This window comes from Helianthus annuus, chromosome 1, assembly GCF_002127325.2.
Source record: "Helianthus annuus cultivar XRQ/B chromosome 1, HanXRQr2.0-SUNRISE, whole genome shotgun sequence".
NCBI classification, from domain to species: Eukaryota; Viridiplantae; Streptophyta; class Magnoliopsida; order Asterales; family Asteraceae; genus Helianthus; species Helianthus annuus.
The window spans coordinates 138,791,411-138,863,499 of NC_035433.2; the positions used below are offsets into that span (position 1 = coordinate 138,791,411).

The 72,089-nt window shown below is 37.6% G+C and overlaps 3 protein-coding genes and 4 long non-coding RNA genes across 7 annotated transcripts; 2 read left to right on the forward strand and 5 right to left on the reverse strand.

The window, feature by feature from the left end:
- Positions 1 to 10,319: 10,319 nt before the first annotated feature.
- LOC110940426 lies at positions 10,320 to 12,913 on the reverse strand. Its single transcript, XR_002593144.2, has 3 exons — positions 12,792 to 12,913; positions 11,697 to 11,784; positions 10,320 to 10,525 (listed from the first exon to the last, which is right to left on the reverse strand). It is a non-coding gene; the product is annotated as an uncharacterized LOC110940426 (long non-coding RNA).
- A 3,250-nt stretch (positions 12,914 to 16,163) lies between these two features.
- Positions 16,164 to 18,710, reverse strand: LOC110940420. The gene is made up of 3 exons (XR_002593136.2): positions 18,636 to 18,710; positions 17,541 to 17,628; positions 16,164 to 16,369 (listed from the first exon to the last, which is right to left on the reverse strand). It is a non-coding gene; the product is annotated as an uncharacterized LOC110940420 (long non-coding RNA).
- A 3,297-nt stretch (positions 18,711 to 22,007) lies between these two features.
- Positions 22,008 to 24,580, reverse strand: LOC110940413. The gene is made up of 3 exons (XR_002593132.2): positions 24,478 to 24,580; positions 23,383 to 23,470; positions 22,008 to 22,213 (listed from the first exon to the last, which is right to left on the reverse strand). It is a non-coding gene; the product is annotated as an uncharacterized LOC110940413 (long non-coding RNA).
- Positions 24,581 to 30,430: 5,850 nt separating this feature from the next.
- On the reverse strand, positions 30,431 to 33,551 carry LOC110881058 (benzyl alcohol O-benzoyltransferase). Its single transcript, XM_022129438.2, has 2 exons — positions 32,942 to 33,551; positions 30,431 to 31,469 (listed from the first exon to the last, which is right to left on the reverse strand). The coding sequence occupies exons 1-2, from the start codon at positions 33,386 to 33,388 to the stop codon at positions 30,531 to 30,533; spliced, it is 1,386 nt and encodes a 461-aa protein (XP_021985130.1). The 5' UTR covers positions 33,389 to 33,551; the 3' UTR covers positions 30,431 to 30,530.
- A 2,042-nt stretch (positions 33,552 to 35,593) lies between these two features.
- Positions 35,594 to 37,345, reverse strand: LOC110940408. The gene is made up of 3 exons (XR_002593125.2): positions 37,203 to 37,345; positions 36,624 to 36,690; positions 35,594 to 35,829 (listed from the first exon to the last, which is right to left on the reverse strand). It is a non-coding gene; the product is annotated as an uncharacterized LOC110940408 (long non-coding RNA).
- Positions 37,346 to 56,879: 19,534 nt separating this feature from the next.
- On the forward strand, positions 56,880 to 57,683 carry LOC110932870. Its single transcript, XM_022176124.1, has one exon. It carries the CDS (start codon positions 56,880 to 56,882, stop codon positions 57,681 to 57,683), a length of 804 nt encoding a protein of 267 aa, XP_022031816.1.
- A 1,209-nt stretch (positions 57,684 to 58,892) lies between these two features.
- Positions 58,893 to 60,199, forward strand: LOC110932857 (protein NYNRIN-like). The gene is made up of 3 exons (XM_022176111.1): positions 58,893 to 59,320; positions 59,411 to 59,504; positions 59,576 to 60,199. Exons 1-3 carry the CDS (start codon positions 58,893 to 58,895, stop codon positions 60,197 to 60,199), a joined length of 1,146 nt encoding a protein of 381 aa, XP_022031803.1.
- The last annotated feature ends 11,890 nt before the right edge of the window (positions 60,200 to 72,089 follow it).

The following is a 72,089-nucleotide window of genomic DNA, read 5'->3' on the forward strand; positions in this document are numbered from 1 at the left end:
AAACCGTGACATATGTAGCGCTATAGGATTAACGACCCGCCCTTTATCATCGGTAATGTCATGAGCATATTGCGTTTTCTTGGTTGGATATGTTAGACACATGCCATGTTTAAATGTTTATCTTGAATCACATGCTTGCTATGAGGAATTGTTTAAAACTTATCTTTTGTTATGTACGTACCAAACTTGTATACTCGCCTTTGCTTTTGCATTGAATTGTATTTTAAACATGTTACAGGTTGATGATGACGATGCCATGGAAAGAAGTAGCGTTGATGCCTAGATACACACATAGACGTTTAGGTTTAATATGTCGTATCAATTTTGCTTATGTTATCATGTATTTCTTTTGAAGTTGTTGTTACTTGAGTTTATGTAATGTTGACAATTGAAAGTTATGAAATGAAATGGGAATTATTTAATTATCGTCACAAATAGTGTTATGATGTCTCGAGCAATCTTCACACTTCGTCTCATCCCGATGTTTCCGCCATTGGTTGGGGTGTGACAGATTGGTATCAGAGCCATAACTATAGGGAATTAGGAAAAGTAGGAATGCTTTAGCCTAGTCTATAGTTTTAGAGCCTTATTCTTATGTTTTACTTGAAACTACTTGCATGCTACCTTATTTGCTCTTATTCATTCTCTTTTGATCTTTTAAGCATATATGGCGCTTATGTGTTAACACTTGACATGCTATACTTGCTTTATTATGTGCTAATACATGTTTTATTGTCCCACTCATTATGTGCTATTCTTAATATGCTTCATTGTGCGTTTATATTTGTTGTTTATTTCTTTAACATACTCTTTCCCTCATGCATTTTACTCGACTATTCTAAATCCGTAAACACTCGAGACGAATTCACCAAAATAGGCGTGAAACCCACAATTTGGTGAACGACTCACAATCTACCTATTCTTCTTTTTACCCGAGATATCGCCATTAAGCTAGGAGTGAAATCCACATCTTAATGGTAAATCTCAAATTCCAAATTCTAGTGGACCCTCGTCAACACGTCGAAATTAAATTTTGACCCGACGAGTACCAACCACACTTAGGATACGAAATCGTCAAGTTAGGGGTGAAACCCGCACCTTGTCGACTAGTTCCACTCCTTGGTATTTTTTTTTTCATAAATCCCGCCAAGTCTCGAAATTTCGATTGATTTGGGACATGTAGTAACCGGAAGGGTAAATACCGTTAACCGACTTGTCGGCGAGAGTATTTTACCTATTAGGCCAAAGCATGCTCCTCGAATTCGAAAGACTTTTCGACCACTTTGGTTAGTCAAAGTTCCGTTTTGGAACCATCCAAATTTTGATCAACATGTGTTTCTAATATTTATTTTATACGATGCAATCTTTCAAACTCGAGTATACTTTCGATATTCTCTTTTCATGCACACAACATATTGAACCTTTACCATACATTTATATATATGCATGATTTCATATAATATAATTTCATATTCCTTGTAACGACTAGTGGAGACATATCATTGAGATTGGAGTGATTTCCTTACCTTGACGATTAACTCCACTCCCCTTTACTTAAAACGACCTCACCAACGAGTTAGGGGTGATTCTCTTACCTAGGTGATCGTTACCAAAACGTCTCTTCAAAATATCTTATTATGCAAACTCGATCATATTTTATACCCAAATTGTTTAATGTTATTCATAATACCCACTCATACCGATTTCAAAATACATTGTTTTATCAAACGTGCTTCTTATTCTACAATCTATTTTCACTCAACTCATATACGCGAGATTCATAATCATGTCTTAAAACGTTTTATTGCTCGAACTTCAAAACCTTACGAAATGCTACCTATCAATTTAATCGGTTCAATGAAACTCTTGCCCATGAACTTCATATTCGACTTAATCACTAAAACATGCTCACCTTCTACTTTTAATCAAAATCCAACCAACCTTTCTCAAATACTTATAAGATCTTATAGAAGTTATATGATTGTTTTACCAAATACCCTTTTCAACATCAACAAATCATTTGTTATTTTTTTAATCACTAAGTCCTTTTGCTAAATTTCTCTTCTAAGGATCCTAGTTTTCACAAGAACCTCCTAAATTCATAATTTCTTCTTTGATGAAACAAACTTACTTTTTAACGAAAACCTTTTCCTACACCAATTTACAAAACACGTGGGCAAGAAGACTTCATAGGGACCGACCATTTTTCGGATTACGTAAACCCTTTTAAACAAAATTAGCATTTCTATTTGTTACAAAATACGTTATGCATAACCAACGAGTACTTTATGTTCCTTTACATATACAAACTATATTCTACCTTTCAAACCAGGCTCAATCTAATTTTGATTCGATAAACTCAACGTTTTGTTGGAACAACTATACATGCACATCGTCATACACGTTTTAGTCGATATCTCGCGATAACACCATTTATATCGTTCGTATCTACATACTTAGCCTTTCTAATCCGCAATGCCTTAACGTACACCATATACGCAATATTTATTTTTCATACCTACACCTATGTTCATACGTTTTATGCTTGTACTCATACACATACTACTTATACGTTTTACGCTTCTGCTTGTACACATACTACTTACACGTTTTATGTTTATGCTCATACATACATGCGTATTCATACTTAAACTTATGCTCATACTTTCATCCTTACTCATGATTCATACATTCGTACCTATACGCGAGCGTAACCTGAGGGATTCGCTTGCGTGGGTCCCACACATACTTAAACATGGACTTGCTTATATACTATATTCTTGTACGTACACATTCTAAACTTTTTTATGTATACCCCGATTCATACACAACTAGTACAAGCTATGCGGATCATGCGACGATCAAAATAATCACGGGTGCACACGGGATTATAGTGATAGGCGTATGAGAACCATAGAGTGTGCTACTGCGTATGGTAATACACGGAACGTAACATGACACCGAAGACGAAACGGACGTAACATGGTCAAAACATGGTGGATACGCCGCTGGTACTTCCTATATATAAGTGTTTTCACCATGTTACCAAAATTTCGTAAAACGTGCCATGGGAAATTCAGTGTTTTACAGACCTCTTGGACCTAATACAAGATTTAAGCAACTCACAAACACATTATGTCCGATTATCCATGACGAGACTTCATCCTTAACATGCTACTTTCATCTATCTAATGCCCATATCATTCGTATACTTGCGTTCATTTAGTGTCAATTGTTCGCCCCATGCTCCTATTTCCTTCCTTTCATACGAACCTCGTTCACAATCAAGCTCGTTTAAGCATTCAAATCCTAACTTATCTTATTACCCTTAGAACTTTCTAATTTTTAGCCATTTCAAATCGTTTTACCTATACCTGTTTACCCCTGCTTATGCCTCAAACCCATTTCGGCTCGACAAATCATTTTACAAACTTATCTTTATCTTCCCAAAATCTCGTACTTTTCAAAACTATTCAAAATCTCAAGTCTCGAACTGTTACCAAAACTATTTAAATCTACCTCTTAAATAAATTTCGGGACGAAATTTCCTAAAGGAGGGGAGACTGTAACGCCCTGCTTTTTCATACTTTCCATAATTAGAAAGCTCGCCTTGTAATGCTATTTTTGGAAATCTTGTATTATTGTAGTCGTCTTTTCGTTGTAAAATCCGAGACTTGGATCATAAATAAAATCCGTATTTCTTTAAATTCGCCATCTACATATTCATACATGTTCATACGTTGGAATTCATTGTACATCGAATCCTTATTTGTAATTCATACTTATACGATACTTATTCACGATGCATGTCCATGCTTGTCCTCAAATTGTTGATACTTAAAAACCCCTAATAATATGCTTATTTATACAACGGTTAATCATCTAATATGTGACATATACTTGTCACTTACAAACATGTTACATACTTGTACATTACACTTTTTACCTAGTTAAATCATGTTTTATTTCATATTTCACCTTGTTACAAGTTAGGGGAAACATTGTTGCATATTATTACACAACTTAATTAACAAAATTACTCATTATAATGTTTTAAAAAAATAAAAAAAATAAAGAAATATGGCAGCCCCAATTCAGCAAAATTCAGCCCCATATAGTTGGGCTTTGTGGGCTAGTTTCAAGGTGTAACTCCTTCTAAACACTTCCAAAGCCCAACCCATTGAAACCCTAATCCTTCCCCCTATAAATACCACTTATAACCAGCCTCCCTACCACTTTTGCAACACTAAAAACTCTCAAAATATCCTCCAAACCGTAGCTGAAAGCAAGGGTTCGAGTAGATTGACACCCCTTCACGAAAATGAGCATAACTCACTCAATTCTTATCCGATTCACTCGATTCTTTTTCCTACTACTTTGTATTGACCTTATCTACGTTTCCATGGGTTTTTCACAGTAAATAAGTCCCTGGAATGTCCCCAAATAGGCTCCAAAGTGGGCTGTTCGTTTCTGTTTTTATCTAAACTTTGTTAAACTCATCCAACTTGTGTCTAACACATCTCACACCTATGTCCTAATGCTTACAACCTCACTTATGGTTGGTTAAGCTTAAAAACAAGGTTGAGACACTATAAATCAGAGGTTAAAACCTCAAATACTTTCTGTTTTGTTAGGGTATTTAACCCACAAATCATGTCAAGCTTAGATCTTGATGAATGAGTGATTATGGAACAACTTGGGTTGTCCTACATACAATCCTCACATGATTTGATGATTTCTCTATAGTTAGGTTGTTTATGTTATTGTGCTAAACCTAGTTCGTGACCCTCCTTGGTTGTTTTTTTACATCAAGTGAAGTGGTGAACATTCAAGGGGTTCCTAAATGGAAGCATGTTCTTCCTACCCCATACATGACATCTATGATAACACGAGGTGCCTAAATGAAGATCCTAATCTTCTACCTCCTACTTGAATTATTGGACTAAATAATATGTAGTACTTAACCTAGATATATATATATACACTCATTCGAACCTTTGATGTTGAACTCGTGTTTATATGTTAAAGTAGTAGAACATCACCTAAGACCTAAACCTTGTTGTGATTCTTATGGGTGTTCAACTCATGAAAACATTATCATAACCCTTGTGGTTACCAAGTGTCATACAAGTGTTAAGTGTTGAAGATGATTATTTTCACATGCTATTCTCATATCTTACTTTTATGTTGTTTTAAATACCGAATCTCGACTCTAAGCATACTTGAACTTTAACCCTACACATTCAATCTTCTAACCTCATCAATTCGTCAATAAATGGATAATTGGAAAGCATATGCAAACTTTGTGAGTATACTCGTATTCCCCTCTTTATACTTTTACCACTTTTGGGGTATAACATGTTTACTTATCAAAAACTTACACATGAACATTTTGCTTAAACACATGAACATTCCTATAACATGCTTGTATACGTGATGGCTTGATACTTTAAACTTGGGTGAAACTTGGCTTGATACTGTAAGCTACGGTGATGCCCAGTTCAGCCATCATTTTAAATACTAAAACTCGCGTAACTCGTTCGTTTTGCGTCCGAATCACTTGGAACTTGTTCCTAATTGTCCGTAAAACATTTCCCTACATCTTATACTAAGAATCCTTACCCCGGGTCCTTAATCTTTACAAACTTCATCATTGCTACTTTACATATACATGATTATTCGACCCGTTTAATACCATCAAATTTCCTTTGTTATAACAATTCCTTCGTTATACTAAAATAACACTTAACTTGAAACTCACAATCATTACATATCCCTTGCACCATTCTTATCCACACATATAAATATTAGGATTCTACATTTACACTAAAAAGTGAGTCGGAATCACTTACCTTAAGCGTTAGTGTCCATACTTGCTCCCTCGCTTCCGCTTGACCCGTTAGCTTTCCATACTTGGTCCGTGTTAGTGTGGTTCCTATTCTTTCATGCCGTCATGCCATAATAATGTTAGTATTCATACTCATTCATATTAACATACATTTTTTCCAACTCTTATCTATATTGACTTTCACTAACGCGCATACGACATGATTTGTCAACCACATAGACCATATTAATAACATCATATTAATTTCATACATAATGTTGTACAATACATACAACTACACGATCACCTAATCACATACACAATATACACAACCAATTTACACATACTTATGCTTTTATAACTTTACATTCGACAACCGCATTATTCAACACTCACTCAATCAAAATTATCATCTTACTTATGTACAAAACATACATCCAACATTATCACTAACAATAAACTACACATGTCATATTCGTACACATTCATTCTTAATCACCATAAATCAAGCACATCAATTATATGGCGAGCATCACATCATTGGAGCATAAGGTACAAGTTCCTAATGCATGATTTTACCAAACCATACATTTAAATCCGAGTTTTCGTATGGACTCCACCTTAAACGTACTTAACTTATTATTTTGCTAACGGCTACACCATAAGCACCTTCTATACATAATTACCCACAACCTTCATACAATTTCACAATTTTTGCTCTCTTAGGCATTTCATCAAACACTTGGCGGGTGTACTACTAACAAAACATTATGTACAAGTATTCTTTGCATATTCTTACTAACTCATATCAAGATCATCAAATTTCCCTAACCTCACCTAACTTTCATCCTAGATCAAGGTCATTAACAATAATCCACAATATCCAACTCATATATATATCAAAACTATGTTTGATTTAGCACATACAACATCATCATCTTCATAGCATTACTTCTACAAGTGGGTTTTTCACAAAAACCTCAAATAACATCAAAATCGTGTATAATTCGCATTCTATACTATATCCTTAACATATACTCATGCTTGATTTCACACAATTTAAAGGATTGATCATAACCCAATTCATATAAACATCATCAAATCCAAAATTACAACTTACCGTAAGTTTGTTAGGGCTAGATGGCCAAGGAATCAAGTTCATGCATTGGATTTGAGCCTAATTTCCTTATCAATTTGAAGCTTTCTTGAGGACTAGGGTTTCACCCCTTTTTTTTTCTTCTTCCTGATCGTTCTCACGCACACACCCATCTAGTGTGTGTGAGATTTTGTTTTTAATTAATTTCAGTTTCATATTTGGCAATCTTAGTCCCTCATGTTCTCTCTTATCTATTTGATCCCCAATGTTTTTCCATTCTTAATTTATAGCTAGCACTATCTAATCAAGTTAGATAACTTGGTTATTAGTGTAATATCCCACTTAACCAATAAATCCTACTTACTTATGCCAACCTAATAAAATGTCCAAATAAAATATTTAGACCCGAGTTTTGGGGCGTTACAAATCTACCCCCCTTAAATGAGGTTTCGTCCCCGAAACCTTCTCATTTCCATTAATCACTAACATCCTTTCCTTACTCTATCAACACGACCACTGGCCCATCTTAGTAACAACCCTCTATATTTTAGAACCCATCTCGGAGTTCTTATTAGTGTCGCTTTCACTAATAGCGCTAGCCTCCAACCCATTTCTTAGCTATTGGTTCATTCATCGTTCCAATACCCATATATCATGTGCATTATATATCTTTTTGTTCACCTCCACATTCTTATTACTTTCGTCAACTATACAACTTTATTTCGAAATTCATACCCACACATATATGTCTAACTTTGACTGGTACCTAATCATGATAGGTAACTACCTGTCCTTGTTTCATAAATCATTCATGTAACTGACTTATTCCTAATAAGCTCTTACTATCCATACTATACTTTCACATAACATTCTCATTTCCCTGACCGTTTGCAACAGGTCAATATTCATATTTATTCGAACTTGTACTAACACTTTCATTCATTTGATCCATTTATGACGGGTCTAATACCTTCATCTCATTTCTTAAAATTACATTCTATACGTATATCATATAACATTTAATTCTTGTTTTGTTATCGCAACAAAACTATTAATTCATAGTCACCTATACATGCTTTAGCTACAAGGTTGACATCATTTTATATTTCTATAGTTACTTGTATCATACGTACCTTTACGTTACCTTCAAATTATCCCATTCATCTAACATTACAACTACCCTTAATTCCTGCATTATTTAATCTACTTAAGTAAACATGCCGTGCAAATTCATACATTGTTGACTTTTCAGAAGGTCCATCATCTTACCTACATACTTTCATCATATGATCATGTACTCATCTAAACCTAGTCGGCCACACCAATGATACTTTTTACATTTCATAATCATGGTGGAAGGCACACATGCACATAAGTACATGATCAACTAATTACATATATGCATATGTATCACCATTTCGACTCATACTAACATATTCGAAATTCTATAGTTGACAATCATATTCAAAAACTAAAAATTTGACATAATCTCATTACCATTCCTTACTAGTAAGTTCATATTTCTCATACTTTATCTTCCACTTACCTCATTTGTCCTACATTCTATTCTTCTCAATTTACGCATCACTAAAGTTGTTTACACAAGCGCATCATATAGGTTCTTCATACGAGAGTCTAACCCATACTCAAGGGTTTCGCTCATAACTTATAAAACGTAATTCTCAATGACATGGTTCTCTCCTTATGTTAATTATAAGGAATTAACCATTCCATACTACACCATACTCCTTTCACCACTCAATTTGCAGGACGATTTCGATTTGCTAATTCATACTTATCCGTCATAAATTAAAACACTTTACTTACCTCGATTTCGTTCCATACTACAACGATCTATAAATCAGATCTGTCCGCCTTCTTCACGAGTACTAGCCAGACCAGGCTAGATTCCATTCATCCATGTAATGTGCCTCCATTCGAACACATCCCTTCACCAATTCTGTTGGTTTCATCACACCAAAGATTCTAACATCACCACCTACAAAATTTGGCGGTTAGCATATCTCATTCAAATACTGAGTCTACTAGGTGATTAGTCACCTATAATTCTGTTACATATTTCCTGCGTACATGCTATACATATCTTACATTCCATTTCTTGCACGCAATTCTTTCATTTTAGTTACTTATTTCGTCAGCTTTTGCAGTTTGACCCTTTTAAGGTTAAACTGGATTTTCTTACCCATCATAGATGCATTGAGGTATACATTCGTACTTCCTTCCATTCATGCTTACTTACAAAAACATCCATTACATCATTTTGATATTTTTAACAAACTTGCCCCTCCTGTTCATACTTAATTCTTTGTCTGGGTCATAGCCCGTCATTCATTCTGACTCCTAAGAGTAGATTTCTAGAACATCTACACATAACGGGTTTAAAACTTCTTTCTTTCATTTTAAAACTTAGCTTTGCGTGCCCATTACGATCATTCCTTTGTTCATTTACTTTACATTTACTCATAGAACTCGTTAAACATAACTACGGTCAATTATTGACATAATTCTAATGTGGGTAAATTTTATCCTTCATATGTTTTAAATCTGTCCTGCGGTTTCTAACCTACTATTCATTCATTTTCTTCTTTCTATGATTTGAATCTGTCTCGCAGATTCAAGCATGTCATTCCTGCATTTCATTCCTTGAATCCGTCTTGCGGATTCAAACATTCCATTCGAGCCTTTTATTTCTTGAATCCGTCTCACGGATTCAAACATTCCATTCATATCTTTCATTCCTTAAAGTCTTACATTTCCTTTCACTCTCACGTTCACCTACGACCTAATTCTAATGGACATACCGGTAGCAATTATCACGGGCTCACGAACATCATACGGTTCTTGTGTACTGGCCAGGTACACAATCCACGTACTAGTTTCGTGTCTTCGTGTAATCGCCACCTTATGTCCAAAGAGTTAAGTCTCGGCACGTGTAACATTTCCAAAACTTCATTACCATTCTTATTATTCTATTTCATTTAAAATTTTCCTTTTACTTGATAGGTTTTACCATTACATGCACCTATATGTTAAATCTACGTACCTTGGTCAATATATCATATTACATACCTTGGTGCCGGCGCTAGACCGCATTTACAAATCATCCCTTCCAAGGAATCATACTGACCTTACACATAACATATTGTTAGTTATCTTCAAATACATACTTAAGCCCATACTTACCTTGGCTTCTACCCTTAGATCTTGATCGAGTCTTAGATTGTACGGGTCCTTAGTCACGAGAGCACACCGGTTTGAGTTCAAGCATTTACCTCCTTCTACTTGATTCTCTCAAACCAGGGCTCTGATACCAACTTGTAACACCCTAACACGCTTTAACGGAAAAAGACGCAGCGGAAATTCGTACTATAAAATTTCTTTCAATGAACACGTTTTTGACCTACTTGCAAGTTCATTATAAAATACTTTCTTACATCAAGACTAGCTTTTGTACTCATTTACATAACAGAAACATAAGCTATAACTATCAATTTACATAATCAAGTATTCCCGTACAATCTGACTTGTGACTCGGTCCTTGATCGCTACTCCTTGTGAAGAAAGTCTGTGATTCATACTACCTGCACCCACCACATACAATCGAAACATTAGCATACATTATATACCAACAAGATTCTTAATCGTGTAGCCTCGATTTGTTCTATCCACATATTCTTTCCATCCCGTTGTCTTTCTAGATATAGTCATTCCATCCGGGTGTCTAATCCTTAGCGAACCTCGATGGAGAACCTGCACCACATTTCATTCTCGAGGCGCACTGTTAATATCGTCAATACTTAAGAGTATTGAAACCACGTATGCATTACATACATAACTACGTACATGCATACCTACACACATTCATACATACATTACTTCATACAAAAATACCTACTCACACACTTACATACATGCATACATTACGGCGTACAACTTACCTACTTAGGTGCTTACAAACATACATACATACATACACTAACACATACAAGCATACTTACTAACATACTTAATTCATTACCCCCGCGTACATGCTCACTCATTCCGAACTGAATCACATATCATAAACTCTTTTAAAGATATCTTTCAGATATGTTTCGGATCCTAAAAATGAGTTTCATACTCATCCGTAACTAACCAAGCCATTTGGTAGGGTTAAGGAACATTATAAAGACTTAACGAGGCTTGGAATGGGTTCACGGGGTCTGCGTTCAAGGAAAAACGAAGAAATTACATAAACAAAACAATTGCATCAGACCTCCACCGTAAGCTACGGTGGCTACCGTAGCTTACGGTGGCCCCCCAAATCCTTACGGCAGCCTTAACCTGCCTTACGGCAGAAATAACATTTCCAGCACCCACCGTAGCTTACGGTGGTCACCGTAAGCTACGGTGATGCCCAGTTCAGCCATCATTTTAAATACTAAAACTCGCGTAACTCGTTCGTTTTGCGTCCGAATCACTTGGAACTTGTTCCTAATTGTCCGTAAAACATTTCCCTACATCTTATACTAAGAATCCTTACCCCGGGTCCTTAATCTTTACAAACTTCATCATTGCTACTTTACATATACATGATTATTCGACCCGTTTAATACCATCAAATTTCCTTTGTTATAACAATTCCTTCGTTATACTAAAATAACACTTAACTTGAAACTCACAATCATTACATATCCCTTGCACCATTCTTATCCACACATATAAATATTAGGATTCTACATTTACACTAAAAAGTGAGTCGGAATCACTTACCTTAAGCGTTAGTGTCCATACTTGCTCCCTCGCTTCCGCTTGACCCGTTAGCTTTCCATACTTGGTCCGTGTTAGTGTGGTTCCTATTCTTTCATGCCGTCATGCCATAATAATGTTAGTATTCATACTCATTCATATTAACATACATTTTTTCCAACTCTTATCTATATTGACTTTCACTAACGCGCATACGACATGATTTGTCAACCACATAGACCATATTAATAACATCATATTAATTTCATACATAATGTTGTACAATACATACAACTACACGATCACCTAATCACATACACAATATACACAACCAATTTACACATACTTATGCTTTTATAACTTTACATTCGACAACCGCATTATTCAACACTCACTCAATCAAAATTATCATCTTACTTATGTACAAAACATACATCCAACATTATCACTAACAATAAACTACACATGTCATATTCGTACACATTCATTCTTAATCACCATAAATCAAGCACATCAATTATATGGCGAGCATCACATCATTGGAGCATAAGGTACAAGTTCCTAATGCATGATTTTACCAAACCATACATTTAAATCCGAGTTTTCGTATGGACTCCACCTTAAACGTACTTAACTTATTATTTTGCTAACGGCTACACCATAAGCACCTTCTATACATAATTACCCACAACCTTCATACAATTTCACAATTTTTGCTCTCTTAGGCATTTCATCAAACACTTGGCGGGTGTACTACTAACAAAACATTATGTACAAGTATTCTTTGCATATTCTTACTAACTCATATCAAGATCATCAAATTTCCCTAACCTCACCTAACTTTCATCCTAGATCAAGGTCATTAACAATAATCCACAATATCCAACTCATATATATATCAAAACTATGTTTGATTTAGCACATACAACATCATCATCTTCATAGCATTACTTCTACAAGTGGGTTTTTCACAAAAACCTCAAATAACATCAAAATCGTGTATAATTCGCATTCTATACTATATCCTTAACATATACTCATGCTTGATTTCACACAATTTAAAGGATTGATCATAACCCAATTCATATAAACATCATCAAATCCAAAATTACAACTTACCGTAAGTTTGTTAGGGCTAGATGGCCAAGGAATCAAGTTCATGCATTGGATTTGAGCCTAATTTCCTTATCAATTTGAAGCTTTCTTGAGGACTAGGGTTTCACCCCTTTTTTTTTCTTCTTCCTGATCGTTCTCACGCACACACCCATCTAGTGTGTGTGAGATTTTGTTTTTAATTAATTTCAGTTTCATATTTGGCAATCTTAGTCCCTCATGTTCTCTCTTATCTATTTGATCCCCAATGTTTTTCCATTCTTAATTTATAGCTAGCACTATCTAATCAAGTTAGATAACTTGGTTATTAGTGTAATATCCCACTTAACCAATAAATCCTACTTACTTATGCCAACCTAATAAAATGTCCAAATAAAATATTTAGACCCGAGTTTTGGGGCGTTACAAATCTACCCCCCTTAAATGAGGTTTCGTCCCCGAAACCTTCTCATTTCCATTAATCACTAACATCCTTTCCTTACTCTATCAACACGACCACTGGCCCATCTTAGTAACAACCCTCTATATTTTAGAACCCATCTCGGAGTTCTTATTAGTGTCGCTTTCACTAATAGCGCTAGCCTCCAACCCATTTCTTAGCTATTGGTTCATTCATCGTTCCAATACCCATATATCATGTGCATTATATATCTTTTTGTTCACCTCCACATTCTTATTACTTTCGTCAACTATACAACTTTATTTCGAAATTCATACCCACACATATATGTCTAACTTTGACTGGTACCTAATCATGATAGGTAACTACCTGTCCTTGTTTCATAAATCATTCATGTAACTGACTTATTCCTAATAAGCTCTTACTATCCATACTATACTTTCACATAACATTCTCATTTCCCTGACCGTTTGCAACAGGTCAATATTCATATTTATTCGAACTTGTACTAACACTTTCATTCATTTGATCCATTTATGACGGGTCTAATACCTTCATCTCATTTCTTAAAATTACATTCTATACGTATATCATATAACATTTAATTCTTGTTTTGTTATCGCAACAAAACTATTAATTCATAGTCACCTATACATGCTTTAGCTACAAGGTTGACATCATTTTATATTTCTATAGTTACTTGTATCATACGTACCTTTACGTTACCTTCAAATTATCCCATTCATCTAACATTACAACTACCCTTAATTCCTGCATTATTTAATCTACTTAAGTAAACATGCCGTGCAAATTCATACATTGTTGACTTTTCAGAAGGTCCATCATCTTACCTACATACTTTCATCATATGATCATGTACTCATCTAAACCTAGTCGGCCACACCAATGATACTTTTTACATTTCATAATCATGGTGGAAGGCACACATGCACATAAGTACATGATCAACTAATTACATATATGCATATGTATCACCATTTCGACTCATACTAACATATTCGAAATTCTATAGTTGACAATCATATTCAAAAACTAAAAATTTGACATAATCTCATTACCATTCCTTACTAGTAAGTTCATATTTCTCATACTTTATCTTCCACTTACCTCATTTGTCCTACATTCTATTCTTCTCAATTTACGCATCACTAAAGTTGTTTACACAAGCGCATCATATAGGTTCTTCATACGAGAGTCTAACCCATACTCAAGGGTTTCGCTCATAACTTATAAAACGTAATTCTCAATGACATGGTTCTCTCCTTATGTTAATTATAAGGAATTAACCATTCCATACTACACCATACTCCTTTCACCACTCAATTTGCAGGACGATTTCGATTTGCTAATTCATACTTATCCGTCATAAATTAAAACACTTTACTTACCTCGATTTCGTTCCATACTACAACGATCTATAAATCAGATCTGTCCGCCTTCTTCACGAGTACTAGCCAGACCAGGCTAGATTCCATTCATCCATGTAATGTGCCTCCATTCGAACACATCCCTTCACCAATTCTGTTGGTTTCATCACACCAAAGATTCTAACATCACCACCTACAAAATTTGGCGGTTAGCATATCTCATTCAAATACTGAGTCTACTAGGTGATTAGTCACCTATAATTCTGTTACATATTTCCTGCGTACATGCTATACATATCTTACATTCCATTTCTTACACGCAATTCTTTCATTTTAGTTACTTATTTCGTCAGCTTTTGCAGTTTGACCCTTTTAAGGTTAAACTGGATTTTCTTACCCATCATAGATGCATTGAGGTATACATTCGTACTTCCTTCCATTCATGCTTACTTACAAAAACATCCATTACATCATTTTGATATTTTTAACAAACTTGCCCCTCCTGTTCATACTTAATTCTTTGTCTGGGTCATAGCCCGTCATTCATTCTGACTCCTAAGAGTAGATTTCTAGAACATCTACACATAACGGGTTTAAAACTTCTTTCTTTCATTTTAAAACTTAGCTTTGCGTGCCCATTACGATCATTCCTTTGTTCATTTACTTTACATTTACTCATAGAACTCGTTAAACATAACTACGGTCAATTATTGACATAATTCTAATGTGGGTAAATTTTATCCTTCATATGTTTTAAATCTGTCCTGCGGTTTCTAACCTACTATTCATTCATTTTCTTCTTTCTATGATTTGAATCTGTCTCGCAGATTCAAGCATGTCATTCCTGCATTTCATTCCTTGAATCCGTCTTGCGGATTCAAACATTCCATTCGAGCCTTTTATTTCTTGAATCCGTCTCACGGATTCAAACATTCCATTCATATCTTTCATTCCTTAAAGTCTTACATTTCCTTTCACTCTCACGTTCACCTACGACCTAATTCTAATGGACATACCGGTAGCAATTATCACGGGCTCACGAACATCATACGGTTCTTGTGTACTGGCCAGGTACACAATCCACGTACTAGTTTCGTGTCTTCGTGTAATCGCCACCTTATGTCCAAAGAGTTAAGTCTCGGCACGTGTAACATTTCCAAAACTTCATTACCATTCTTATTATTCTATTTCATTTAAAATTTTCCTTTTACTTGATAGGTTTTACCATTACATGCACCTATATGTTAAATCTACGTACCTTGGTCAATATATCATATTACATACCTTGGTGCCGGCGCTAGACCGCATTTACAAATCATCCCTTCCAAGGAATCATACTGACCTTACACATAACATATTGTTAGTTATCTTCAAATACATACTTAAGCCCATACTTACCTTGGCTTCTACCCTTAGATCTTGATCGAGTCTTAGATTGTACGGGTCCTTAGTCACGAGAGCACACCGGTTTGAGTTCAAGCATTTACCTCCTTCTACTTGATTCTCTCAAACCAGGGCTCTGATACCAACTTGTAACACCCTAACACGCTTTAACGGAAAAAGACGCAGCGGAAATTCGTACTATAAAATTTCTTTCAATGAACACGTTTTTGACCTACTTGCAAGTTCATTATAAAATACTTTCTTACATCAAGACTAGCTTTTGTACTCATTTACATAACAGAAACATAAGCTATAACTATCAATTTACATAATCAAGTATTCCCGTACAATCTGACTTGTGACTCGGTCCTTGATCGCTACTCCTTGTGAAGAAAGTCTGTGATTCATACTACCTGCACCCACCACATACAATCGAAACATTAGCATACATTATATACCAACAAGATTCTTAATCGTGTAGCCTCGATTTGTTCTATCCACATATTCTTTCCATCCCGTTGTCTTTCTAGATATAGTCATTCCATCCGGGTGTCTAATCCTTAGCGAACCTCGATGGAGAACCTGCACCACATTTCATTCTCGAGGCGCACTGTTAATATCGTCAATACTTAAGAGTATTGAAACCACGTATGCATTACATACATAACTACGTACATGCATACCTACACACATTCATACATACATTACTTCATACAAAAATACCTACTCACACACTTACATACATGCATACATTACGGCGTACAACTTACCTACTTAGGTGCTTACAAACATACATACATACATACACTAACACATACAAGCATACTTACTAACATACTTAATTCATTACCCCCGCGTACATGCTCACTCATTCCGAACTGAATCACATATCATAAACTCTTTTAAAGATATCTTTCAGATATGTTTCGGATCCTAAAAATGAGTTTCATACTCATCCGTAACTAACCAAGCCATTTGGTAGGGTTAAGGAACATTATAAAGACTTAACGAGGCTTGGAATGGGTTCACGGGGTCTACGTTCAAGGAAAAACGAAGAAATTACATAAACAAAACAATTGCATCAGACCTCCACCGTAAGCTACGGTGGCTACCGTAGCTTACGGTGGCCCCCCAAATCCTTACGGCAGCCTTAACCTGCCTTACGGCAGAAATAACATTTCCAGCACCCACCGTAGCTTACGGTGGTCACCGTAAGCTACGGTGATGCCCAGTTCAGCCATCATTTTAAATACTAAAACTCGCGTAACTCGTTCGTTTTGCGTCCGAATCACTTGGAACTTGTTCCTAATTGTCCGTAAAACATTTCCCTACATCTTATACTAAGAATCCTTACCCCGGGTCCTTAATCTTTACAAACTTCATCATTGCTACTTTACATATACATGATTATTCGACCCGTTTAATACCATCAAATTTCCTTTGTTATAACAATTCCTTCGTTATACTAAAATAACACTTAACTTGAAACTCACAATCATTACATATCCCTTGCACCATTCTTATCCACACATATAAATATTAGGATTCTACATTTACACTAAAAAGTGAGTCGGAATCACTTACCTTAAGCGTTAGTGTCCATACTTGCTCCCTCGCTTCCGCTTGACCCGTTAGCTTTCCATACTTGGTCCGTGTTAGTGTGGTTCCTATTCTTTCATGCCGTCATGCCATAATAATGTTAGTATTCATACTCATTCATATTAACATACATTTTTTCCAACTCTTATCTATATTGACTTTCACTAACGCGCATACGACATGATTTGTCAACCACATAGACCATATTAATAACATCATATTAATTTCATACATAATGTTGTACAATACATACAACTACACGATCACCTAATCACATACACAATATACACAACCAATTTACACATACTTATGCTTTTATAACTTTACATTCGACAACCGCATTATTCAACACTCACTCAATCAAAATTATCATCTTACTTATGTACAAAACATACATCCAACATTATCACTAACAATAAACTACACATGTCATATTCGTACACATTCATTCTTAATCACCATAAATCAAGCACATCAATTATATGGCGAGCATCACATCATTGGAGCATAAGGTACAAGTTCCTAATGCATGATTTTACCAAACCATACATTTAAATCCGAGTTTTCGTATGGACTCCACCTTAAACGTACTTAACTTATTATTTTGCTAACGGCTACACCATAAGCACCTTCTATACATAATTACCCACAACCTTCATACAATTTCACAATTTTTGCTCTCTTAGGCATTTCATCAAACACTTGGCGGGTGTACTACTAACAAAACATTATGTACAAGTATTCTTTGCATATTCTTACTAACTCATATCAAGATCATCAAATTTCCCTAACCTCACCTAACTTTCATCCTAGATCAAGGTCATTAACAATAATCCACAATATCCAACTCATATATATATCAAAACTATGTTTGATTTAGCACATACAACATCATCATCTTCATAGCATTACTTCTACAAGTGGGTTTTTCACAAAAACCTCAAATAACATCAAAATCGTGTATAATTCGCATTCTATACTATATCCTTAACATATACTCATGCTTGATTTCACACAATTTAAAGGATTGATCATAACCCAATTCATATAAACATCATCAAATCCAAAATTACAACTTACCGTAAGTTTGTTAGGGCTAGATGGCCAAGGAATCAAGTTCATGCATTAGATTTGAGCCTAATTTCCTTATCAATTTGAAGCTTTCTTGAGGACTAGGGTTTCACCCCTTTTTTTTTCTTCTTCCTGGTCGTTCTCACGCACACACCCATCTAGTGTGTGTGAGATTTTGTTTTTAATTAATTTCAGTTTCATATTTGGCAATCTTAGTCCCTCATGTTCTCTCTTATCTATTTGATCCCCAATGTTTTTCCATTCTTAATTTATAGCTAGCACTATCTAATCAAGTTAGATAACTTGGTTATTAGTGTAATATCCCACTTAACCAATAAATCCTACTTACTTATGCCAACCTAATAAAATGTCCAAATAAAATATTTAGACCCGAGTTTTGGGGCGTTACAAATCTACCCCCCTTAAATGAGGTTTCGTCCCCGAAACCTTCTCATTTCCATTAATCACTAACATCCTTTCCTTACTCTATCAACACGACCACTGGCCCATCTTAGTAACAACCCTCTATATTTTAGAACCCATCTCGGAGTTCTTATTAGTGTCGCTTTCACTAATAGCGCTAGCCTCCAACCCATTTCTTAGCTATTGGTTCATTCATCGTTCCAATACCCATATATCATGTGCATTATATATCTTTTTGTTCACCTCCACATTCTTATTACTTTCGTCAACTATACAACTTTATTTCGAAATTCATACCCACACATATATGTCTAACTTTGACTGGTACCTAATCATGATAGGTAACTACCTGTCCTTGTTTCATAAATCATTCATGTAACTGACTTATTCCTAATAAGCTCTTACTATCCATACTATACTTTCACATAACATTCTCATTTCCCTGACCGTTTGCAACAGGTCAATATTCATATTTATTCGAACTTGTACTAACACTTTCATTCATTTGATCCATTTATGACGGGTCTAATACCTTCATCTCATTTCTTAAAATTACATTCTATACGTATATCATATAACATTTAATTCTTGTTTTGTTATCGCAACAAAACTATTAATTCATAGTCACCTATACATGCTTTAGCTACAAGGTTGACATCATTTTATATTTCTATAGTTACTTGTATCATACGTACCTTTACGTTACCTTCAAATTATCCCATTCATCTAACATTACAACTACCCTTAATTCCTGCATTATTTAATCTACTTAAGTAAACATGCCGTGCAAATTCATACATTGTTGACTTTTCAGAAGGTCCATCATCTTACCTACATACTTTCATCATATGATCATGTACTCATCTAAACCTAGTCGGCCACACCAATGATACTTTTTACATTTCATAATCATGGTGGAAGGCACACATGCACATAAGTACATGATCAACTAATTACATATATGCATATGTATCACCATTTCGACTCATACTAACATATTCGAAATTCTATAGTTGACAATCATATTCAAAAACTAAAAATTTGACATAATCTCATTACCATTCCTTACTAGTAAGTTCATATTTCTCATACTTTATCTTCCACTTACCTCATTTGTCCTACATTCTATTCTTCTCAATTTACGCATCACTAAAGTTGTTTACACAAGCGCATCATATAGGTTCTTCATACGAGAGTCTAACCCATACTCAAGGGTTTCGCTCATAACTTATAAAACGTAATTCTCAATGACATGGTTCTCTCCTTATGTTAATTATAAGGAATTAACCATTCCATACTACACCATACTCCTTTCACCACTCAATTTGCAGGACGATTTCGATTTGCTAATTCATACTTATCCGTCATAAATTAAAACACTTTACTTACCTCGATTTCGTTCCATACTACAACGATCTATAAATCAGATCTGTCCGCCTTCTTCACGAGTACTAGCCAGACCAGGCTAGATTCCATTCATCCATGTAATGTGCCTCCATTCGAACACATCCCTTCACCAATTCTGTTGGTTTCATCACACCAAAGATTCTAACATCACCACCTACAAAATTTGGCGGTTAGCATATCTCATTCAAATACTGAGTCTACTAGGTGATTAGTCACCTATAATTCTGTTACATATTTCCTGCGTACATGCTATACATATCTTACATTCCATTTCTTACACGCAATTCTTTCATTTTAGTTACTTATTTCGTCAGCTTTTGCAGTTTGACCCTTTTAAGGTTAAACTGGATTTTCTTACCCATCATAGATGCATTGAGGTATACATTCGTACTTCCTTCCATTCATGCTTACTTACAAAAACATCCATTACATCATTTTGATATTTTTAACAAACTTGCCCCTCCTGTTCATACTTAATTCTTTGTCTGGGTCATAGCCCGTCATTCATTCTGACTCCTAAGAGTAGATTTCTAGAACATCTACACATAACGGGTTTAAAACTTCTTTCTTTCATTTTAAAACTTAGCTTTGCGTGCCCATTACGATCATTCCTTTGTTCATTTACTTTACATTTACTCATAGAACTCGTTAAACATAACTACGGTCAATTATTGACATAATTCTAATGTGGGTAAATTTTATCCTTCATATGTTTTAAATCTGTCCTGCGGTTTCTAACCTACTATTCATTCATTTTCTTCTTTCTATGATTTGAATCTGTCTCGCAGATTCAAGCATGTCATTCCTGCATTTCATTCCTTGAATCCGTCTTGCGGATTCAAACATTCCATTCGAGCCTTTTATTTCTTGAATCCGTCTCACGGATTCAAACATTCCATTCATATCTTTCATTCCTTAAAGTCTTACATTTCCTTTCACTCTCACGTTCACCTACGACCTAATTCTAATGGACATACCGGTAGCAATTATCACGGGCTCACGAACATCATACGGTTCTTGTGTACTGGCCAGGTACACAATCCACGTACTAGTTTCGTGTCTTCGTGTAATCGCCACCTTATGTCCAAAGAGTTAAGTCTCGGCACGTGTAACATTTCCAAAACTTCATTACCATTCTTATTATTCTATTTCATTTAAAATTTTCCTTTTACTTGATAGGTTTTACCATTACATGCACCTATATGTTAAATCTACGTACCTTGGTCAATATATCATATTACATACCTTGGTGCCGGCGCTAGACCGCATTTACAAATCATCCCTTCCAAGGAATCATACTGACCTTACACATAACATATTGTTAGTTATCTTCAAATACATACTTAAGCCCATACTTACCTTGGCTTCTACCCTTAGATCTTGATCGAGTCTTAGATTGTACGGGTCCTTAGTCACGAGAGCACACCGGTTTGAGTTCAAGCATTTACCTCCTTCTACTTGATTCTCTCAAACCAGGGCTCTGATACCAACTTGTAACACCCTAACACGCTTTAACGGAAAAAGACGCAGCGGAAATTCGTACTATAAAATTTCTTTCAATGAACACGTTTTTGACCTACTTGCAAGTTCATTATAAAATACTTTCTTACATCAAGACTAGCTTTTGTACTCATTTACATAACAGAAACATAAGCTATAACTATCAATTTACATAATCAAGTATTCCCGTACAATCTGACTTGTGACTCGGTCCTTGATCGCTACTCCTTGTGAAGAAAGTCTGTGATTCATACTACCTGCACCCACCACATACAATCGAAACATTAGCATACATTATATACCAACAAGATTCTTAATCGTGTAGCCTCGATTTGTTCTATCCACATATTCTTTCCATCCCGTTGTCTTTCTAGATATAGTCATTCCATCCGGGTGTCTAATCCTTAGCGAACCTCGATGGAGAACCTGCACCACATTTCATTCTCGAGGCGCACTGTTAATATCGTCAATACTTAAGAGTATTGAAACCACGTATGCATTACATACATAACTACGTACATGCATACCTACACACATTCATACATACATTACTTCATACAAAAATACCTACTCACACACTTACATACATGCATACATTACGGCATACAACTTACCTACTTAGGTGCTTACAAACATACATACATACATACACTAACACATACAAGCATACTTACTAACATACTTAATTCATTACCCCGCGTACATGCTCACTCATTCCGAACTGAATCACATATCATAAACTCTTTTAAAGATATCTTTCAGATATGTTTCGGATCCTAAAAATGAGTTTCATACTCATTCGTAACTAACCAAGCCATTTGGTAGGGTTAAGGAACATTATAAAGACTTAACGAGGCTTGGAATGGGTTCACGGGGTCTGCGTTCAAGGAAAAACGAAGAAATTACATAAACAAAACAATTGCATCAGACCTCCACCGTAAGCTACGGTGGCTACCGTAGCTTACGGTGGCCCCCAAATCCTTACAGCAGCCTTAACCTGCCTTACGGCAGAAATAACATTTCCAGCACCCACCGTAGCTTACGGTGGTCACCGTAAGCTACGGTGATGCCCAGTTCAGCCATCATTTTAAATACTAAAACTCGCGTAACTCGTTCGTTTTGCGTCCGAATCACTTGGAACTTGTTCCTAATTGTCCGTAAAACATTTCCCTACATCTTATACTAAGAATCCTTACCCCGGGTCCTTAATCTTTACAAACTTCATCATTGCTACTTTACATATACATGATTATTCGACCCGTTTAATACCATCAAATTTCCTTTGTTATAACAATTCCTTCGTTATACTAAAATAACACTTAACTTGAAACTCACAATCATTACATATCCCTTGCACCATTCTTATCCACACATATAAATATTAGGATTCTACATTTACACTAAAAAGTGAGTCGGAATCACTTACCTTAAGCGTTAGTGTCCATACTTGCTCCCTCGCTTCCGCTTGACCCGTTAGCTTTCCATACTTGGTCCGTGTTAGTGTGGTTCCTATTCTTTCATGCCGTCATGCCATAATAATGTTAGTATTCATACTCATTCATATTAACATACATTTTTTCCAACTCTTATCTATATTGACTTTCACTAACGCGCATACGACATGATTTGTCAACCACATAGACCATATTAATAACATCATATTAATTTCATACATAATGTTGTACAATACATACAACTACACGATCACCTAATCACATACACAATATACACAACCAATTTACACATACTTATGCTTTTATAACTTTACATTCGACAACCGCATTATTCAACACTCACTCAATCAAAATTATCATCTTACTTATGTACAAAACATACATCCAACATTATCACTAACAATAAACTACACATGTCATATTCGTACACATTCATTCTTAATCACCATAAATCAAGCACATCAATTATATGGCGAGCATCACATCATTGGAGCATAAGGTACAAGTTCCTAATGCATGATTTTACCAAACCATACATTTAAATCCGAGTTTTCGTATGGACTCCACCTTAAACGTACTTAACTTATTATTTTGCTAACGGCTACACCATAAGCACCTTCTATACATAATTACCCACAACCTTCATACAATTTCACAATTTTTGCTCTCTTAGGCATTTCATCAAACACTTGGCGGGTGTACTACTAACAAAACATTATGTACAAGTATTCTTTGCATATTCTTACTAACTCATATCAAGATCATCAAATTTCCCTAACCTCACCTAACTTTCATCCTAGATCAAGGTCATTAACAATAATCCACAATATCCAACTCATATATATATCAAAACTATGTTTGATTTAGCACATACAACATCATCATCTTCATAGCATTACTTCTACAAGTGGGTTTTTCACAAAAACCTCAAATAACATCAAAATCGTGTATAATTCGCATTCTATACTATATCCTTAATATATACTTATGCTTGATTTCACACAATTTAAAGGATTGATCATAACCCAATTCATATAAACATCATCAAATCCAAAGTTACAACTTACCGTAAGTTTGTTAGGGCTAGATGGCCAAGGAATCAAGTTCATGCATTGGATTTGAGCCTAATTTCCTTATCAATTTGAAGCTTTCTTGAGGACTAGGGTTTCACCCCTTTTTTTTTTCTTCTTCCTGATCGTTCTCACGCACACACCCATCTAGTGTGTGTGAGATTTTGTTTTTAATTAATTTCAGTTTCATATTTGGCAATCTTAGTCCCTCATGTTCTCTCTTATCTACTTGATCCCCAATGTTTTTCCATTCTTAATTTATATCTAGCACTATCTAATCAAGTTAGATAACTTGGTTATTAGTGTAATATCCCACTTAACCAATAAATCCTACTTACTTATGCCAACCTAATAAAATGTCCAAATAAAATATTTAGACCCGAGTTTTGGGGCGTTACATATCTTGAATCACATGCTTGCTATGAGGAATTGTTTAAAACTTATCTTTTGTTATGTATGTACCAAACTTGTATACTCGCCTTTGCTTTTGCATTAAATTGTATTTTAAACATGTTACAGGTTGATGATGACGATGCCTTGGAAAGAAGTAGCGTTGATGCCTAGATACACACATAGACGTTTAGGTTTAATATGTCGTATCAATTTTGCTTATGTTATCATGTATTTCTTTTGAAGTTGTTGTTACTTGAGTTTATGTAATGTTGACAATTGAAAGTTATGAAATGAAATGGGAATTATTTAATTATCGTCACAAATAGTGTTATGATGTCTCGAGCAATCTTCACACTTCGTCTCATCCCGATGTTTCCGCCATTGGTTGGGGTGTGACAAGTGAGACACGGCCCATGTATAGATTGACACGACCCCGTGTTGAAAAATACGAGAGGCATGGCCCAGTGTTTATCCAACACGCCCCATGTTTGGAAGAAAATTGGACACAACCCCGTGTTCGAGGAACACAGCCCCGTGTTTCAGGGTATTTATGAAGTTTCATCTAGGGTTTCTAAGGATTTGTCCTTTATCGGGTGGTTCCTTAGTGGTTGTAACAACATCGTATTACCGGATATACCTTAGGCTTCGGTGAGATGTACGAAAACGCAAGGGGTTGTCGGAAAGATAGAATCCTAATTTAAAAATGGGAAAACGAAACCTTCCCTTATTTACCTTATCCGGGCTCTTTTTAAAGAAGGTGTGATTCGGCTCGCTCCCGTCCAAACCGTCGGTGTGAAATTCACTCGCTGTAAAGGGGACTGTCATCACGAGGTTGATACAGGGATGGCTATCGCTTTCGTCTTCCCAAGTATCCAGGGTAGGTTTGTTGGCTCAGTGTTGTTTGTAACTGAATGTTCCTCCATCGATTCTCCTTCTCTTAAATTCCTTGATGAACGTCGTGCCTTCACCATGGATTCTCTTTATTTGAGTTTTTGGAGAATCCTCCTTTCTATTTGACTTACGTCTTTAAGTCTTATAGGTAAGAGGGTTGATGGGGTTCAGGTGGATGGATGTCATTATCATTTCTTCTCCCGCCCATCTTAAGGTGATCGTCACAGGAAAACGATGCGGTTAAGTAGTGGGGAGCAAATTTTAGAATGGGGAATATGTCACAGAATAGTAACCAAGTTTCAAAAATGTTCTAATTAGATCACTCGTAACGTTTTTGTCCCAGTTAGATAAGTTAACATTTAAATCGAGTCATGTCATTTTTTCTATGTGTCAAGGAAAAAATGAAGAATAAGATGTTGGGATCAGATTATTCTAATATATGAAATTATATTTATTAAAAATAAAAACACTTTAATTACATTAAAAATAAAAAAAAAGTTACAATTCACGTCATCACTCAAAGTTAGCATCAAATAAAAGGGAAAAAAGAAATAAAAATCCACATCACCATAGTTAGTTATGAAATGGATGAAAAAACCCTTAATTTTAATGAAAAATGAATGTTGAGTGACCTGATTGGAACACTTTTGAAACTTGAGTGACCTAATTGGAACACTTTTAAAACTTGGTTACTATTCTACAAAGTTACCCCTTTTAGAATGACACATTCTAATTCTTCATGCATTCCACCACATAACTTGCACCATTCACCGTTAGAGTGGCGTGCGTAATAATAATAATCATAAACATCCATGTTTGCCAGAGAGTTTTTAACCGTCGGATCAGGCGGTTACTATTTTCTTACAAACTGCTGATAGGGAACGGCCCCGTATGAGGTTCACACAGCCCCGTGCTGCAGTCTGTATCTAGCAGAAAATAGTTCTGAGTTACTGGAGAGATGACACGGCCCCGTGTAGATCACACACGGCCCTGTGTCACTTTTGCATAAAAATAGAAAAATTGGAGAAAACGAGGAAAAACCTAAAAAGAAAAGATAAGACTGATTAGTCCGTTACTTTTAAGCTTTCTCAAAATCCTTGTGTCCTCGGTAACAACGCTAAAAACTTGACGTGTGCGGGTGTGGGTATAAATTTTAGATATATTTAAGCACTTTTTACTCGCGAATCAAGCTTTAAATTTATAAAACACGATATAATACTATCACTCTACACACGTTAGTGCAAGTGCACCCATCGCGGACGTAGTATAGTGATGGCAAGATATCAAGGTCGTCCAAGGACACGAGAGCTCTTAATAACGGCTTATCGTTAACATCTAATCTATCCAATTTTTGATAAAAAGTTTTGAAAGATAAACTAGAAAATAAAAATAAAATATAATGTAAACAAATAGACAAAAAGGAATCACTTGGTTCCAACTCCTCTTTTATGTATCCTTTGATGATTTCCGCACTTTAGACTTTTTAAAAGATTATCTTTAAGTTATAGTAGTAGGCCCCCTTCCTGGCAGCGTTACTCTCAACCTATTGGTCTGAGTCAGCAGGGATACAGTCCCGCAAGGTCGGTTTAATGTTTTAATAGTAGTTTATAGATAACAGATTACAAGCGGTTCTTACTTCCCCCGATTTGATGATATCTACCTCAAGGAAAGTCTTACTAAGCTTGAATCGAGTCCTAGCAGGATCTATACACTGAAAGAGGTAAGAGCTTTACCCAAATACCTTTCTAACCCCCTTCCAGGCAGTTAACGCACTTTATATAGACCGTAAAGACACGAATTAGTGAATTAATAAAACTTGAAGAAATGATTAAGTAAAGTTCACCTTCAATATAGAAAACTAGTTATTAAAGTCATTAATACATACCCAAATAAAAAGTGCCAAAGATTGGGAATCAAAAGTAATACATAAAAGATTTGTCTTTACCATGTGATGTAAGAGATTTAGCCAAGCATGGCCTTTGTTTGACAAGAACTCTTACGATCGATCTTGGATCTCGAGACTACTACACACTCTAAAAGATGAAAGATGGATGTTGGATGATGGTGGTGGGTGTTGGTATTGTAGTGGTGGTGGACTGGTGGCAAGTGTGAGAGAATTGGTTTGCCAAGGGATGTGTTGGAATGAAACCAAACACTCTTATTTATAGCTGAAATCAGAGCATCCACACGGCCCCGTGCCCACCTGGCACGGCTCCATGGCCTTCATTCTCTCTCCCTTCATTAACTGCAGATGTCAGGTCTTGTACTAACACGGACCCGTGTGTCAACAGTAAGGCCCGTGGTGAATGTACTTGTTGTACTATCTCAGATTCTCCGAATCTTAGAGTTGACCACGGCTCATGTTGAGTTGGCACGACCCCGTGTTGGTTTGTCTTTTGCTATTGTCTTTTTCTGCAGGGAATCTTGATTGGGTACGTCCCTGTGCCTAAGCTTCTGTTTTGTTATTTTTGTTGGTTTGGATGTGGATAGGGGCTCGTCGAGTCGTGTCAGTCCTTCTTCTTTGTATTTATGTTGGTTTCTGCTGTTAATTTATTCCTTTTGTTCGTTTAAGCTCTTTTGATCCTGTAAATTAAAACTAAACAAAGAAACATACCTTTTCCAACATTCGTACCGAAAAAGGGTTGATTTTACGCCTTATTTGATGTAATTTATATGTTGTATTTTACGCACATCAGTTACCGCACTCCCCAAATTAGAGAGTTTTGTTGCCCCTCTCTGGCCAGACTATTTTGTCTTAATCGGGCTCACGCTGGCTTTAGAGTTTTGCTTGGCGTTCCCTCGGGAAACCATACTGTCGGCTGCCACTTGACAGTCGTTGTGCCACCACAAGAGTAGAGCTCTCTGACGTCACACACGATGGGTCGAAAACAGTTACTAAGGAAAATTTGATCATATTTAAAAATATAATCCAATATTTATTTAATATTATTTTGTAGTATGATACAAACTAGTATTTAACCCGCGCTTCGCGGCGGTGTCACATTTCACTGTTAATATACATTGAATCAAAGCGGAAATTATAATTTCTCCACGTTTGCATAAGAGTATTTAACATGAGCTTCGCTGTGTCATAATTCACGGTAAATATACATCTAATCAAATTGAAAACTATGATTCAACAATTGCATATTTGGATACCGTGTCAACAAAATTCAACTTCAATAATGCAATCAAATAAAATTTTCTACACCTAAATGGCTCTTAGGTAAATGTGTTTGTACATGAATCACAACCTCTTGTGCTCGTCTTCCTGCAGTTTCTGTCCATGTACCTTCTCTATTTCTATTCACAACACTTAGAGTATATGTAATAAGCATAAATAAAGAGTAACCTACAAAGATACACGTATCTTAATACATAATCTAGACAATACAAACACCTAAACCCATTAACTGTTATCTACAAAGTTAAGAAACTAAACTCCTAAAATTAAGTACTCAAATTCAGCATAAATCCCCAAAAATATTGTTGATAATCAATCCATATAACTCAAGTTTACATCCACAGTTCAAAAAGAAAACCCACAATTTAAACAAAACTAAAGATTCATATGAGATTAAAAAAACCCATGAAGCAATTGCAGAAGCATATATATATATATATATATATATATATATATATATATATATATATAACCTTAACCTACTTAATCGCAGGCTCTTCTTTGCCGGTTGTATCCATTTACCTCATCTTTCTTCGACTCATCTTTCTTAGCAAGAGTCAAGTGTTTAAACAAAGCCCTGCTCTCTTGTAACTTGATATCAAAATTCAATCACTGTAACCGCATATCATGCTTCCGGGCCGACTCAATCAACAACTTTTTATGATAAGGCAGACCCGCATCCACCAAAACATCCGTCCTCGGTTCCAAGGACAAAGATTCTAACCCTTCTCATTCAACAACTCCAAAACCGCTCCCGAAGAAGTAGAAGGCTGCAATCCAACATTTTCTTCAGCCTTTACATCTAATTCCCTATATGTATCTCTAATATCCTGCAACTCTCCTAACTTATTAACATCTCTCTCACTCTTCACCATTGTAGAACCATCATTTTCATCATCAACTTCAATAACGTCTACAACCTCTTCATCCTTTCGAAAATTAACAAACCTACAACTACCTTTCGCGTCTTCTTTCGCATGAAAATACTGCGTACGGCATCGATTTCAGGCTGGATATCTTTAATTTTCTTCTTGCACGCCCCAATATTATCAAATTGATGTGACTGGAACCCGTTTTTGTTATCCAGAGAGAGCAAGAGAAGTGAGGCCCTGTCACCGTAGTTCCCTTTTCCGGCCAATAAGCTCACCACCGTGTATCGTCCTGACAGAACCACCACCGATGCACGATCGGACAATCGAGATCACCGCCATAATCTAAGTCTTATATTGGTACCACTGAGGCGTCGGTGTACTCACCGGATCCTTACCGGATGCCCTTCGTCCTCTCATCGGCTCTCTCTCTCTCCCAACGCTCTCTTTGTTACTGAGGTGTGGATGTGTGTGTTGGACTTGAGCTGTTATGAAGCATTGAAGTGTGGCAAAAGCAAAAGCAAAACCGAAAACTATCCTGGCGCAATATGATGTTATAAATTGATATATGTAATAATTAATAATTCAAACTACATTTGTTACTAACATATGATGAGTATATCTAAAAATTATAATAGTAACAGAGTAATAGACATACAACCACTAAATATTACACATGATACACCATCATAGAGTCACATACTGAAATATATTTATAGCTGAGAAAGAACGTGTAAAGTGTTATCTCGTAGTACTTGATCGTTGTTGTCTTTTGCCAAAATGTTGCTTAGCTCTTTGACAAAGGTATCCATCGACGCGTTTGGCAAACATATGGGTACCACGATCCCAGACTCGCCCTTATGGTTTGTAAAAGGTATATAGCAACTAGCACCACCTGGGATAGCACCTACTCCGCCTTTGGCGGGTCCACCATAAGCTGCCTTCCCCCACCCAAAGTCAACCACATCGAATCCAGCTCGAATCACATCTGAGACTAGGTAGCTTCGAACCACTGTAAAGTGGGGCCGCCCCTCGATTACCATTAGATCGGCTATAGATCTCATGTACTCTTCATTGACATCTGATTTAGCCTTCATCACAAGCTCCAACGCGTGGGACAACGGTTTGGTGGCAAGATCTTTAGCTTTGGAAATGGCAACCGGGAAGGCGAACCTATTTCCGTAATATCCAACCGGAAGAGGAGGATTGAACTTGGCACGCGCGTTAATGACGCAAATGATGCGCATTTCTTCTTCAGGATCAGGTTGGAGCGCGATGGTACGACAACGCCAGAGGCAGGCTGTTAGCACCTCATACGTGGAGCAGTTTTTAAGGTATGGTGGAACAAATCTACGTAATGCTGAGACCTCAGTAGGTCCAAAGAAAAAGGATTTATGTGCCATGTCATCTACTGGGATTATAGTACCCTTAGTGTCTTCCACTTTGTCATACTCATGATGAGTGCATGTTATACGTGGTGGGTCTCGTGCAAAAAGTAACTCCCTTTGCCACACCGGCAAAATTGAAGGTTTCAATGCACCTTTAGCCATTTCACCAAGTGCTGTCATGAATTGAACGAGCCCTGGTCCGTCACTCATAGTGTGGTTTAGTCGTAGAGCAAAGATAAAACCCCCGCATAATAATCGTGTCACCTATTAATTAACATAACTTAATTAGCAAACCCATCAATATTATAAGAGAGTAAAATAAACAATATAGTTTTTTTTTAAATATATTTTAATAATCTTAAGGATAAACGTAACAGATGTTCAAAAATAATATATATTAAACTTAATTATTTCATGTATTAAATAAATCTTTAAGTTGACTAATTTCACGTAAACAAAAATTTAAATTTCTTATAACTTCCACATTTAAATTAGTTGATCAAAACTTGCTTTGATCAAACAAATATCATCTTCAAAATGTCTTGTGAAATAAAGATATATCTGATCAAAAATAAATGAATATGAGGCTATGGGGTGTGGAACAGAGCCATTAGGGGCTTTATCAGGAAACGTTAGCATCACGTAGGATCCACGTCAGTCAGGGGGCTTTATCACGCTCCCTCCCCCCCCTCCCCCTAACTTGCAGGGTGTGGGATAAAGCCACATATTAAACAAAATTAAAAAAAAGATTTAATAGGGTTAAATCATGTGGGCCCCACCTGAACATCTCCTTCTTCGTCGTTACCATGTTGGCAAGCACCCTATAGCATCCCTAGGGATGGCAATGGGTCGGGTTTGGGACGGGTTTAGGTAATCCCAAACCCAAACCCGATTAGATAAGCTTGTCCCAAACCCGTCCCAAAACCCGTCGGGTTTCTAGCGGGTAAATACCCATTGGGTATCGGGTATACCCGTTAATTTAAAAAGATCACTCATTGGGTATACTCATCTCAAAACCCATTGGGTATCTATCGGGTAACTACTAACCGGTTACATTTTGTATTGTTATTATAAAAATATATATCAAATAACTACAATGTACACGGAATATAATACTTATATGTGTAAAAAATGGATGTATCATATATATACATATTAATAATATAAAAAAGAAATTATATCGGGTATACAATCGAGTAAACGGGTACACTTTATCGGGTAATTGGGTCGGGTAAACGGGTATATAACTAAATCCCAAACTCGTCCCAAACCCGCGAAAAAAATAAAAATTATTCCCAAACCCGATTAACCGACCCCAAACCCGTTCCAAATGTGTCGGGATTCGGGTTTTCCCATCGGGTTCGGGTTTGATTGCCATCGCGTCCCACCGTAAAACCCATAGTGTTGGGCAAAGGTGGCACCCCATACCCTCAGTCCTGAGAGCAACACTCAAACCAACTTTCTTAAAACATTAATGTTTCCCTTTTTGTCTTCTTTGCATATTAATGATTGAATTGTTATATTCTAATTCTAATTTTGTGAATAGGACGAGACATACCAATTAAATTAGAACCCCGGTTTTGAGCTAACCATTAAAATTAAAAAGTCGGAACGAAAACCAAGTGGAAACAACATTATTGCCTTCCTTTTCTTTTCAGATGAGACCGACTTGATCGGTTGAATCGGTAAACCGAGAAAACTACAAAAACGTCTATTTTTATCTACTTAAATTTTACCTGAATAAGTAGCAATGGCGAGTCGAGAATCCCTCCGGATCCCGGAACATCATAAAGGAGTTCTTCCAAACAAGGAAACGGTGGATGAAGCGCGTCTCCAAACTGCTTCAACGTCACATCAGCTTCCGCCTCAATAAACAACACACCCTCACCCGTACAATCAACCATCAGTTTCCTGGCCGGGCCTTCTTTAAGCCGGCCAGCAAACGGATAGTAGAACACAAGCACCCTTGCCAACGCCTCCCTGATCACACTAACCGGATTCTTATTCTTCATTTTTGGGTCGTTGCGATAGAATTGAATAACCGGGATTTGAAACCGAAGGCCCTCTTGGTCGTCAATGTCGGATAAAGGCTTCAGTTCCCGCGGCGTGAGCTTAGCTGGAGCAATGAGCTCCGGTTCACGTCGCCGCACGGTAAATGTTAATGGAGTGTCAATTGGTGCCATTTTGATTGGTGTTTGTGTGCAGTGGAGCTCCTTTCTATAGCAGGGTGTTGGGTCATGGGTGTGAATGCCCTCTATGAGTGAATGTTTAATACTTTTTTTTACTTGTATATAATATAAAATACATATAACTTTTTTTTATTTCTTTGGAAAAATAATGTATGCACATCAGATGAAATTGGAATTTGATTCAAATTACAATATTTATGGAGGAATATATACATCAGATGAAACGAAAGAGGCTACCAATTGATATATTATTATTATTATTATTATTATTATTATTATTATTATTATTATTATTATTATTATTATTATTATTATTATTATTATTATTATTATTATTATTATTATTATTATTATTATTATTAAAAAGAGCCGGCTACTATTGGGATTCATTATTCTGGACGCCACTTCCTTGGAAGAAGGGATTTGGACAAAAAAGCGGCTGCCATACATATTAATTATTATTCTTTGGCGGCTGCCAATATCACCATCTATCTTTTTTTTTTTACGGCTAACAAATCAATCCTGAGCATTTTCGAGACACCATTGAATAAACGGAGTGCTTCGAAAGTAACCCGAGTCGTCCACCACCAATTCCGGGTAAAACCCAGTAACCCACCCGTCCTTAGGCACGACGGTAAATTACCGGTAAAACTCGTTTAGCTCAAGGATCGAACCTAGGTTTCCCTGGTCCTATCATTGTCCACCAATGCCCACTCTTTTTTGCACCAAATAAGAATTGAACCTTAGTCTTTAAAGATAACTCAAGTCCTCCTACCACTTGAGATAGAGGTCATTCGCCAATATCACCATCATCATCTGACGAAAAAAAAAGATAAACAATATTAATAATACAGATAGCAATATATATTATTAATATTGTTGAGGGAATATAGAGAAGAAGGTATTGCTTCAAGTTTCAAGTTTGAGATCAATAACCAGATTAGTTTGTAAATGAGTTTGTTTAGTTTTTATATATTTATCTTAGTCGAACTCATAAACATGATTTATTATTTATTTGAGACTTGTTTATTTTTCTTGACGTTGATTCTTGGCTAAAAATCTTTACTGCCTAGACTTGGATGATAGATTTATAAAGTTTTGATTTTTATTATGTTTATTTAATTATTTATGGATTTTTATAAAAGTAGTTGGTTTAGTTTATTGGTTTAATGTATATGCATGCTTTAAATTGTTTTATTATTTTTTGTTACTTCGTATGAATTTTGGTGAGTGTCTATATCACTGAATAGATTCGTTCTAGGTTATAAATTAATTTTATAATCTTTAGGGTTAATTGGTCAATACACCTTAAAAGTAATAATTGGTAATTTAATAAATTAAAGTGTTCTATTAATTTCAATAGCTTTGAGGTGTGAAATTATTGTTAGGTCTTCATCATTAAATTGCTAGGTAGGGTCTTCGTGAGGAGTCTCAACTAGTTTCCTTAGTGATAGTTGTCTAACAAGTTAAACTTAAATTCCAAACTTATCCTAGGTCTATAACCCGTGAGGAAGTGAATCGTATTAGGGTACTTTTGTAAACCTAGATAACCTATGAATGAGTCTAATAAACCGGTAATCATAACAACCTATTTGAGTTCCATAAGTGTCTCCTTGAGAAGGGTCGAGAGTCTAGTTCGATGTCTCGATAGGTTTAGAATATAAAGATCCCGGTTTCATAATAATTAATAAACATAATAAGTCATTACTATAATAATCCAGGAATCTAGTCTAGGCAGTCGTTTCCATCAATTGATTAAAATCCAAGTTAATTCATTCTTAAGGATGGCCTAGATAAAAGAAATATTTAAGGGCATATTTTTACTAGTTGTACAGGGCTCCTGAATTATGAGGGACAAGTCGACGACCATAGGAAAAAAATTGGGATACCCCTAAATTTTTCTTCTAGTTCCGCCATTGAGTGTCCATTTAGTCAAGAGTCAACAAATGTATAGTTTGGATAGTCTTAAACCGTTTTTTTTTTAAAGGTGAACTTCATTAAAATCACGCCAAACCCGATACCCGGGCGACCACAAAACAGCAAATTACATAATTACATATTTACACCAGTTTTCCCATGATATACTAGTCAAATTAGATCTACTATTAAACTAAAAATACCCCCATCGACTTAACTTCATTGATGATGTCTTCGGTCCTAGCGGTCTTGTTACACCCAGTTTAAAGTACTAGATTTAATAACATAGAACCTTACATTTGATGCCAAAAATTTAGAGTTTACAAAATCTTTTAATATTCTAGATCATAACTAGACACAACATACATGTATTGTTCTTACGAAATCATAATCAAACGATAACTACAATTGTTTACATAGTTTTTAAAACAAAAGATCATGTGCGGAAGCGTTTGTTAAAGTGTTCGGTTCGGATTCATATGCCTGATCATCACCCTTCTGCTAGAAAACCTGAAAAACTGAGCATTTTAACCCAATGTTAGTATCATGGTTCTTAACCAATGAAATAAATGAAAAGGTGTGTTAAAACCACCTAGAGAAATCGAGAATTATGAAATTACAAGCAAGTAGGAAGAAACGGGAGGTTAAACGGGTAAACGGTTTAAAAGTTACGCAAGTTTTAGCGTTTTCGGACTATGAATACGATTCTGCAGCAAATCGACATTTCTAGGGGCCGTCGCCGACGCCCCTTGCATTTACCCATTTCACCCGACGCCTTATTTTACTGCCTACGCGAAGCTGGCCGACGCAAGGTGGCGCACGGTCGTGCACCTAATCGCACGGTCGTGCGTTTCCGAGTAAACCAGTGCACTGGCTGGTGCACTGCCAGTGCACCCACGTCGTAGGGACTGCACGGTCGTGCCGTTGGGTGCATGACCGTGCATCAGCTGCCAGTTCAGGAATTCATGTTTATCAACTTTACAACTTAAACATGCTTACCAAATTCGGATCCTTAACTCCTGTATGAAGAGTTAAATCTTCGCAACAAGTTTAGCGCATCCAACTTACAACTTATACAATAATTATAACCGTGCTTTATAATGATATCTAACTTTATGCTAAACACCAAAACTTGTTTTGACCCGTTTGGGTACTAAATAAGGCACCTTACGGACGCCCAATTTCCATGTTTATTACTTGTTTAAGACTTTAGCCGAGTTCATACCATAAGGGTAACTCTCGATCATCGTGTTTGAATAATGAGATGAAACTTAATAATAAATATGATGTAATGAAACGATAAATTTCATACCTTTAAAGCGCTCCTTTTCCCCGTGAATTCCCTCCGGCTTGTCCGCTTGATGATCCGGACTCTTTGCCTAATAAATTCAGTTTTTAACTTGTTTAGAATTCTTTTCACGACCATAATCACATCATTTATAAGACATGGTCAAATTCTGCGTTTTCATCAAATTTAGCATAAAAACCCTCACTTAGGCATTTCAACAAACACCTAACGGGTCAGATTTTCCTACCATCATTTCCAAGTTCATGACTTGCAATTAAACCTCAAATTTCACTTTAATTAGTAAACCTTGCACACATCTTAGCATCAATATCACAGGAATTACCTCCTATAATGAAATTTATACTAGAATTATCATTCAAATCCTAGTGTTCATCATCATCTTATAAAACCCATAACCTAGCTTCCATGGATTCATGGAATTTCCTGAATTTGGGCATAAATTCACATGTAGTTGTCTAGGTTTTACTCCTAGACACTATATCATCATTAATCTAACTAAATTACTATCATGCATCAACAAATTTCAGATTGCTTAAATTCATGAGGATTTCAAGTAGAGAATTCTCATCAAATTTTACATACCTCTTAATCCTCTTGCGATGAGGATCACTAATTCGTGTTCAAGACTTGATTTAGGGCTGATTTGAGGCTTCAATTTAGAGATTTGCTTGAAGTTAGGGTTTGGAAATGGGGGATGTCGCCCCTGCTTGTTCTTTGATCGACCAGGACCCCCAAATGGGGTGTTTGGTTTTGATTTTGTTACTATTAGTAATACAAGTTTCATTTTTAACAATTTTGGTCCCTCCACTTTTGTTTAACACTTAGTTTTGGTTATTTAACCCTATTCAAGTTGTTGTTAGCCTTGTATTTAACTAGGTTAGATTTTTCCTAGTTAACTAGTTCTTGTTTATTTACTCTTTGAATTTTCTAATATAAGGATTTATATTTTCGGAGTGTTACAGATCTTGTTTGAGAAGATTAACTTAACTCGCTTAAACCTTAACTCACTTACTACATTGTAGAATCTGTACTAATTGTGTGAGGTTTGGTCACCCTTTCCACTCGCACTAGGACCCACCTCTTACAAACATAATATTTAAAACTTTCATATAAGCGAGATCATTAAATAACAAGAGAAAATGTTGTTATGAGTCAAATTGTAATATTTCTTAAAACACTTATTTGTATCTCTAAGCGGTAGCCCCTATTAAAATCAGTGAGAACTTGGACATTTGATATCCAAATTCATTAGAGGCAAGCATGATGATCGTTACCAAAATTTGGGAGAAGCCACAAAGTTGATCTCTACATTGACTAGAGAAAAAAGTGGTGGTCTCTACCGATATAGGAGAATCTATATGTAACATATACCATATTAGAGAAAGACATTGTAAACAACACCTCTACCAATATAAGGAATGAAAAATGAATATTGAAGAAAACTATCGATTGAAAGAATCCATTGGTAATATCATTCACCTTTAACAACTACAATGTATCCTTATGTTTATGTGGTGATTAGGGCTGTAAACGAACTGAACGTTTAGTGAACAGTTTATGAACCGTTTGGTGGGAAGTTCGTTTACGTTCGTTCGTTTAATCAGTGAACAAACAGGGACAAGAAATTCTGTTCGGTTAGTTAAATGAACGAACACGAACAGGTTTCTCGTTCGTTCAATTACGTTCGTGAACGTTCGGTAATGTGTTTGTGAACATTCGTTCATGTTCATTTCTTTATGTTGTTCATTAAAGATTTTTTAGCGTTTATGTATTTTATCTAAACTTTTGATATTCTTTAATTCTTATTTATCTCATTACCCAAACAAATTAAATAGGAAACTCTATCTCCACCTTATTTATGCACCGCTCCACTTTCCTTCTCATTATTAACATCGAAAGATACTATTGACCTTTGTTAAACGATTAGGGCTTCATGGTCTAACGTCGCTCCCTCTCACCATCCACCTCTAGCCACTGTCGTCTTCGCCGATTTTATCTATGTTCGTGAACATGTTCCTTTCCTTAGGAACTGTTTGGCAACATCTGAATGGTTAAGTACTGAACCAGTAAAAGGTAAGAGGTCTGAACCATTAAGTGTTGAATCAGTAAGATGTCTGAACCATTAAGAACCTGTATAAAGCTTAACCGTTCAAATGCAAATGTCTGACCAATTCAGATTAGAGGTCTTAACCATTCAGACTCTGTATAATGTTTAACCATTCAGAGGCAAATGTCTGAACCATTCAGACATCTGTTTGTGAAACAAACAGTCTGAACCATTAAGTGTTGAACCAGTAAGAGGTCTGAACCATTAAGAGCCACATTAAAAGGTAAACAAACAACCCCTTAATGAACGAACACGAACAGAAAATCTTGATAGGTAAGTGTTCATAAATTGTTCGTGAACACATTATATCCTTAATAAATTGTTCGTATTTATTCGGTCCGTTTACAACCCTAGTGGTAATAGCTCTCTTGTCTCTTTACCTATTGCATTACAAACTATGACTTTTTCAAATTAGTTTACCTGTTGCATTACAGACTATGACTTTTTCAAATTAGTTTATTGTTAACAAACTAATATGTATTAGAAAGTGGTGATTAACTAAAAGCTAAAGTATTCACCTTATCTAGCTAGTCTATACTGTATGTATGCATGTGGGGCCGTGGGGTGTTGAATGTGTGCACGAGACAACAAATAATGAGTCAACTAAAGTGAAATATTAGAATCAACCCACCTATCATTACAAATATTATCAACTAAAGTGAAATATTATACTTGTAATATATCATTACCAAATAGTTAGAAGAGTTATCATTAAAGAGAAAAAATAATACTCATAAGATGTATCAAATATGTAAGACATTTGTAATATATTAAGGATCATGCTAATCACACACAGCCAAAATAATTTTCACACCCCTAAACGCTCCGCTTTGGCCATAGCGCGGCGCTTAGGGCGACAAAAGGTGATACGAGGTTTCGAATGACTGACTGAGTGACAGACTGACAGACATAAAGCTTCCTAGGTTTCAGTCGTCCCGTGAACCCTAAGCGCCGCGCTTTGGCCATAGCGCGGCGCTTCGATCCCAAATTCTGGCTTTAAATCACTGGCCAGACAACAGATTCATCACTCGAATTGTTTTCTGTCGATCTTCTTTGCTCTATTAGTTAAATTTTTTGAAAAAACGATGTCGTGGTTCAGTAACTATCTTTTCGGTGATTATTCTGACGAGTCGGTTGTTCCTGATTCTTACGAGGGGACCGCTATTTCTGACTCGTTTGAGAAACCGGTGTCGTCCAACTTGAGGGAGACAGAGGTTGTATCTGGCATTCGTTATCGTGATAACACGGTGCAGCTGGATTTGAATACCCCTGTGGAGGACCCTTACGCACAACAAGGTTATTCGAATTTCGGTTACGGTGGCGAGTATAGCTTTGTACAGCAAGAGTGTTATCCAAACGAAAGTTACGGTTGTCAACAAGGTTATTCGAATTTCGGTTACGGTGGCGAGCAAAGCTTTGTACAGCAGGAGTGTTATCCAAACCAGAGTTACGGTTGTGAACAGAGCTTTGAACATCAAGTCTATTCGAATCTCGGTGACGATGGTGAGCCGGAGGATGTGTCTGTTGACGAGGAAGGTTGTTACCCGGTTACATTTTCGTTTGATACAACGCAGACCTTTTCGTCACGTAAAGAGTTGGTGCGTTGGGTACAAGACACGGCAAAAGACAATGGTTACCTCATTGTGACTAAGAGGCCGAATAAAAGAGGAGAGAATTACAAGATTTGGTTTCAATGTACTTTTGGTGGGGAGCATAAGAGTGTAGCTACACAGAGGAAAACGGGTAGCAAGAAAATAGGCTGCCCGTTCGAGATGATCGGGTTTTCGGAATCATCCGGAAGTGTTTGGAGGATCGAGGTGACGAAGGCGAAGCATAACCACACTCCTATTGAAAACTTCGAGGGTCACGCGTATGCGAGAAGGCTTTCTTCGGAGGACAAAAAACTGGTTAAGGAGTTGGCAGAGCAAGATATTCGCAACCAAAGTATTTGGCGAACGCTGACAAAAAACAATCCGGCTAGAAAGCTTATTCCGAAAGATATACACAACGCTGTTCAGAAGATCAACGCCGAAAAAAATGTCGGTAAGTCTCCGATGCAAAAACTTGAAAACATTCTTATCGAAAAAAATTACACTTATTACATGCGCACGAATGAGATATCGAACGAAGTTGAAGACGTCTTCTTTGTTCACGAAAAATCATTCACTATGTGGTGTGCCTTCCCGCATGTGCTAATGATTGACGCCACATACAAAACGAACATGTACAACCTGCCATTTGTTCAGGTCGTAGGCATGACGTCGACAAACAAATCGTTTACGGCTGCTTGTGCTGTAATTTCCGCCGAGAAGTCAGAGAACTACCTATGGGTGTTGCAGAGGATCAAGTCTATGCTGGCAGGATGTATGGAACCGCGCGTGATTTTAACAGACAGGGATTTTGCGCTAATGAACGCGTGTGAACAAGTTTTTCCAAAAACGCATAAGTATCTTTGTCGGTTCCATATTCAACAAAATATTAATAAGAACAGCAAGAAGAAATTCTTTGACAAGGAGTGGAAAGAATTCGTACGTACATTTTGGACATTGTGCGAGTCCACGACCGAGGAAATATACATGTATAACTTGGAAAACTTTGAAGCACAGCTGAAAGAAGCTGACCGTGAACGTGAGTATTTCTTACATAATTATGTTCAAATTTTATATAATAACAAAAACTGACTATTTACGTTTTTTAATTTTAGAGGTTTATGATTATATGAAGAAATCCTGGTTGGATCCGTACCGTGAAAAGTTTGTATCTTGCTGGATTAACCAAACTATCAACTTTCGCCAGACTACGACCAACAGGGTTGAGAGCATGCATGCAACATTAAAAAGTCACTTTCCAAGTCATCGCAACACACTGGATAAACTTGTACTGTATGTTGATCATGTTGTTGCTAAACAATACGCCGAGATTAGAAGTACCTTTGAAACAAGCCTCCGAAAAGTGATGACGCACCACAAGAAGCAGCCCATGCTTGCATATATTCTCAGAAAGGTTTCAATATATGCGATTGAGCTTTTGAGTATGGAACTAAAGCGTAAGGAAGACGGGTTGAGAGCCTACGGTGCAAGCTGTGGTTGCCAACTTTTTACCAGCTGTGGTTTGCCATGTGCCTGTCGTTTGGAAAAGTTGGAAAATAAAGGTAATTATTATTTTTGAACTTTCTCGTTATGATTTTGCCACCTAATTTGTTTTCATCCACAGGTCAGCAAATCCGGATCACACACATAGACGTGTTTTGGAAGAAGCTTGACTTCAAGCCTGCAAGGAATAAAATAGAGGATATTGATGTAGACGCGGAATTTGAAAAATTGAAAAAACAGATCGATCCAACACCCCCTCAAGTGAAAAGGAGCTTCTTTGAAAAGTTTCAGCAAATCCTCAATCCAGGGAACAGTAACAAAAAACCTCCTGCTGTTCTGAAGAAAACTCGTGGTCGACCAACATTGAAAAGGCAGGAAGAAAGAAAGGTTGAAGCTGCTAGACAAAGCTCTTACAATCCGTCAGAAGAAACTTGGGTCGATGCCTCAGACGATCTTCCCCGTCACAGCTCGTACATATCAGCCGAAGATTCTTGCAGAGGAAAGAATACCAAACCGCTCAACCTACACCCTGATTTCCCGAATATCAAGCTCGGTCCTAAGACGGATATAGCGATCCGCAACTACGCATCTCAGATTCCCAACGTGATCCATCCATACATCATTAAAATAAAGGACGTGAAACCAGATGGTCATTGTGGATTTAGATCGGTGGCTGTTGGGTTAGGATTGAAACAAAATTCATATTTGAAGATCCGGGAACAGCTTCTAAAGGAGTTATGTATGCACGAATCGCTTTGGAGGCAGGTTTTCGATCCGGAAAATGTAGGACATTATGATGCGCTGGTTAAACGGATCGATTTTCAGGGGGTGGGACGAGCAGGTATCGAAAATTACATGTCGATGCCTGAGACGGGGTTTCTTATTGCCCAACGATACGGTGTGATTGTTCACACCTTCGACATTCGTGGGAGCGATACAATTTTCCCTATGCTGGGCGGCCCAAACGAAGCTGAGGAACCTCACCTGGTAGTTGCGGTTGTGTTCGTCGACAAGGGGCATTTCATACATGTAGAGCTTGAAGGTTGTTATCCAATGCCTCCCCCAAACCTACTCTGGACATCGAACAGAACAGAGCGCGCAGCAGGCTAGCATACATTATACAGGGATCAGATCGACACGTATGAAATGCTTACGTATCGTGCCCCCGACCTTAATGCAATCCCATATGTTCACGATGTATCTTAAATGTGTTTAATAATAATCACGTTTGTGTTTGTGTATCTTAAATGTGTTTAATAATAACCACGTTTGTGTTTGTTCAATATACGCGTTACATCACGTTAAAAACCGAATGTCACCGACACGACCCAATCGGATTCAATACGCACTTGTACGACCCGAAATGACAATATACATCATAATACTGCAATTAATGAAAAAATAAGTCATGTTCATGTACGGTAGGCGGCTGTTACACATAACACTTCTCACAGGAGTACTTGTGATTTCAAACCTAAATGACACGAGATAACGGAATAAGACATCACACGTAACCGATTTGATCCGAAACTTGTCGTATAGTCCATATATATTAAAAAATGATGTATAAAAGAAAAAACGGCAAATTTAGACTATTTATTGGTCCGTTTGTTAATTAAATACAATTTTAAAAAATTTAAAAAAACACCAAAACGCCCCGCTATGCCCATAACGCAGCGTTTTGGGACCAAAGCGTCGCGCTATGGCCATAGCGGGGCGCTTTGGTCCTTCGTTATACCCTGAAGCGGGGCATCTTCCCCCTCACTTCACCCAAACAACAAAAAACACACATATAGTGCGATTTACACACACTCGAGCCATTTTCGTTGATTTTCCGATCTTTTCAGCCGCATAAAGGTTAGATCTAAAGCCCTTAATCTTTCGTGTATCATTTCATTCAATTTTATGGCTTGATTGTTGTTGTTTTGAGGTTGATCCGCTGCCATTTTGGCTTCTGTTCTTCAGAATGAAGAACCAAAGCGCCGCGCCGAGGCCATAGCGGGGCGCTTTGGTTCATGTTGATTTTTTTTTTTAATTTGTTTTATTAAATAATCTGTTTAATTATTATTATTAGTTTATTAATTTTAATAATTATTTGTTTAATTATTATTATTTGTTTAATTATTATTATTTAATTATTATTTGTTTAATAATTATTATTTGTTTATTTATTATTATTTAATTATTATTTGTTTAATAATTATTATTTGTTTATTTATTATTAGTTTATTAATATTTGTTTAATAATTATTTGTTTATTTATTATTATTTAATTATTATTTGTTTAATTATTATTATTTGTTTAATTATTATTATTTAATTATTATTTGTTTAATAATTATTATTTGTTTATTTATTATTATTTAATTATTATTTGTTTAATAATTATTATTTTATTATTATTTGTTTATTTATTATTTGTTTAATTATTAATATTTGTTTAATTGATCAACGTGCAGGGATGGATTTATCCGATGAGGAGATTGAGCATATTGATGAGGGATTGGTGGGGGACGAGGAGGAGCCGGCATGTCCGTATCTTCAGTTTCCGGTGGGGTCGCGGGCGAGGGGGAGATGCGCTAGGTTGCGCACCATAGCGATTGGGGAGCACGTAGGCATAGACTGGGAGCTGCTATCTACCGTGGGGGAGATCGAGCGGGCGCGTGACATAGTTGGGCTAGATACTCCCTGGTCGCGCCTATTTGAGTTAGCGATGGAGGACTCGTACCCTGAGCTTACGTACGAGTTTTGCTCTACGTTTACATACGCGCCGCATCCGGCGGATTACGTGGAGGACCCTTTATTTCCGGTACACGAGGTTACATTCCGTCTGGCCGGTCAGCAGTTTGAGATGAGTGTGCGGGAGTTTGCTGTCCACACAGGTTTGTACACTGAGCCTGAGCTTGATACTGATTTATATACGCAGGCTGTTACGATGATGGACAGGCAGACGCTTATTAGTTTCTGGAGGGCCATTTCCAGGGTTCCCTTTGGGAAATCCTGGCAAAAGGCCACCACCATTGTAGATCCCTTGTACCGATACCTGCACCAGGTGATTGCGTCGACTATCGTGCCGCGGGGTTCCAGCAAGGAGAAGGTCAACCTTAGTGACCTTTTCTTTCTTTACTGCCTACTACGCCGCCAGCCCTGCTATCTAGCAGCCAGCCTGGCAGAGTACTTTGCTACTGCATACCACCGGCAGCTCCGCGGGTATCTTCACACTGGCTCGTTTATCACCGCCATTGCACGATCGCTAGGGATCGTGCCCGAGCTAGATCCGCTGCTGTCCGATCCGGTCCCGTCATCTAGGTTGGGCCGCGCGTCAGTATCCGCTATGCAGATCACCCGTACCTTTGATGTCGGTCTGCGGTTCAGGGGTGCTGACGGGCTGATTTTTCAGCCAGTGGAGTTGCCGGAGGTCATCCCGGTTGTTATTGAGGCGAGGCCTGGGATCTTAGCCCCTCCTGCTGTTCAGCAGGCCGCTCGGCGGGCTCAGCGACGGGCTCTGGGCATCGATGAGCCTGAGGATCAGCCTGAGGGTCAGGCTCAGGCTCAGCCTCAGCCTCAGCCTCAGCCTCAGGCTCAGGATGATCCGGCGCAGGAGGACCGGGTCGAGGAGGTCCACGTACCACCAGTTGAGCCAGCTCCTGAGCCTCCACAGTACCCGCAGCACGTTTACGCTGACCTACCTCCGGTAGCGCGTGAGGTGGCTCGGGACTTCGACCGGCGCCTCAGACGTCAGGGCGCTCTCATTGACTGGATGGTCCAGACGCTCGTTGAGCTACGAGAGCTCGCTGCGTTGCCTCCACGTCCCCTCCCACCGTCCCCACCGCACGAGTATTAGTACATTTAGTTTGTTTGTTTAGTGTTTTGTTATGTATTATGTACTCAGTTGTACCTTTTTGTTGTGTATTGTATGTACAAACTGATATATATATATATTGCAGTTAATCTTCTATTTACATCACGTTTAATTCTTATGGCTTTCTGTATATTTTATTTAACGTGTTCGTTTTATTTAACGATCGTTGAACTTATGTTATACACCTTCTATAAAAATAATGACGTAACGACGTAATTATAACGGCAAATTTAATAAAATAAAATAAACAACGTTTTAATTCAAAAAAGGCAACATTCAATCATTCAAAAACAAATAACGTGTTCGTTTTATTTAACGCTCGTTGAACTTGAACTTATGTTATACACCTTCTGTAAAAATAATGACGTAACGACGTAATTATAACGGCAAATTTAATAAAATAAAATAAACAACGTTTTAATTCAAAAAAGGCAACATTCAATCATTCAAAAACAAATTCTCATTCACAACGGCAAATCTCACATAAAATTTTTTTACTACAAAAATCTCTACCATACTAATTCAACCAAAAATCCCTACCAAACTAACCCACATCAACCCAAATAAACCCCAACCCAAGCTGTTTGTCTTTTTTGCACATCTAAAGCGCCTCGCTATGGCCAAAGCGGGGCGCTTTGGCTTGGTCAACAGACAAGGACTGATAGAAGTCAGTCCTTGTCTGTTGACCAAAGCCAAAGCGCCCCGCTTTGGCCATAGCGAGGCGCTTTGGATGTGCAAAAAGACAAACAGCGTGTGCGAATAGACCCAGCCTATATTAAATATGTAAGACATCTATCCTATATTATAATGAAGGAGGGAAGAGCATTTTAACATACCCAAAAAATAAGAACTTTTCTCCCTCTTTATTTATAGAAAGACCCCTAAAATGAAGGTAGTTTGGTCTTTTAAACATTATTTATTTTTTAGCCCCTAAAATTATTACACTTAAATCCCTAAGGTTATAACAAAATTATAGATAATTAGTTACAATTCACTCATCCATTTTTTAGCCCCTAAAATTATTACACTTAAATCCCTAAGGTTATAACAAAATTATAGATAATTAGTTACAATTCACTCATCCATAACAAACTTATCATTTTTTTTTTGCGTATTCTTGACATATCTTATAAACTATACTGTTTAAAAAAAAATCCAAAGATAACATGACGACCTACACATTTTGTCGATGTTTCGGTAGTTGTCTTGTTCAATATCGACGCACAAATTAAAAGTTACAAGTCGATTATGCATTAATGTACAAGTAATTAATACTTGTGATCTAATGTGCCTAATCTACAAAGATAGGCTCCATATATGCAAACAAAAACAAAAGGATTAAAAGTACCGTAACATAAAATGAAGATATTTTCTGTCACATTTTATTTTATTAAAACTGCCTAATATCTATACTTAGTTATATCTTATAAAAACTTAAAACTAACCACAACAAACTTCCTAAATAAAGGGGTGGAAAATCTAAAATTAAACCCAAATGCACTTCTATAGTTAGTACTATAAATATAGCAGGACACTCCTATATCTATTGCTAAACAAAGTTAAAAAAATGGACCAGATCTGAATTCAATTGTTGCGAAAGGTCATTTTTGTTATATCGCAGCAGTGAATATTTTTTGTCTTTTATTTACTTTTATGTGAATGTTAACTTATTTGATTTTTCAGATTCAGATGCATGATGAACATGCCAATTTATACAACACAATTGTCGAACAAGCTTTTAAGGTATTGGCTTTGCTGGTTTTTAAGTATTATTTTTACGTATATCTTTCATATTAACATGTTCGTTATGTTATTATATGTGTGTTTTATTGTAGGATGATGGTGATAAAAATATTGATATTATTTCTTATGGTGCAATGTTTAGTCAATACAAGTTTAATCTTCAATGAGAATTTAGTGAAGATGTAATTTTAAGGTTTATTTAATCTTTTTTTAACTTTTCTATTTAATTTTTGTCATTCATTGGGATCGGAAGTTTGAGACTCAAAGGAAGAGATCCAAGAGATTCTATTAATGGAAATGAAGTGAGATTATTAATTTTGACGATTCTGATGACAATGACAAAGAAGAAGAATTAGAAGATATTGCCGATTTAAGCACAAACCAGAAAACCTGATTAAAAATACGTCGAGTGTCAATTCAGAAGCGGAACAGATTTCCTGCAGTCTAATATGAAATCTATCAAGTGTTTTTATATTATTTTTTCCATTTTTCAGTTGTTATGTTTGACCTAAACGTATTAATAAAGTTTATTTTATATTTGAACTTTATCTTTGATGTTAATATAATGCAGTTATTAACCATACTAATAAAGTTCAAAATAAAGTTAATATACTAAATTTACAAGTCAACTGAACTTATATAAGTTAATATCCTAAAGTTGCAATACATATATATTGCAGTTAGATATAGTTAAGCTGAAATTATAAAATATTGCAGTTATTCTTAGATATTAATCTAATAATTTGTATTTCTTAATTAAAAAGTAATAAAGTAATAAACTTTAAAGCTAAACTAAAAAACTGAACTTACTATGATATAAAGTTAATAAAAAATTAATTATTTTATAAACATTTTTATAACAAGTAATATAAATAAAATACTCCAGAAATTTACAATTTTTACTAGATAAATTCTAAACTTGGTTGCAAATTTTTAGGAATTATAAGTTCAACTATATTGTTATAGATAATATTAGTCAGTTCTAAAATAATTATTTACCAATTTGACTAGATACATAGTAGTAGATTGTGTTGCATATTTTTAGGGATTATTAGTTAAAAGTAGACTCATATAGATAAGATTAGTTAGGAACTAAAAATTTGAACTTAATATGATATAAAGTTAATAAAGATAAACTCTTATCATCCTATTTTTTTTTTATAAAAACAGTTATTGAAATTTTATAAAAATATAATTTTTATATTTGTAAAAAACCGAAATTTAACAATTTAAGTTAAAGCTCTAAAACGTACTTACGAGTAGCGCTGTAAACGAACCGAACGAACACGAATAAGGCCATGTTCGTGTTCTTTCATTAAGGAAATTAGCATGTCCGTGAACTGTTCACGAACGCATACCGAACATAAGTTTATGTTCGTGTTATTTCGTTAAGGAAATTCAATTGTTCACGAACAGTTCGTGAACACTGCTCTCGAACACAAACGAACACAAGCAAATAAAAATGAACGCAAATGAACATTTAACTTAAAGATAAAAAAAATGAAAACATTGTTATCCTTAAACATTAGATATAAGTAGTTAAATACTACCGTCAAATGATAAATCAAAACACAAGAAGTCCACCACACCACCAAATCATGAATAAAGTTTAACTAAGTTAGACATAATTATCCCCAAAAATGTCTTAAACTGTCCAAATTTTAGCTAACTTAGAAAAATACGGGGTTTCAAGTTTTCAATATGTTTAGATAAAAGGTTTAATATTTACCGAACGTTCACGAACGCGTTCAAACGAACGAGACCTGTGTTCATGTTCGTTTGCTAAGCTAACCGAACGAAATTTTTTGTTCGTGTTCGTTCAACGAACGAACATAAACGAACTTTCCGCCGAACGGTTCACGAACTGTTCGCTGAACGTTCGGTTCGTCTACAGCCCTACTTACGAGTCAAATACTATTTTTTATTTTTATAAAAACGAAAATTTTAAACTTAAAGTTTATTGGATGGGTACTATGTGGAAATTTAGAAAAAGTTATGAACTTTAAAGAATAAAATTATACTTTATAATTTGACCAATAAAATAAACAAACTTTACAATTATAACAACTTATCTTTTATTTTTTTGTCTTTTGATTATTAATTTTTATAAAAAAAATTATTTTTTGTCTTTTGATTATTAATTTTTATAAAAAAAACAAAACTTTTACATATGTGTAAACTTATGACATATATCCACCACAATAATGTTATCATAAATATTATACGAATAAGAAAACTACTAGAAACAAGTGTCACAATGCAAAGTGTCGCCCCCGCCGCATCGCGCGGACACCCTACTAGTTTATATCAAATATGTAAGGCATTTATAACTTTATCATTTAATAATATATCAGAGTTTATTTCTCCCACAGCAGTGACGGTGGAAAATCTATATCCCATTTTAGTATTCGTTAAAAATTATTTACCAAAACAGCGTTTTCATTAGTTTTCCCATTAGCTTCCCCATTATCTCATTTATTTGTTGGATTAATTTTTTTTAAAAAGACACATTCCCTTTCCACGAGTCGATTCAGTTATCTTTATTCTTTTAGAGTTAATTGCTCGGATGGTCCCTGTGGTTTCAAGTTTTTTCACGTTTAGTCCCCACCTTTTGAAAATAGCAGGTATGCTCCCTATGGTTTGTCATTTTGTTACTCGGATAGTCCCTGAGTAAATGTCAGTTAGTTTGAAAATAGCAGGTATGCTCCCTATGAGTTGTCATTTTGTTACTCGGGTAGTCCCCAGAGTAAATGTTGGGGGACTATCCGAGTAACAAAATGACAAACCATAGGGAGCATACATGCTATTTTCAAAAGGTGGGGACTAAACGTGAAAAAACATGAAACCACAGGGACCATCCGAGCAATTAACTCATTCTTTTATTATATATATTTTAAATCTTTTTGCCTCGAAAACACTATTCCTAAGATTGTTGATTTAATAGAACTAGTTATAAAAACCGTCGCCGCGTTGCGGCGAACTTGTTTTGTTATTTAGTATGTGTTTATATATGTTTGAAATCACTACGAGCGCGTTGCACATGGAATGGTTGAGAAGAATAAAAAGAAAGTATAGAAAAAAGACTAAAAAATAAACGAAAGAAAATCAACTAAAAAAGTTGTATGATAATGATGTTGTTCGGTAGAAACCCGTAGTCAGAGATGAGCAAATAGTAATGGGTACCGGTACCGAATTTCCTGAACCGAAAGATCCTAAGTACCAGTTCGGTACTGACGTTTGGCGTTCCTGGTACTGGTTCGCTACCGGTTTTTACCTTCATATACCGATATCGTAACCGGTATTTTCGGTACCAATACCGATTCGGTATCAGTTGGTACCGAACTCATCCCTACCCCTGAAACTAAAAAAAAAAGTTGTACGATACCGTTGTTCGGTACCCGTGATCAGGGATGAACAAACGGTAACGGGTAGTAGTACCAAATTTCTTGAACTAAAAGATTATCAAACTCAATCCGGTACCAGCTTTTGGCGTTTTATGTACCAGACTGTGCTGTTTTTTACCTTCATGTACCGATAACGAACCTGTATTTTCGATACAAGTACCGGTTAACATTAAGCTTATCAAACTTAAAAAGTAAAGAAGATAACAATTATTATAATATGAAAATAATAAAACTATAAAAAACTATATATAATTTCATTCATAAATTAATAATAATATATAGGAGAATGATAATGATAATGATAACTAATTGTATATTTTATTTTAGTTTTTTTTCTATCAACGAACTGCACTATTTTTAGTAAAGGGATATATGTAAAAAACTAAAAATCCTAAAAAGTATAACAATAATGAGAACACTATTTTGATAAACAATTTTAAAAGAACATTAAAATAGTAAATAGTTACCACTATGAGAAAAAAACTCTAATATATCATACCAAATAGTTACAAGGGTTATATTTTATTTACAACCCATAATAATTTTATAATAGTGTGGTTTAGTTTAAGAAGATATGTATACATATTTCAAAAAAAAAGGAATAATGGATTTTAATAATCCAAAATTTCAAACTATTAGTCGTTGGTCGGCAACGATCCCAACTTAAAACATAACCAGTGGTGGTCCTAGCTTTTCACATATTGTAAACTAATGGACATTTACTAATACAACCTTAATTTCTTTTTGTCCTCTTATCTTTTTCGGTTTAGTAAAAGTCGATTGGTTTACAATATATGAAAAGGTGGAACCACCACTGGTTATTTTTGAAGTTAAGACCTTTGCCGATCAACTGCTAATAGTTAAGATTATTAAAATCCATTATTCAAAAAAAATAGTCATTTTTTAGTGATTTTAAGCTCAATTTGCACGTACGTTACTTTTCCTTAATTTGTTGACTTGTATACCAATGACAAGTAGACACGTTGTTGACTTGAGAATTTGAAGTTTGGTTTGATTAATCTCTGTAGGAAAACTATGCATCAATCGTCTATTGCCCTTAGGTTTTTAGTTGCTTGATTGTTAAAATAAAGGTATTCAACTCTTCGTGTGGCCAATTGATGACATTCGTTTCGTGTATGGCTTATGTTCTCAAGTTCTTTAACTTTTGATCTTGTTTGAGTTTATCCGTCCTTTGCAGACGATTCAAGTCTTCACTATTTTGTCTATTTTCTTAATAGTTTTATTTTGTTGTTGATCTTTTGTACAAATTTGGTGGTGATTTAAGAAACTAATAAATGCACACATGGATAACTAACTTTATAATTGTCACATGTCAATATTTCTATTATTACCAAAATAGAAAAGATGTGTTCTATAATACTAATACGTGTGACAATGCATACACCAACACTTAGCTCATTATCCGGTATTATGGCGAAGGTCTTATGAAAGAGTAGAAACCATACTATAGTTTCTCAAAGTAGCCAAAGATCTGTAAGTGGGAGGATTCACCAGCTGATGAAACAATGGTTAACTAGGCAGGGTTAACTTACTGGTCTCGTCAAAAAGGGTTAATCCCTTCCTCTCGAGGATCGCTGACTAGATCGTCCGCCGGTTGATCTCCTGCACAAGGAAACAAGCCGTGACTCGTAACAAGGAGGATGGGGTGGGGGGTGCTCCTTGTTACCACTCTCCGGCGTGAGAATCAGTGATTTGCTTGAGAAGCAAAGTATGATAGTAATAGTAGTGAGAGAGTTGTGAAGAGATACCTCAAACCTGGTTTGGGGTTGGTATTTATAGCCGAGGAGTGAAGGAGGAGTTGAAGGGACGGACTGACGACGTGCTGCCCTTATGCAGGTGTGTCAGGCTTGTCGGTTGTGGAGGTGAAGCCACGTCCTACTGCAGTGTCAGTCCGTTGTCCACGTATGGCCTGACAGGCGACTGCCAGTAGTGCCACTTGCTCTGTGGTGTCAGTCCCACTTGCCTCGTGGGCAGGATGCGGTGCAGGCCGCAACACTGGCTGCGGTAACCTCTGACGTTCCCGCGTTTCAAGCTCTGACAAAGACATATGCGGGATGCGGTGTGGAGCCGCATCGGCCGTCAGTGGTGACTGTTGCTGTTGCCCAGATCCCTTGTCGTGACGAAAATGTCCATATGATGCGGTGCCAGCCGCATCGCTATATACGTCTATTTTCATACTCAAGGTAAGGCTTCTTCTTATCCTTAGACCGATTGGATTCGAAGGACGCGTCCGCGTGGACGCGGTTCTTTGCTGGTGGGGTTTTTTTTATAAGGGTAATGGTCACTCGCGGTCAGCTGGCGCGAGATTTAGGACCATACCCTTCACCAGCGTGACGACGATAACAAATATTTTTGACCAAATGGTAATTTATTTAATTAAAAAATAAAAATAAATAGGTGACTCATTAAAAAGAAATGAGTAACAAATGGTAACGTTAGAAACTAGTTTTGAATTCTATAAGAATATCTCGTATGCAATGTTTTCAAACATATGCAAAACAGATGGTATGTTCACACATCAACAACCACTTGTTAGAATAAGACCTTTTGACTTTCAAAATTTCAGAAGACTAAAGATGGATCCATCATTTATTTATATTGTTTTGTAACATGATGTATAGTACCCGTTAAGCCCTGGTTATTGTTAATCAATTAAGTTTAGTCAATAATGAACATGCACATGTGCCTGTGGGCGATATATATTTTGATTAACCGATTTAAATAAAATTAAATGTTATAGCCAATTATTAGGGGTGGGTATTAAACCGAAATAATCAAATTGTAAACGAAATAACTGAAGTGTAACTGAAATAACAAAAAATCTTTATGTTTCTTGCGGTTTGGTTATAGTTATTCTTATTTTCATAACTGCAATAACTGAACCGAACCGAATGTTTTAAACATGGCCGAATCCATAGGTTTTTAAATTAGTGTTTAAATGTTTAACCATTGTCTAATTATGATTTTACACAAAGAGTTAAAGTACTTGATAAGCAAATATGATTGGCTATCTGGTTGTTTATTTGTAAATTTACAAATTACTATGATTGTGACTTCAAATAAGTAGTTCTTGGCTGTATGGTTTTTTATTTGTAAATTAAAAAAACACGGTAATGAAATCAATAATTTAATTCATATTAGAATAGGTCACACTTATGCTTATTGGTAACCATGAGCATAAGCTAACTTATTTTACTTTTTTTATAATAATGTTGTATGTTTACTTTTTTTATAATAATATTGTATGTTGACTTGGTTGATTATGTGTAAATGTAGATAGAAACTTCAGGTAGCGAAACCTCGAATATGAAAAAGGATTAACCAACCTATAATCAAATTGAAACCGCATTAACCGAAATCGAACGGTTATAATTCTTGATAACCGAAAAGCGCGATTATGGTTTCAGTTTTAGCCAATAACCAAACCGAACCACACTATGCTCGCCCCTACCAGTTATTATCACGCGGTCTATTCATTCAAATTTAAAAAATAACATCAGTTCTATTTTATAATTGAAGGGGTATGGTCCCAAAAAGCCGCGCAAACCTCCGCCAAGGTTGCGCGCGGAACCATACTCCTTATTCAATAACCTTCATATCACGAGCCTTGCGCGGGTTGCACCACTTTCCTGTTCTAGGTCGCGCGAGGGCTCACCCACGGGAAGCTCCGATATCAGCACTTAGCATGCTAAAGGAGCACACAGACATACTAACCCCGCGCCAGTTAGTTAAATGCTCAGCAAGAACTACACAGGGAAGCAGCGCAAGGCTGTCCCAGGTGGTACACAAGGTACAAGTGGCAGTGAAAAAGAGCCAATGAACGTCCAGCAGGCTCTGTTCAATCGTGCGCCACGATCGTCTGACGAGAAGTACTTAAGGACGCCTACGTGGCACCAATCAGAGGACGGAGACATCTGTCCCACGATCTCCACTTGTCTGCTGATGGCAGAAGAACAGCAGGGCCGACAACAATGACACGTGGCTCCAACCAAGGCGCGCCAGCGCCGAAGAGCTTCTAGAAGCCACTAAACGGTCGACACTAGTGAGACAAAGAGCATATCCGTTATGTTGTCCATTACCGGCCCAAGGCCCATCAGCCCATATCCTCTTACACCTCTCCGGCTATAAATAGAGACCTCATTCCACAGGTTAAGCTCTCGATTCCCTCTACTCTCACTCTTAACACTTAATTATCCTCCCCAAGCAGTCGCTTATTCTCACGCCAGAGCCCGGTTAAGAGGGAAACCCCCACATTCCCCTCTTAACGAGTAACGGTGTTCTGTTTTGCAGGAATAAACATCAAGTCGGAGCTCAGATATCCATTAGAAGATTAACCACTATGGTAGAAACATAAACCAAACTGATTAGTCCCCATAATCGGTTCCGTGTTTTTTCATTGGCGCCCACCGGTTTTTTCCTTACAACCATCTTCATCTTCTTTTTTCTGAGCCTTTGACATCTTTTCTTCCTTCGATCACGGCTGGTCAAGGAATCATTCCAAAGTTCGGCTTCGGAGCCAACTCTAACGCGGCGTTGGGTGAAGGAATCCAAAATTTCCAAGCCCAACAAATCGAAGAAATTGGTGAAGTCGAAGTAACCAATACTGGGGGCCCGCGCGGGAGTATCACCCGCATCACTCAGGCGGTCACCCCAGGAAACAATGGAGAGAGACCTTCGAACCCAACACCGCCTCAGAATGTTTCGGCATTACTAGGGCTACCAGAAGGCGAAACTCCAGCCTCATGGTATGCCAAGAATATCGCCACTATCAATGCAGCGTACCAATCGCTGATTGCGCAGCAAGCAGTTTTGACAGCAGAACCGTCCTTGGTCACTCCTCAAAGTCAGGGGGCGCGCCAGATGCCCCCACCGTCCAATCTCCAAGGCAGAATCAATAGGCCTCCCCCTACCAGACGTTTGAGCGTACACGACACGCGCGACACAAGAGGGGAAACGGATAGTTACTATGACTATCCGTCAAACCTTCAACGAGGCCCTGTTCACAGCCGGCTCACGCCGCGCAACATGAATAATGAATGGGAGGAGACAGACCCGAATGATCCAACTTGGGAAGATGACGAGGGTTCGTCAGTCTTCAATCGCTTGCCAAAAAATCATGAGTACTTCAAACCGAGACAGTACATCGGGTACACAGAAGAAGCTGAAAGAGATTTCCGCCTGGCATACCAGCCAGCGGAAGCTGCGGAGCATTCCAAGTTCATCCCAAAAATCGCACTCGCGCCGTTTTCACGAGAAAAGCTACCTCCGACTGTCGGGAAGTTCAACGGATTGACTGATCCTGATGATCACGTCAGAACTTTCACAAGTGTAGGTTGCATGGGAGGTTGGAACATGCCTATGTGGTGTCACTTGTTTATTCAAACTCTTACCGGGGCTGCTCGCGCCTGGTTCGACAGCCTTCCTCCGGGAAAGATTAAATCTTGGGTAGATTTCAAGACACAATTTTTGAGCTACTTCAGCCAACAACGACGCTACCAGCGCGACACAGCTGAAGTAGAAGACATCTGGCGAGGAGATGGTGAAGGTCTGGAGGACTTCATCACCCGTTTTAACAAGGAATGTTTGGAGATAGGTGGCGTAAGCGAACAACTCATTCATTGTCATTTCAAGAAAGCCATTCGCTGTGATAGTCTCATCAGAACTATCCCGGGCAAAGACGGAATGCCAAAAGAATGGGATAAGCTCATGGAAGCCGCAAAAATTGTTGCGCAAACCGAAGAATCACTCGCTGGGAACAAGAGTTATTACTCTGAAGATTGATTCTCCAGAGGAAACACACGCGACAACAACAAGCGCAACAAATACAAGGGTACCGATTGGAAGTCTGGGAGATCAAGAGGCCACGATGAAAGGTCGCGCTACAGAGAAGACGCGCGTGAAACAATTGACCGAATCGGTTACAAGAAAGCAGTCATAGATGATAATCGTGACAAGCACTGGACTCCGCTCATAAAAACGCCAAAAGAGGTATTGATGACGGAGAACCATGATTTCAAGGCTCCCAGGCCTATGACAAACAAGAAAGGGCAAGACCCCAACTTGTACTGTGATTTTCATAAAGACTCAGGGCACTTGACCGATGATTGCTATAGTTTGCGCCAAGAGATTGAGAAAGCGCTAAAGAATGGTAAGCTAAGCCACTTGGTGAAGAACGTGCGCAAAGAAACCCGTCAGCTCCAGCTCCACGACAAAAGAAATCACAAGAAAGTCCGACGCTTAGAGACCCACATGGTCAACGGACCAAGATACAACGCGAAAGTGAAAGGCAAACGCCCCTATGAGCCTTCATGGCAAGAGCAACAGGTCATTTTTCCGGTAGTGCGCGGCGGTCCTCGCGCCACACGACCCGTCGTCATTACCGGTATCATCGGCCATTATGAAACGGAGTACATATTCATTGATCCAGGAAGTACAGCTGACATCATTTATGAGCAGTGTTTTAACCAATTTGATGAAGAGGACAAGGCGAGACTCGAGCCAGTCGATTGTCCTTTGTCCGGATTTTGCAATGAGATGGTTTTCCCCCTTGGTCAGATCAACTTCCCCGTCACACTGTCTGACGGGAAGCATTCAAGAACAACAAGCGTGAATTTCATGGTGATGCCCGTCAAGTCGAGGCATGATGTGTTAATTGGGAGGGAAACCCAAGGCGAGCTGAACATGGTTACTTCAACTCCCCATTCAGCGATAGGGTTCCCAACCAAGACGGGAGTGTCAATCATCTACGCCAAGAAAGAAGTAATGTCAACTGAAGAATTACGCCCAGCAAAAGCGACGAAGGTTTCAGCAACCGAGCCTGAAAATGGGTTTTAAACCGCAAATACCCAGAGCAAACAGTGACAATTGGCCACGCCATTTCGTCAGACATCAGAACACGTTTAAAGCAATTACTGTTCAGAAATATGGATATCTTTGCCTGGACCCCGGCAGACATGACCGGAGTCCCGCGCAACATAACCGAACATTGCTTAAACACTTACCCCTCTGTTGAACCAAAGGTCCAAAGAAGGCGCAGCTTAGGAGCAGACAAAAAGAAAGCAATGAATGAACAAGTATGTGAGCTGCTTAAGGCTGAGATTTTGCGAGAAGTGCGTTATCAGAGTTGGGTTGCGAACCCAGTAATGGTGGAAAAGTCAAATGGTGGATGGCGAATGTGCGTAGACTATACCGATCTCAACAAGGCATGCCCTAAAGATTGTTATTCTTTGCCTGAGATCGATAAAAAGATAGACTCTCTCGCGCCATATAGATGGAAATGCTTCCTGGATTGTTACAAGGGTTATCATCAAGTCCAGATGAAGCTCGAAGATGAGGACAAGACAGCTTTTAGAACTGATCTTGGAATCTTTTGTTACACAAAGATGCCATTCGGTCTGAAAAATGCTGGCGCAACATACCAACGTTTGTTGGACAAGACCTTCGCGGGGGACATCGGAAAGAACATTGAAGTTTACATCGATGATCTAGTGGTTAAAAGTCCCGAAGAAGGAAAAAATGTTGAAGGACATCGAAAAAACGTTCAATTCATTGCGCAGTGTAAATATGAAGTTGAATCCAGCCAAGTGTTCTTTTGGCATGGAAGAAGGGAAGTTTTTAGGCTTCATAGACACAAACGACGGTTTTAAAGTAAACCCAGAGAAAGTCCAGGCCATAAAGAGAATGCCATCGCCGCGAACAATCAAAGAGATGCAACGGTTGGCCGGCCGCCTGGCTGCGCTTAACCGTTTTCTTTCCAATCACGCCGCGAAGTCGTACCCCTTTATCAGCACGTTGCGCAACTGTGTGAAGAAACAATAGTTCAAATGGACCCCCGAGGCAGAGACAGCTTTTCAGCAAATGAAGGAATGTTTGATTGAGCTCCCTACCCTGACTGCACCGTTCGAAAAAGAACCACTCATACTGTACTTGTCTTCTTTGGATAAGGCAGTAGGGTCGGTATTACTGGTGGAGAGAAATGGAGTCCAACCTCCAATGTATTACGTCAGCAGGGTACTCACTAACCCGGAAACGAGATATTCCACGATGGCAAAATTGGTGCTAGCGCTGCTGCACGCCTCCCGAAGGCTGCGCAGATATTTTACTGGACATGTGATCACCGTGCTTACAAACTTCCACATCGGCACGATATTGCAGAAACCAGAAACGTCCGGGTGGTTAGCGAAATGGGCCATAGAGCTGGGAGGCCACAACATTTTGTACAGGTCGCGCCCAGCCATTAAGGGCCAAGTCCTAGCTGACTTCATCACAGAAGTCCCAGTTGATAAAATCAAAGAGTGTGAGCTGGTAGAGACCCCTGAACAAGACACGACAAATGAGACTTGGATGCTTTATACCGATGGGGCCTCAAATGAGGACGGCGCGGGAGCGGGATTGCGCCTTGTGAGCCCTGAGAATCATGAATTTACCTACGCCATCAAGTTGGACTTTAAAAACACCAACAACGAGGCGGAGTACGAAGCATTTCTGGCAGGCTTACGCATCGCCATCAAAATGGGAGCTAAAAATTTATGAGCACATCTTGATTCACTCCTGATAGCCAGCCAAGTTAATGGTATATATGATGCAAAGGGCGAAGTCATGGCCCTGTATCTAGAGCAGGCAAAAGAATTGCTTCAACAGTTCAAGTCTCACAAGGTGATCCACATCAACCGCTCCAAAAACAAACCAGCCGTGCATTGAGCAAACTCGCTTCAACTTCTTTTCAGCATCTGGCTAAAGACGTAAGGATCGAAATACTCAAGAATCCATCAGTCTTACTTCGACAGGTCAATGTGATCGAGATAGGGCAACCATCCTGGATGACCCCTATAATTCAGTATTTGCAAGAAGGAACGCTCCCTGAGAACAAAGCAGAGGCAAGGAAGATTCAAAACAAGGCCCTGCACTACGAGTTGAATGACGGTATTCTCTACCGAAAATCCTTTTTAGGGCCACTGTTGCGCTGCGTGGACCCCCAAGATGCGAATTACTTGATCAGGGAGATCCACGAAGGGATCTGCGGCATCCATGCAGGGCCACGCATGGTAGTCGCGAAGATTATGAACGTCGGATATTACTGGCCAGGGATGCATGTCGACGCCCTGAAGGAGATCCGCAAGTGCGACTCTTGTCAGCGACATTCTCCAAAAACCATGCGCCCTCAAAATGACCTTATCCCTGTATCCACTGCATGGCCTTTTCAGCAGTGGGGTATCGACATGGTGGGACCCTTCCCAAAGGCGCCTGGTGCCGTGAAATTTATAATAGTGGCCATCGATTACTTCACGAAATGGGTGGAGGCCAAAGCTCTCGCTTCAACTACAGCTATGATGGTGCGCAAGTTCATTTGAGAACACATCATCTGCAGATTTGGCCTCCCACTCAAGATTGTAATTGACAACGGCACAAACTTTGCGTCTGAAGACCTGCAGGAGTGGATGAAAGAGATGAAAATCGAACACACTTTCTCCTCCGTTGCGCATCCTCAAGGCAATGGACAGGTGGAAAGCGTGAACAAATGTACTGTTGAGGGGATAAAGGCCCGACTGGGCACAAAGCGAAGAGGCTGGGTGGATGAGCTCCCGAGTATCTTGTGGGCTCACCGAACCATGCCAAAGACAAGTACCGGCAAAACCCCTTTTAGCCTAGTCTACGGCTCAGAAGCGGTTATCCCGGCGGAAGTTGGCCTACCCTCCCCGCGCTTGACAGCAGTCAACGCAATCAACAACGAGGCAGAGCGATGTCTTGACTTGGATTTGTTAGAAGAAAGGCGTGAAATAGCGCGAATCAGAGAAGCCAAGTACAAAACACAACTGGAAAGGTACTACAATACAAAGGTCCGCATTTGTACCTTCACTCCAGGAGAATACGTCCTCCGAGACAACGAAGCGTCAAATGCTGAACGCCCAGGGAAACTAGCACCCAAATGGGAAGGCCCATACTTGGTCCACGAAGTGCTAGGCAAAGGGGCTTACAAGTTACACACCCTAGATGGCCACATCTTACCGCGAACGTGGAATGCGCAACAACTGCGCAAATGCTATATGTAATTTACCTCGGCCTTGAGCCCTTAACCGCTAATATCGGCCACGCGCCTTTGACTTTCCTATGTTGGCTATACGCCCTTTACAATTAATGTATGTTGGCCTAAGCGCCCGTTTCCAAGTCAATGAAAGCATACGACATGTTTTCCATTACTTCTTTCGTTACAAATGCATGTTAAACTTCTGATTAGCACGAAATCACTCCAGTAACTTACAAAGCTCTCAAACAAGAACGCCTCCAAGGTCCTTCGCGAACAGAGCGCGAGACCGGGCAATCACACTCACACGAGAGACTTCCATTTATTCGAGCTAATTTAACCTAAGTTTCTAACAACAGTGCAATAATTATAACGGGAAAGAACAAATATTCATTCCATTTAAAACAAGCGCGACCGCGCAAAAGTGTACATTCAAAACAAACAAAAAATTACAAGGCACAAAGCCTATCGACAAAGCCTATTCAAGTTCATCACGTTGATCGCCTTCATCATCGTCATCACCATCATTCCTGTAACAACTCTCATTAAAATTAATAATTAGAATGATAATTAGCTAATAAGGAAACCCTAATTGAGACACCCAAGTAATTCCGCACTAACCCTGAAATTTCCGGAATAATCGGAATCAGGATCAGGGCCCCTAAAACTCAGGGGGGCTAAACCCTATGGGATAATTATCTTAAAAATCGAGTTGTTATACTAAAATTCGATTTCATTTGTGAGTCACCAAAGCTATACTACTGAGAAGGCTAGTCTACAAGCCTAAACGCACCCTTTACGGACCGTAAAGGTTAGTCCTTACGGACCGTAAGCAAAATAGTTCCCTTACGGACCGCAAGGGTCTAGGCATACGGTCCGTAAGCGAGTTGAAATTTGCACTATAAATAGCGACCTTGGCAGTCGACTGTTGATGTTCAAAGTTCGATCAAACTTCCTCTGTGCGTCGAATTAGACTTATATCCTACAAATTAAACACACACCACACACGAGGTGCTGTCGCGGAACATGGTAATTACTCGATCGCTATTACGATTCATTTCCGGGATCAATATATCCCAAGAATGTCTAAGTGCCGCCCACATTGGGTTATGCTTTGTCGTTTGTCGATAATTCGATAAATGTGTTGAAGCATTATACTTTGTCGTTTGTCGATAATTCGATAAATGAGTTGAAGTATTATACTTTGTCGTTTGTCGTTAATACGATAAATGAGTTGAAGTATTGCACTTGGTCATTCATTGTGAGAATCTGATCTCGTAAGTTATCGTAACTGCTGTATTGATCACTAACCCTGTTTTGTGTGCACTATTGTTGAAATTAGGTTAACAGGGCTAAAATCATATTCTGTCAGTACTAAATCTGCAATGTGAGTTATTCTTCTTTTTATAAACTCTTTTCTCACAGTTTGTGAGCTGTTAAATGTTTTACAATACTCCAAATTATTTTCAGAATTATAACTTACAGTGATTAAGTTTATGTAATCACCAAGTTACAGCCGGCATGTGGGGTATTGTGCACATTACTTGATAATCTTCACCATTGGGGCAGCCATTGGGTGATATGACCATAATCACAGACACCATTGGACATATGGGCCAATGGGTCGAGTGGTAAAGTACTGTGGGTAGTTGGTTGATATCAGAGACATTGTAAAAGATCTTACCACTGTGAATTATAATAAATGTGTCATTTTCCAGTAATTAGAATAATTCACTCAGTATTTCCCCGCTAACAGAAATCTTTTTCAAACATGTTTCAGGTGATCTGCTGTAATTCAGGAAAAATGCAGGGGGAAGCATTTCAAGCTTAAGATAGTGGCTCGATATAAAATAAAGAAATATGTTTTATCAATAAAATCTTGTTATTGTAAATTATCGGGGTTTTATCCCGAATTGTGAAATAAAATAATCGGGAAAAATTTAACTTAGCCGATCCTGTGAATAAATTTTCCGCTGCTAAACTCACAATAAATAAAGTACCGCAGGATTTCTGTCCCGCGGCTCCTGAAACGGGTAAAACCCGGGTCGGGGGCCGTGACAGAAACAAGGTGGTATCAGAGCCACTAAGTTAAGCTAATTAAGTATTTAAACGATACTTAATTTTCCTGATTACTATTACGTGATTATGTGTTTATGTGCTTTTAACTGATTATTTGTTAGTTACAGTATGGGTAAACGAAAGTTGCAAGATATCTATCTTAAATTAGATAGATCAATTTACGAAGAAGGAAGTTCGTCCAAAACTAAATTTTCAAAGCTCCCTACAATTCCTGAAGAAGGAATATTTGTGCAAAAAGCGAATTATGAATATCCGCTTTCTCCTAGAAAAAGGAATATGATTATTAAGAAAAGTAAGGAGCAAATCCGAGAAAAGAGGATTAAAAAGGAAACCCAGGAGTTAATTAAGAAATCACCTTGGGAAGATAAATTCGATGAAAAATGGGCAAATTTGTATATGCTAGCCACTGTGGCAGAACATGCAAATCTCTAGATGCCCTAAATTTAGCAAACAGTACTTCTCAATAAGTAAATAAATAAAATTTAGTAAAATAATTCTGAGTGTGTTTCCTGTATTTGTACAAATAGTGTGCAATAAAACTTCCATGTTATTTGTTAAACTTTGTTCCAAAGTTTTAACTTGATATTTTGTGCATTTTGCATATATGCTACACAGCATGAACGAGATATCTGAAGCTTTTCAGAACCTCAATCTGTATCCAGTGAATATCGAAGTTTCTCATGAATTTACGGGATATTTTGCTGATGTGGACCAACCTGTAAAATTCCCTACTCCACCAGTGACCAAACCAAAAAGAAGGCCAAAGAAAAATTATGTATGGGGAAGCCGTATACGTAAGAAAAAGTCAGTTACAAAACCTCCTAGAACTAGTAAACCTTTAGAAAAAGGAAAGGCGATTATAATCCAGGAAAACCCTAATCAGCAAGAAAAAGACACTGAAGCCAAAGACGAGTTTAGGCAAATGGAGGAACAGTTTGACCAATATTCTCAAGAAATAGAAATAGAAATAGGGCAAGGTTCTAGACCAACTCAGGTAGAAGTCGGAGAGAGCTCTAATCAAAACAAGAGAATTACTTTTCAGGATCAGATAAATATTTTACTAGAAAAATGTGAGACTATGCAACCTGCCAACACAGGTATCTTTACCTATCCTATCGAAAACCCAATTCCTATGAATTTTGCATCAACAATCACTGAACCCATAGTCCATGACCAACCTGTAGAAATGGAAGAATGGTGGGCAAATGATTGGCAATTCCAAAATATTGTCAACAGCCCTTGTTCCTTTCTTCCACAGTTCGACCCAGAACCCCTACCCAATCCACCAATGAGCAATGAAAATCTAGCTGAACTTCGCCATTTCGGTGAAGAGTTGATGGATGCAGGGAATAGAATTAGGGAGATAGGGGGACAGATTGCCTGGAAGTATGACGAGAGGGAACTCCGTTTCTAGAATAACAAATAGGAGGGTGGTAAAACTATCTTTGTATAATAATAAAAGTAAATAGTGAAACCAGTTGTAACATAGCGAATAAAACATTGTAAAATATCGGTGTGTATTGATGCATACTATACTGATATAACATGGAATCGAGAAATCGATAATTTTGACTTTATGTGTTATAAATTGTTTGATTATCTGTATAAATTGCTAATTGCTAATTACTCATAATAAATTATCATCAGATGGCAAATAACGATAACGAACCAGTAAATGAAGTTAATCAATCGGAGCAACATCCAGAAGATCAATATATGACCAAACAAGATATTGAAAATATTGTTGCTCAAGGAATAGCCAACGCAATTCCAATATTCGTTGCTGCTATGAAAAATCCGAACGATCCGCAACATATCATTCCTAGCAAACATACTATCGAAGATAATTTCAGTAATAGTATAAACGGGGGCAATGATCATACTAATCATGACAATGAATCTCAGCACACGCCGCGCCCTAAGAAGCGAAAAGCTGCAACACCTGGTTGCACTTTCAAAGAATTCCTTGCTTGTAAACCCGCTGAATTTGCAGGCAAAGAAGGAGCAACTGCAACACTGCGGTGGTTAGAGAAAACCGAAGCAGTAATTGCAATAAGTAAATGTGCTGACGAAGATCAAGTCATGTATGCCTCAAACCTGTTTAAGGAAGGAGCACTAGAATGGTGGAACACAGTGCTGCAGGCAAAAGGAAGACGGATGGCTTATGCTATGACTTGGGACGAATTTAAAAATCTTGTCGAAAGAAAATTTTGTCCTGAATATGAGAAGGAACAGATGGAAAATAAGTTCCTAAATCATCGAATGACCGGGGTAGATTGTCGTGGTTATACTTCGACATTCTTCGAATATGCGAGAGTGGTACCTAACCTGGCTTCGCCAGAACCAGTACTCATTTCTCGATATATTTGGGGATTAATTAGTGAAATTCGCAATATCGTTAAGGCTGCGAGACCTCGTACTATTGACGATGCAGTGGAATTAGCTAATACCTTAACCGACGAACTGATCCGCACAAGAGATGAAGATAGGAAGAAAGAATTGGCTCAGAAAATTACCCAAGGATTTAGGGTGGGTAATAGTAGTAATTTCAAGAAGAAAGGAGCGAGACAATCTTCTATCCCGCCATTTTGCAGAAATTGCAAAAGGAAACATTTTGGAAAATGCAATGCAATTTGTAACTTCTGCAAATCTGTGGGCCATAGTGAGGAGAACTGTAAGAAGAAAACTGTAACCTGTTTTCACTGTGGGGAAACCGGACATTACAAAACCGAATGTCCTAAACTGAACAAAATCACCGATAACAAAGGGAAACCAGTTGAAGGAACTGTTAAGAAGAATGCCAGAGCTTTCCAGCTAACTACACAAGAAGCCGAGCTCATTCCGGATGTGATAGCCGGTACGTTTTTAGTTCACCACGTCTATGCGAAAGTATTATTTGACTCTGGTGCAAACCAAAGTTTTATAAATACTTCATTCTGTCAAGCTCTTAAGTTACCGTTGACTACCGTTAGACAGATTTTTACAGTCGAAACTGCAGATGGGAATTCCGTAGAAATTAATCAGGTTTTGCAAAAAAGTAGAAATAGAACTTTCAGGTCATAAATTTATTGCAAACCTATTACCTATGAAATTAGCTGAGTTTGATGTGGTGTTAGGAATGGATTGGTTAATAGCCAACCATGCTCAAATCATTTGTGATAAGAACTCTATAGAAATTCGAGCACCTAATGGACAGGTAGTTAAGATTGCAGGAGATAAACCTCGGAAGCCGTTAAAGTTCATATCAGTAATAAAAGTTGCTAATTATGAACGGAAACAGGGAATAGTATATATGATTTCAGTAATCATTTGTACTAAAGGAAAAGAACTTAAGGAAATTCTTGTAGTCTCAGAATACCCAGATGTATTTCCAGAAGATTTACCTGGGTTACCACCGGATAGAGAGGTAGAATTTAGGATTCATCTAATTCCAGGAACTACACCGATAGCCAAGGCACCTTATCGATTAGCTCCTACCGAAATGCTAGAATTAAAGAAGCAATTAGATGAATTACTAAGCAAAGGATTTATACAACCTAGTTCATCCCCTTGGGGTGCACCAGTGTTGTTTGTGAAAAAGAAAGATGGATCAATGAGAATGTGTATTGATTATAGAGAATTGAATAAGGTTACAATTAAGAATCGATACCCATTACCTAGGATTGATGATCTTTTCGATCAATTACAAGGAGCTAGGTATTTCTCTAAAATAGACTTAAGATCCGGATACCATCAGTTGAAAGTACAAGAGGAGGACATACCTAAAACTGCTTTCAGAACTAGGTATGGTCATTATGAGTTTACAGTCATGCCCTTCGGATTAACAAATGCCCCAGCTGCATTCATGGACATGATGAATCGAATCTGTAAACCATATTTGGATAAATTTGTGATCGTGTTCATTGACGATATACTTATTTATTCCAAAAGTCAAGTCGAGCATTGTCAGCACTTGCATGCACTCTTAACTTTGTTAAGAAAAGAAAAGCTGTACGCAAAATTTTCAAAGTGTGAATTTTGGCTACAAGAAGTACAATTCTTAGGCCATATGGTGAATCACGAAGGTATTCACGTAGATCCTGCGAAGATCGAAGCCATTACCAACTGGAAGGTTCCACAAACTGCAATGGAAATTAGAAGTTTTATAGGTTTAGCCGGTTATTATAGACGGTTTATTAAGGATTTTTCCAAGATAGCTGTACCATTAACTAAGCTAACCTGTAAAGCCACTAAATTTGAGTGGGGACCAAAGCAAGAAGAAGCCTTTAGAATCTTAAAACAGAAATTAACCAATGCACCAATCTTAGCCTTACCAGAAGGAACAAAAGATTTTGAAGTATATTGCGATGCTTCAAAACTAGGATACGGATGTGTGTTGATGCAACGCCAGCTCATCTGGAAATCTTGGTTCAGGCTCTTCGCTATTGGATCAAAGATGCTTCCTCCAAGAAGGTAATTGCGTATGCCTCCAGACAATTGAAAAAGCACGAAGAAAACTATACGACTCATGATTTAGAATTAGGAGCTATAGTTTTTGCCCTTAAGATGTGGAGACATTATCTGTATGGAAGTAAGTTTACTGTTTATACAGATCATAAGAGTTTAAGGTATATATTTGGGCAGAAAGAGTTAAACATGAGGCAAAGAAGATGGATGGAAGTCTTGAGTGATTACGACTGTGATATTCAATATCACGAAGGAAAGGCCAACGTAGTAGCAGATGCCTTAACTCGTAAGTATCATGAACAACAAAGGCGAGTCCGTGCTCTTAGAATAAATCTACAAGTAGATTTAAGGGAACAAGTGAAGGAAATCCAGAAAACGGCAATCAAGGACGATGCCGAAGGAATGAAAGGTTACCTAAAAGAATTGGAACAAGGAAATGATGGAATTTGGAAATTCCACAAAAACAGAATTTGGGTACCTAAACAAGGAAATTTAAGATCGAAAATTTTAGAAGAAGCCCATAAATCTAGGTATACTGTACACTCAGGAAATAATAAGATGTACCAAGATTTAAGAAAGAATTTCTGGTGGATAGGAATGAAAAAGGATATAGCTGAATACGTATCTAAGTGTTTAACTTGTTCACAAGTTAAAGCCGAACACCAGAAACCCTCAGATTTACTACAACAGTTAGAAATGCCTGTATGGAAATGGGAACTCATAACAATGGACTTTGTTAATAAGTTACCCAAAACGAGAAAAGGTAATGATGCAATTTGGGTAATTGTGGACCGATTAACCAAATCAGCTCATTTTCTACCAATAAAAGAAACCTTTAGCATGGAAAGATTAGCCAAGCTGTATGTGGATGAAATAGTATCCTTACATGGAGTCCCGCTCTCCATTGTATCAGATAGAGATAGTCGTTTCACTTCCCGATTTTGGACAAGTTTTCAAGAATCAATGGGAACCCGACTCAATCTAAGTACCGCATATCATCCACAGACAGACGGACAAAGTGAAAGGACGATCCAAACTCTGGAAGACATGCTCCGAGCATGTGTAATTGACTTTGGAGGTAATTGGGATAACCATTTACCATTAATTGAATTCTCCTATAACAATAGTTATCATTCAAGTATTGAAGCCGCTCCATTCGAGGCACTGTATGGACGCAAGTGCAGAACACCCGTATGTTTGGCAGAAATAGGAGAAAGTCAATTATCAGGTCCAGAAATTGTGCAAGAAACTACAGACAAGATAACTCAAATCAAGGAAAGATTGAAAACAGCCAGAGATCGCCAAAAGAGCTATGCAGACAATCGTCGCAAACCACTTGAATTCCAAATAGGAGACAAAGTACTACTAAAAGTATCTCCTTGGAAAGGAATTGTAAGATTCGGTAAGAAAGGAAAACTGAGTCCCCGATATGTTGGACCATTTCCAGTAATTCAACGAATTGGACCAGTTGCTTATCTTTTACAATTACCAGAGGAACTAGCTGGAGTGCATGATGTATTTCATGTATCCAATCTCAAGAAATGTTTATCAGACGAATCTCTGGTAGTACCTCTTCAAGACATAGAGGTAAATGAAAAATTGAAATTCATAGAAAAACCTTTACAGATAGAAGACCGAAAAGTCAAATTCCTCAAACACAAACGACTTGTACTGGTGAAAGTTAAATGGAATTCCAAGAGAGGACCGGAATACACTTGGGAACTGGAATCAGAAATGAAGCGCAAGTATCCTCATCTATTTCAGTAAATCTCGAGGACGAGATTTTTCCTAAGGTGGGGAGGATGTAACAACTCTCATTAAAATTAATAATTAGAATGATAATTAGCCAATAAGGAAACCCTAATTGAGACACCCAAGTAATTCCGCACTAACCCTGAAATTTCCGAAATAATCGGAATCAGGATCAGGGCCCCTAAAACTCGGGGGGGCTAAACCCTATGGGATAATTATCTTAAAAATCGAGTTGTTATACTGAAATTCGATTTCATTTGTGAGTCACCAAAGCTATACTACTGAGAAGGCTAGTCTACAAGCCTAAACGCACCCTTTACGGACCGTAAAGGTTAGTCCTTACGGACCGTAAAGGTTAGTCCTTACGGACCGTAAGCAAAATAGTTCCCTTACGGACCGCAAGGGTCTAGGCATACGGTCCGTAAGCGAGTTGAAATTTGCACTATAAATAGCCGACCTTGGCAGTCGACTGTTGATGTTCAAAGTTCGATCAAACTCCCTCTGTACGTCGAATTAGACTTATATCTCACAAATTAAACACACACCACACACGAGGTGCTGCCGCGGAACAGGGTAATTACTCGATCGCTATTACGATTCATTTCCGGGATCAATATATCCCAAGAATGTCTAAGTGCCGCCCACATTGGGTTATGCTTTGTCGTTTGTCGATAATTCGATAAATGAGTTGAAGCATTATACTTTGTCGTTTGTCGATAATTCGATAAATGAGTTGAAGTATTATACTTTGTCGTTTGTTGTTAATACGATAAATGTGTTGAAGTATTGCACTTGGTCATTCATTGTGAGAATCTGATCTCGTAAGTTATCGTAACTGCTGTATTGATCACTAACCCTGTTTTGTGTGCACTATTGTTGAAATTAGGTTAACAGGGCTAAAATCATATTCTGTCAGTACTAAATCTGCAATGTGAGTTATTCTTCTTTTTATAAACTCTTTTCTCACAGTTTGTGAGCTGTTAAATGTTTTACAATACTCCAAAATTATTTTCAGAATTATAACTTACAGTGATTAAGTTTATGTAATCACCAAGTTACAGCCGGTATGTGGGGTATTGTGCACATTACTTGATAATCTTCACCATTGGGGCAGCCATTGGGTGATATGACCATAATCACAGACACCATTGGACATATGGGCCAATGGGTCGAGTGGTAAAGTACTGTGGGTAGTTGGTTGATATCAGAGACATTGTAAAAGATCTTACCACTGTGAATTATAATAAATGTGTCATTTTCCAGTAATTAGAATAATTCACTCAGTATTTCCCCGCTGACAGAAATCTTGTTCAAACATGTTTCAGGTGATCTGCTGTAATTCAGGAAAAATGCAGGGGGAAGCATTTCAAGCTTAAGATAGTGGCTCGATATAAAATAAAGAAATATGTTTTATCAATAAAATCTTGTTATTGTAAATTATCGGGGTTTTATCCCGAATTGTGAAATAAAATAATCGGGAAAATTTTAACTTAGCCGATCCTGTGAATAAATTTTCCGCTGCTAAACTCACAATAAATAAAGTACCGCAGGATTTCTGTCCTGCGGCTCCTGAAACGGGTAAAACCCGGGTCGGGGGCCGTGACAATTCCCACCATTAGCACCGTCGTCATCGTCATCGTTTCCACCATCATCACCAGCTGGCTCCTCATCTGATAGTTCAACAGTTATCGGTGGATCAAGAATGGCCTTGAGGCGCTGACACCAGTCGTCTTGCTTTAGAGCCGTCACGACTAAGTCCATCACAGGCAGTGTAAGGTTATCATAAGCACTTTCAGCACGCGTCAACTCGGCATTAGCCTGGTCGATCACCGAGCAATGGCTCATGTAACAACTATCACTAAAATCAGTAATTAGGACGATAATTAGTTGATAAGAAAACCCTAATTGAGACACCCAAATGATTCTGCATAAACCCTAAAATTTTCAGAACAATCGGAAACAGGATCAGGGCCCCAAAACTCAAGGGGGGCAAACCCTAGTTGGACGTTTATCTAAAAATAAACGTTGTACAGTTCTGATTGGCCAATTTCACTGACTCAGCTAGGCTAGTCCCACGCGTGGCAACCTATAAGTCGGTTCCAATCCTTTACGGACCGTAAGGGTAGGTCCTTACGGACCGTAAGCTGACCAGGTTTCCTTACGGACCGTAAGGGGTTAGGCATACGGTCCGTAAGCGTGTCGAATTTTTGGCTATAAATAGCCGACCTTGGCACTTAATTTCTGGTGTTAAAACGACGAAAATTCTCTGAACATATGTCGAATTAGAATAGTTACAATCCAAATTAAACACACACGATCATGAGGTGCTGCCGCAATCAGGGTAATTACTCGATCGCTATTACGATTCAGTTTCCGAGATCAATATATCCAAAGAATGTCTAAGTGCCGCCCACATTGGGTTATACTTTGTCGTTTGTCGTTAAATCGATGAATGAGTTTAAGTATTATACTTTGTCGTTTGTCGTTAATTCGATAAATGAGTTTAAGTATTGCACTTTGTCGTTCATTGTGAGAATTTGATCTCGTGAGTTATCGTGACTGCTGTATTGATCACTAACCCGTTTGCGTGTATGCATTATTATTTGAATTAGGATAATCAAGGCTAATCAGTACGCTTATATCTTGCCCGTTAAATCTGCAATGTGAGTCATTCCCCTTTTATAAACTCTTTTCTCACAGTTTGTGAGTCATTCTTCTTTTTATCAAACTGTTTTACAATACTCCAAATTATTTTCAAAGTGTTATAATTACAGGGATTAAGTCGTGGTTATCTTGATCGCTGGTTAGTGGGTATTGTGCACATTACTACTTTCTCACGGTTAGGCAATAAGCCCTAACAGGGGTTAGGCTACAAGACCTAGCAGTGACAAAACGTCACTAATTGGGTGACTGGACCCAATAGTGGTATGACCATCGTCACA

Bases quoted from the DNA above. Each gene is read 5' to 3' on its own strand.
- LOC110881058 (XM_022129438.2), bottom strand. From the start codon at position 33,388: ATGGCACCAATTGACACTCCATTAACATTTACCGTGCGGCGACGTGAA. The intron at 31,470-32,941 runs GTAAAATTTAAG...GTTAATTAATAG, and splicing joins CGCCATTGCTACTTATTCAG to GTGACACGATTATTATGCGG.
- LOC110932870 (XM_022176124.1), top strand. From the start codon at position 56,880: ATGACAAACAAGAAAGGGCAAGACCCCAACTTGTACTGTGATTTTCAT.
- LOC110932857 (XM_022176111.1), top strand. From the start codon at position 58,893: ATGGCAAAATTGGTGCTAGCGCTGCTGCACGCCTCCCGAAGGCTGCGC. The intron at 59,321-59,410 runs GTACGAAGCATT...CCTGATAGCCAG, and splicing joins AACACCAACAACGAGGCGGA to CCAAGTTAATGGTATATATG. The intron at 59,505-59,575 runs GTGATCCACATC...ACTTCTTTTCAG, and splicing joins AACAGTTCAAGTCTCACAAG to CATCTGGCTAAAGACGTAAG.